Source organism: Misgurnus anguillicaudatus, chromosome 2 (assembly GCF_027580225.2).
Source record: "Misgurnus anguillicaudatus chromosome 2, ASM2758022v2, whole genome shotgun sequence".
In the NCBI taxonomy this organism is placed as follows: Eukaryota; Metazoa; Chordata; class Actinopteri; order Cypriniformes; family Cobitidae; genus Misgurnus; species Misgurnus anguillicaudatus.
The window spans coordinates 37,862,071-37,925,293 of record NC_073338.2 but is presented as its reverse complement, the minus strand read 5'-3'; the positions used below and the strand labels follow the sequence as shown (position 1 = coordinate 37,925,293).

The 63,223-nt window shown below is 37.9% G+C and overlaps 3 protein-coding genes across 3 annotated transcripts; 1 reads left to right on the top strand and 2 right to left on the bottom strand.

The window, feature by feature from the left end:
• Nucleotides 1-32,067: 32,067 nt before the first annotated feature.
• Nucleotides 32,068-44,082, bottom strand: psmb5 (proteasome 20S subunit beta 5). Its single transcript, XM_055203089.2, has 3 exons — nt 43,836-44,082; nt 42,348-42,654; nt 32,068-32,768 (listed from the first exon to the last, which is right to left on the bottom strand). Exons 1-3 carry the CDS (start codon nt 44,049-44,051, stop codon nt 32,482-32,484), a joined length of 810 nt encoding a protein of 269 aa, XP_055059064.1. The 5' UTR covers nt 44,052-44,082; the 3' UTR covers nt 32,068-32,481.
• A 137-nt stretch (nt 44,083-44,219) lies between these two features.
• psmb11a (proteasome 20S subunit beta 11a) lies at nt 44,220-46,599 on the bottom strand. Its single transcript, XM_055203088.2, has one exon. The coding sequence runs from the start codon at nt 45,687-45,689 to the stop codon at nt 44,535-44,537; it is 1,155 nt and encodes a 384-aa protein (XP_055059063.2). The 5' UTR covers nt 45,690-46,599; the 3' UTR covers nt 44,220-44,534.
• Nucleotides 46,600-46,828: 229 nt separating this feature from the next.
• Nucleotides 46,829-62,973, top strand: prmt5 (protein arginine methyltransferase 5). The gene is made up of 16 exons (XM_073854923.1): nt 46,829-46,987; nt 47,645-47,763; nt 49,497-49,582; nt 53,562-53,696; nt 54,162-54,274; nt 54,421-54,470; nt 55,972-56,135; nt 57,707-57,868; nt 57,953-58,030; nt 58,107-58,165; nt 58,275-58,397; nt 58,675-58,850; nt 58,933-59,143; nt 59,249-59,352; nt 59,440-59,504; nt 62,542-62,973. The coding sequence occupies exons 1-16, from the start codon at nt 46,890-46,892 to the stop codon at nt 62,692-62,694; spliced, it is 1,896 nt and encodes a 631-aa protein (XP_073711024.1). The 5' UTR covers nt 46,829-46,889; the 3' UTR covers nt 62,695-62,973.
• Nucleotides 62,974-63,223: the final 250 nt, after the last annotated feature.

The window sequence follows — 63,223 nt, the reverse complement described above, 5'->3', positions numbered from 1 at the left end:
GACCTATACATCTTGGTGTTGCTCCAAACCTGTGTGACTTTCCTACTGTGCGAAGGAGAAGAGCTGTTCTTTTTTTATACACTGACGGTGGATGGTGATCAGGGGTTGTCAAGTTCGTAAAAGGACAAGAAGGGGCATGAAAAGAATCATGTAAGGGAAGTCAATACACCTCAAAGTCTTCTGGAGACGTACAATGGCTTTGCATGAGAAAGATTCAAATTGGAGTCATTATTCACTGCAAATCGTGCCTTGAAAACCATGCTTGACAGCCGTGGTCACCATTCGTTCTCATTGTATGGAAAAGAGCAGATCTGCTATAAATAACTTCTTTTGTGCTCCACAGAAAGAAAGTCCCGCAGGTATCAGAAGACATGACGGTGAGGCGTTGACTGAACAATTCCTTGAACTAAAAAATGACACTCAGACACTTTACAGCCAAAGAACGAGAGACAAAATTGCTGATATCACCCGTCCTTCGTCTCCGACGAGCATGTTTGTCTTTTCCACCCATACCTGTAGCTGTCAATGACAACACTGAGGCTTTTTCCCCAAAAGGCCTCCTTGCTCTCATCTCCTGCTGACATTTACCATTTGAAGTCCTGTCCTGAGCATCATCTACACCGTGCCAGACAATAACACAAACACGCTGACTCTCTCTCTCTCTCCACATTTCTGATAGCGTGTGGGTGTGTGGACGTGTTTGATCCAAGCATGGTGTGTTGTCGAGAGGGTGATACATTCAAAAAGTTTCGTGTGTGCGTGAGCAAAGGGTGAGGAGGATTGTTTGCGTTCGAGCAGTGGGTTTTAAATAATAAATGCGTTGGTGCGGACCTCAGTGAAATGTTTTCTTCCCGTTTCCCTTCAGCTATAATACTCTTACCGGGTCTGTTACCCTACCGATTGCTGTTGTAATATTGGCCCGTTAGAGAAGAACAGAGAAAAGCAGCATTTCGCATTGCCCTCTTCTCGCCCCAGCCCCTCCAGTGAGCGCTTAGAGGAAATCTCATTGCCTCCAATACACTTAACCACACTGACCTGTCCCTTGACCCTTTAAAACTCTCAAACAGGGCCAGAACTCGCTGATGGCAGCAGAGCTGAGGGTCACTGGGTCAGATCTCCTCAACCATGCAGCTCTTGGATTGTCATGATGCTTTTAGGTTCAAATTAAATCATTTGTTTTTTATATCTTCATCTTTTAGAGAGGGATAAAGGCACGCTTAAAAGTAATAAAGGCAATTTACAATAGCTATACATTATTTTCTGTATTATCCGCTGCACAATCAGCTTATGGTAATGAAAACACTACTGGTAATCATCATTAACTGAGAAACTAATGCGAGAAAGGATTTTACAGTTGTTTAGCAAAATATTTAGAGATGGAGACAGATGGAAAGTGTCATCATTAAAACATTAAAGAAGCGGATAAATGTTACAAACTCTGTAAAGGTTGTGGGAATGAGACTGCCATATGATCTTTTGTTCCTGTCATGTGAAATCGTTTTAGACAAATTAGCAGTTATAGATTTTTGCATATGTAGACGTCTTTCAACGAAGCCTATTTTCTTCTGTTTGCGGGCTGACTCGCTAATGCGCTCGATCTCGCACGGCAGGAAGGCCGAGAGTGGTGCAATTTAAGGTGTATTCAAGACTTCAACTGCCTGTAATAAATTGGTATCCATTTTCCTGACATCTGGTCTTTTAGAAAGATCATTATTTTGATCTGTTAGGCACCTTTCATGAATATGGTACGCTTTGATGGCCTATGACATTTTTTAAAGCATTAAAGGTATGAACCCTGTGTTTTATCAAACATTAGATATGTATGTATGATAAGCTATTTTTTTAAAAGTGTATATATAATTTTAATAAATAGTAGGTTTGATGTGACCATAAACACAATAAATGTCACTCAGACTTAAATATTATCATGACACACTGAAAGTTACACTATTTTTCACAAAAAAATACTGGGTTATTTTAACCGATTGTTCGGTCAAATGTAAACATTTGTCAGGGTTAATTGACAGGGTTCCCAAACCTTAGTTAACTTCAAATTCAAGGACTTTTCAAGGACTTTCCAGGTCCAAAACCCTCAAATTCAAGGACTAAATGTGGGGACACATTTCAAGTGAGAGCAAAGTTACATTGTGTTACCTTTAAATATACATTGTTACAGTTCCCTTTTGAGGGAACTCGCGCTGCGTCACTGCGGTGACACTTTGGGGACGCCTCCAAGGGTAAGTGCGTCTGAATGTGTATATCAAATTCAACCAATGGTGAGGTTTAACGACAAAGACAGGGTGATGCAGGAGCCAGGAAGTATAATGCTATCTGAAATATTGCCAAAGACGGCGTTACAGGGACGCAGGAAGTATGGCAAGGGAGACGCAGGATCTCGTTCCCTTCTCAGGGAACAACAGTTACATAAGTAACCCAAGACATTTTCATTTGTCAAACACAAAAGCATTTTGGTATGAATCAACATTCGCATACAGAAGATATAAGCATTTAAAGCGAACAGTTTAGCACGTGTGCTTAAAAAGTAGAGAATTTTTATGATATTATCGCACACTAAACATGGAATAATATGGATTTTTTTTCCAGAAAACTTGCATAAAATAGATTCAAGCACTTTCAGTGACCTGTATCTATGTATGAATATTTTCAAAAACTTCCCAGGGCCTTGAATTTTTTTATCCCAGATTCACAAACTTTTAAGGATTTCAAGGACCCGTGGGAACCCTGAATTTAGCCCAATGCTTGTGTTGTACATTGTCAATTTCCCGCCTTAAAGGGACACTCCACTTATAAAAATATATATGCTCATTTTCCAGCTCCCCTGAAGTTAAACATTTGATTCTTACAGTTTTGGAATCCATTCAGCTAATCTCCGCATCTGGCGCTACCACTTTTAGCATAGCTTAGCACAATCCATTGAATCTGATTAGACCATTAGCATCGCGCTTAAAAAACAACCAAAGAGTTTCGATATTTTTCCTATTTAAAACTTGACTCTTCTGTAGTTACTTTGTGTACTAAGGCAGACGGAAAATTAAAAGTTGAGATTTTCAGATTCTTATTTATTGATCAAGAAAAGTCATACTGTTTTGGAATATGTATGAGTAAATGATGACTTTCTCGATCAACTATGGACCACGACCACATGCATCACAAACTCACCTCTCAACTGCTTTCCATACTCACACCTGGAACTTAAACATAAAACATCCAACACACACACACACACACACAGCGAGAGACCAATCTGATGTTTCCGTGCCTACTCATATATATTTCCCATGGATCTCTCTTTCCAGTCCTTCCTTCTCTTTTCCCCTCTTCTTTTTCTCCTTCTACCAGATGGCTGACCCATCTGCTCCCTCGCTCTCTATCCTTGCCTTTACCTCTATCTCCATCTCTCCTGATACTCCTTGGCTTTTCGAGTGTAGGTCCAAACCACATAGTTCATACATTTTATAAATGTCAAAGTCACACCAAATTAACCCCAAGGTTATACATAGACACCACGGACTCAAGGGGTGGAATAAAATGAAATTCAGATAGAATAGTCTGTTTTCAATCTTTACTACACTTGTGCCGGGTCATGCCGCTTATTTCAAGTGCCGAGTTTGGTTATGTGCCGAAATGATCACAGTGAGAATTTTCCATCTCTGCCAACATGTCTGTCTTTCCATTTGTGCAAGTAGTGGTTACAGACTAACATTTTTTACTTATTTAATTTTAGATTGATTTTCCCTGAGGTCTGCTTATATGTAAAAAAAAATGTGCAAGACACAAAAAACGGTGATTTCATTTTTAATTAACATTTCCCAGTATTTCTCTGATCCTTTAAATGTATTACTTCTGTTGTACCTATAAGAAATCCCCTTGCACACATTGTTAGAAACAGTGTTCTAATAACAAAGGCTGTGGGTTTGCTCGTGGGTCCAATATAGTTTTTAAAGACACATCTTTCAACCAAAGCTTGCAAAGTCTGCTTTACATTGTTACAGGTTAAAAAAAACTTAAAAATCATGTCACAGAATAGTTAAAGTGAGAATAAATTATCTGCGACCTTGTTAAAATAAATGCTCATGTTAACCTTTTAGGCATTGTACTCTTTATACCAGTGGTTCCCAAACTTTTTCAGCGTGTGGCCCCCCTTGTGTACGGTGCATTCCTTCGTGGCCACCCAAAGAAAATTTGTGACAAAAATATGTTCTAAAACTCAACCTTTTAATAAAAAAAAACATTAAATTATTAAATTCCCAGATAAACCAATGACACCCGATGGCTGCAAATCATTTTGACAGGTACAGTTTAATATTACACCAAAAATAAAATATAAAAATGTCTTTTAATAACATGACATTATTTACAAATTATAAAACCAAGTGTGTTCATGACATTTAAATGTGTTTCCTTGTTATCGAAAATAAACAGGGTTTTCTCACAAAAGGTCTGCATTTGTTAAATAAAGAGCTAATAAAAATGTTCAAATCAATATTTAATGTTCCTTACCTTACATAAAAGGTAAATAGCCGTCTAATAAGAAAGATAATGTACAGGCAGCAAGTTGTTATCGTGAAATAAGCCCCTTCAGTGTGATAAAAGATAATGATGACCACCCAACCTGCCCCAAATGTCACAGGGGGCGAAAGCAAATCGAAAGCAAAAACGTACGAGTTTAGTCGTACAAATTTATCAAATTAGCCACTTTGCAAAATACGCACAAACTGGCTTAAAACTGTGTTGAAAATGTATAGGTGTTTGAAATTAAGGCGTACGCCATATCTGCAGTGGCGGCTTATGAATGCTCATCCGAGGGGCGCTAAATCATAGAAATATGTGTTCTGCGCATCGAGAGATCATGCGTGCATCACGTGTTTTGTCAAAATAAGTGCCTGCTGCACACCGTCAAAACCATTTATGATAAAAATAAATGCAAGACACTCCCTTAACAGTAAACTCTGATTACGCATGAGATTATGCGAGTATCGGTCAAACGCAAGCGACTCTTTTATCATAGACGCATCTGCAGCAGGCACTTATTTTGACAAGACACGTGATGCATGCATGATCGCTCGATGTGCAGATCACATATTTCGAAAAAATGAACCACACACATGACAGGCTACATACATGTTGTGACGAACTTCGCACCGAGTGCCTTCGAAAAAAGATGTATGTCCTAAATATCCACTTATCAGATGATCCAGCCTCTTTACACATGTTGCAATAATGCAACATGATGGACAGGGTGCACCCGTATACCCTAGAGAAACAGTATTATTAGCATTCAACATTGCTTCCACACAAAACCCAATATGGGGCGAAGGACACCTGTGCACAACCTCCTGTTCGTGCCTTTGCTGCAGAGATCAACACTCCAGCTGCGTCAAGCATATTGGGGGAGGAGGAGCATGAGGAGTATGATGAAGCAAGGGACATCTGCCCCTTCATCTCTTTTCCCACGCTGACGCATCAGTTAGACGACGCATCCGTAAGATTTCAGCTTGTGGCTTGGTATGCAGCCCAGGCCTTATGGTGTTCCCGTGAGCTCCTAGAGCAGCACGGATTTGCCAATTAATAAGATGAAAGCCAAGTGTACACGGCACGATCGCGGGGAAGAATTACCGGAGTCAGGTGATGCAAACAAACAAATGATTGCATTAATTTAGAAACGATGAAAGCAAAGGATGAGCTAAGGGTGGACATAGGTATGCACGGTGGTTCGCATGATTAAGACTGAAGGTGGGTGCGTTTCCCAGGCACCAGGACTTAATTAAAACCGCATATAGGAAAAATGACAGAAGCTATGGTGACAGACAGCGGTAAACAGATTACAAGTCATCTTGTCTTTATTAAAGCTCATATCTCTGAAAAGGACGTAGCAGTCATTACATACACCCATTTAGTAGACACTCTGATCTAACATGTATTGTTTTACAATTAATTACAGCACAGATGCACCAACAGACACTTAATATGTGCTAATAAGACAAACACATCTGAGAGCCGAGGGAAGAGAGCAACCCGTATGATAAATACCCACCGGGTACAGCAGTCGAGAGCTTCCCTTAAGCCCTATAGACACACATACTCAGAGTGATGGAAGTAATAACCCTGTCCTTGATTTACCGAATCAGATGTACCTGCGCTTGGCTACATAAATCCTTTCAAGGTAAAGCTGGCTCAGATACGTGATTGGGGGATTCTGCTTTAAGTAGTTTCATGGGGCACAACAAAGACGTTTATAAAGAACCTTATAGTACTGGCTGGATATAAGAAGTCATAAAATCTTGTTCATTTTTTGTCTCATTCACAGATTTTTATGTCTCCTTGTGATGAGAATTAGCAATTCTTACAAGTTTCTGCACTTCTGTATGCCTTATACATACTAATGGCTCCAAAATGTACTGGTATATAGAAGACACTATTGTGCATGAATGTCTTTGCAAATAGACAGATAACAAAATATTTAAATATCCGAAATATCCAAAGTTACTGCAGTGAAATAGTGTGGTTACTCTTTACTTTCAGAAAAATTGTCAAAATATGTAGGGGAGAGCGGGGGCACAACCTAATGCTTTTTGCATTCAAAAAATATTTGAGGTTGATTAATTATATTTTTACACATGCAAGCAACACACACATCTCCGCTACAAATGAACATTTGAAGTTTGTTTCTAGTACTTACCATTCTTGAACAATTACACAAAACGTGGCAGAAGTGCAAACGTAACAACTTACCCCATAGGTGGGGTTAATTGTAACAGGCAGGGGGTTAGTTAAGTTTGCAGGCGAATAATTCAATACAATTTTGTCTATATACTTGAAGTGGATATTGTGAAAAGGTATGTGAACCCTTTGGGCTTGCTTGGATTTCTTCATGAATTGGTCATAAAATGTGATCTGATCTTCATCTAAGTCACAACAATAGAGAAACACAGTCTGGTTAAACTAATACCGCACAAACATTATACGTTTTCATGTTTTTGTTGAGCACAGCATGTGAGCATCCGTGGTGCAGGGTGGAAAAAGTATGTGAACCTTTGGGTTTAATAACTGGTTGACCCTCCTTTGGCAGCATTACCTCAACCAAACATTTCCTATAGTTGCAGATCAGACCTGCACAACGGTCAGGAGAAATTTTGGACCATTCCTCTTTACAAAAGTGTTTCAGCTCAGCAATATTCTTGGGATGTCTGGTGTGAATCGCTCTCTTGAGGTCATGCCACAGCATCTCAATCGGGTTGAGGTCAGGACTCTGACTGGGTCACTCCAGAAGGCGTATTTTCTTCTGTTGAAGCCATTCTGTTGTTTATTTACTTCTATGCTTTGGGTCGTTGTCCTGTTGCATCGTCCATCCTCTGTTAAGCTTCAGTTTGCGGACAGATGGTCTTAAGTTTTCCTGCAAAATGTCTTGATAAAATTTGGAATTCATTTTTCCATCGATGACAGTAATCCGTCCAGGGCCTAAGGCAGCAAAGCAGCCCCAAACCATGATGCCCCCCTCACCATATTTCACAGTTGGGATGAGGTTTTGATCTTGGTGTGCTCTGCCTTTTGTTCTGTGCCACATAGCGTTGTATGTTCTTTCCAAACAACTCAATTTTGGTTTCATCTGTCCACAGAATGTTTTGCCAGTAATGCTGTGGAACATCCAGGTGCTCTTCTGCAAACTTCAAATGTGCTGCAATGTTTTTTTGGAAAGCAGTGGCTTCCTCAGTTGTGTCCTCCCATGAAGTCCATTCTTGTTTAATGTTTTCCTTATTGTAGATTTGTCAACAAAAATGTTAGCATGTGCCAGAGATTTCTGTAAGTCTTTAGCTGACACTCTAGGATTCTTCTTCACCTCATTGAGCATTCTGCGCTGTGCTCTTGCAGTCATCTTTACAGGACGACCACGCCTAGGGAGTGTAGCAACAGTGCTGAACTTTCTCCATTTGTAGACAATCTGTCTTACCGTGGACACATGGACATCAAGGATTTTAGATATACTTTTGTAGCCCTTTCCAGCTTTATGTAAGTCAACAATTCTTGATCGTAGGTCTTCTGAGAGCTCTTTTGTGCGAGACATGGTTCACATCAGACAATGCTTCTTCAGAACAGCAAACTCAAAACTGGTGTGTGTTTTTTTTTTGGACAGGGCAGCTTTAATCAACACATCCAATCTCATCACATTGATTGGACCCCAGGTTGGCTGACTCCTGGCTCCAATTAGCTCTTGGAGAAGTTATTAGCCTAGGGTTTCACATACTTTTTCCACCCTGCACTATGAATGTTTACATGTTGTGTTTAATAAAAACATGAAAACGTATAATGTTTGTGCGGTATTAGTTTAAGCAGACTGTGTTTCTCTATTGTTGTGACTTAGATGAAGATCAGAACACATTTTATGACCAATTTATGAAGAAATCCAAGTAAGCCCAAAGGGTTCACATACTTTTTCGTTTAACTGTATATCTGTCTATAATAGACATGTATCCACACTGTATTCATTCATCCAGCCCTTTTCCAACAATAGTTCAATTATAAATGGATACAAATGTCTAAATATGTAAGGAAAAGCAGCACAATTATGACAAAACATTTTTTACATGTGACCCAGTCTGTAATAACCAAACTACAGTTTCAAAAATCTAATTCTGAGATAATGAGCATCAAAGTCTGATTTTAGCCTTTCATTTCATTATGATTTCAATCTTTGAATCAATATTAAAGATAAATTTGACACACGGTTTTTGATAAAGCAGGCACATTTATTTTGTTGGCAGCCAGCAATCATTCGTGTAAAACAACGACAAATATTACGCTATCGTTAGCATTTTTTATATCGTTAGTGCTGAGGGGTTAGTTGTAACACAGCGTTACAATTAACCCCGCTGGGACAAAATTCAATTCAATTTTATTTATATAGAACAATTGTTAATTGTTTCAAAGCAGCTTTACATGAATAGATGTAGGGGAAAACACAGAAAAATCGATAGATAATATAAGAAGCAGAATACAGAGGCTAATAATAAACCGTACAAGCGAGTGTAGTAATAATGTAACGTATACAGGAAGTTAAGCCAATGTTGGCTGACTCTCCATGGGATGAAAAACCCCTAGGAGAAAAACCCTGTGGGAAAACTCCTAGAAGGAGAAAAACCCTTGAGAGAGATACATATATATATATATATATATATAAACACGATAGGTATATGAAACAGGTAGGTGGATTAAACTGGTTCAGCTGGTGGTCGTTGGTCAGGCATCGGCTGGGCATCACGGTGAAGGGCAGCCAGTAGATCAGTGGTGTGATGACCTTCACAGCATCAGGAACTGGGTCTGTTTATCTCATTGTCCTCAGGGTCGAGGACGAGATGGGGAGAGAAAAACAGAATCCTATTAGTGTAGGGGCCGTTCGCATGTAATGCAAGTGTCATACAGTATTTTGGTTTAAAATCTGCTCGGTTCCAGACAGGCTAACTATTGCGGCTTAAGTATATTACTCAGATGAATAATGTGAATGCGTTGTTCTGGACAAACTAACCATTGCGGGATAAGTACATTTACTGGACATTTTATGTGAATGCTTTGTTAAAGAAGAATGTCTTAAGCTTAGACTTAAAGTGATCGACTGTGTCTGATTCTCTAACATTATTTGGAAAATCATTCCAGAGCTTAGGGGCTAGATATGAAAAGGATCTACCACCTTAAGACACTTTTGATATTCTAGGGATAATTAATAGGCCAGAATTTTGTGATCGCAGTGTACGTGATGGATTGTATTCTGATAGTAATTCTTTAAGATACGAGGGTGCTAGGCCGTTTAAGGCTTTGTAGGTGATTAGTAATATTTTAAATTGTATGCAATATTTAACTGGTAGCCAGTGTAAAGATGCCAAAATTGGACTTATGTGGTCATACTTTTTAGATCGAGTAAGTACTCTTGCAGCGGCGTTTTGAACTAGATGAAGCTTGTTTACCTGATTTGTGCGACATCCCCCAAGTAACGAGTTACAATAGTCTATTCTAGAGGTCATAAAAGCGTGGATAAGCTTCTCTGCGTCAGATGTAGGAAGCATATTTTCAAGCCCATCAAAAAAGTTGCTAGAGCTGCAGACATATTTCAAAACAATATGTTTTAGTCATCATGATTTATATGACATAGCATTGGATTTGGTATCTTACACACCCAACATAGAAACCGAAAAAAACATCTGATGAAAAAATTTACTTACATGCCACCAAAACACTCGTTCATCAATAACTCTCTGGAACTCTCTTTTGGCAGCATGAACAAAATACCAGAAAAATGTCAATGACAGCTGGCGTACATATTTTGACAATTTTGTCTAAGACTGTAGAGCAACTGAATGGTGACCTTATATGCCCCAGTGGAATCGGCAAACTTTTTGTTATTACACTCTGGTAGCTAAAAGCATTATCAAATAAAAACCAGACAGTCCAGACATTTTAATAAATAGGCATGCAAAGGGGATGTGTGGAGGCTCAGTGTTATCTTTCTCAAACCCGGTATTTAACCCCAGGTAAAGCAAAATTTCACACTTTTGTATTTTAATAAACTACTGTACGTAAACACTGTTGCTAACCCTGGGCTATGAACCTAGCATAGTTAAGCCTTGTAAGAATGTAATACCCAGTGTCTAGCAATAGACAAGCATCATAAATTGCCTTAGTGCCTACAACATTAAATAAAAAATGCAGTGAAAATGTTAAATGGTGATGGCAAATGCATAAACTGGATTCCCGAGACTGCATGATTTGGTTGAAAACAATTAAGCTGACCAAAAACAGGGGGCACTTAAGGGCATCACTTCCACAAATTGGCAAGGAGTTATTAAAACAAGTCACGTGCCCATTGTGAGTTATATTTGTCAATGTTATTGACCACATTAGTATGCAAATAAGAATGTTATTCACCCAATCAATGTCACTGACTTTATGAATATGCAAATAAGAATGTTAACGCAGGTTTTCAGATCTACACTGTAAAAAAATCCTAAAAAAAAAAAGTGTTAATTATTTTGTTACAATTACATTTATGCATTTGGCAGCTGCTTTCATCCAAAGTGACTTAAGGTGTCATGATCCTGGCTTTCTTGTTCATGCTTTTTAGGCCCTGTTTACACATACATGGTTATTTTTAAAAACTGAGAGATTTACCTTCCTTTGCGCCCCTCATTTACACGCAAACGGGGGAACTCGACTCTGAAACCGATTGTTTCTAAAAACTCCGGCCATACTAGAGTGTCACGCCGGAAATAGGAAGAGAAGTTGCCCATCAGTGTGAACTCATCCCTTACGTCATCTGATTGCTCTTTCCCAAGGACTTCTGGGTTGGTAAAGTGTGTGAAGCCTACTGCAAGGGTGTAAAGGGGGCGCTGATGAGCACACTTCGAAGCGTAAAAATGACAGATGGGACACCCTACGGACTCGTAGACTAAGCGAACACGCGCAATTTAAGGTCGTGAGACCGAAAGTCCACATGAAGTGCGCCATTTGGGACAGGGCCTTTACTTCCAGTCATATGGTATGGCAGGTGGGCTGGGTACAGGAGAAGATCGCTGCGATTAGCAATTAGCAACACGACCAAACTTCAAACGATCCAATAAGATCTCAATGGGCAAATTCAAATCCAGCCCTGCCTTATTTTATTTCAGAAGCCGATTTCACTCGGATATATCACCACATGGAAAATAAGGCAATCGCTACTTCAATTTCATGGCGACTTTTAAGGGATAGTTCACCCAAAAATGAAAATTGTGTCTTCTCACCCTCATGTTGATGAACACAAAATATATTTTAATAAATGATGATGAGCACACAGCTAATTGTAACAATTGACTTCCATAGTAAGAAAATATATGTAATGGAATAGTGATAAATGAAGATATTTTGATAAATGATGGTAGGCACACAGTTGACGGTACCTATTGAATACCATCAAATTTGTGATTCCTACTATGGAAGTCAATGGTTACAATCAGCTGTGTGTTTACCATCGTTTATCAAAATATCTTCTTTTGTGTTCATCAGAAATAAAAAGTAATACAGGTTTAGAACAACATGAAGATGAGATGTCGTCAAAATTTTCATTTTTGTGTGAACTATCCATTTAAGTATGGCTTCCAACTTATTCCAACTTTGTGCCCTGTTGTAGATGTGTTACTTTAAGCGTAACTAAACCTCTGGTCAGAGCCTGACTCCACCCACTGGCAATATTTGAAAAATGCAAGAAAAGTGGGCAGATCCCAATGGAGATAGAGGGGACGAACTAAGCTCGTACCAAGCATGTGGTGAGATCGTAAAAAGGCGTGGTGAGCTTGAACCTGCTTACGTCACAAGCTACTTTTTGGACCCAACATCCAATAGGAAAATTCAACTGCAGTAGCCACCGTTCAACCTGAAGAGGGCAGCACTCAGACGTTTTTACACCATATATTGTAGTATTGAAACACTTTATATCCAAATGTCAAAAAACTTACTAAAATCAATGAACAGCACTAATAAAGCATAATTCTTACAGATCATTAACTAAAAAAAGTTGGTTAAGGGTTAAGTTACTCTTTAACATGTACATAAAAAGAGCAGAATGCATTAAACTACATTCAGAGGTTTACCACAGGTTTATTTAATGCAACATCTATAGATTGTATTTCTCTGCCATTTGAAGAAAAATCTGTATTACTCAAAGTTATATCAAAACTTGTTTAAAAGTCAAAGAAAATTGATAATTATCAAGCAGGGAGCATAGAAAAACCAACAGTATACTTCTGTGATACAGAGCCAAAGGTGAAAACTCTGCTTTGTTCTGTAAACCGCAAGATGAATAGATCAGTCAATCATATTCCAATACTAAAGAAATAAGCCACGCTATACTCAAATAGTATACAACGACAAATAGCAGAGGTAAAATGACATAAATGTGGTTCAAGAAGTAAATTCATCAAGTGGCGCCATTTAGAAATTGAATAACTTTCAAGGTGACTGTGATATTACCATGACAACAAAATCCTGACGAACAATAGCACCACTTCACTCCGAGCAGGAGTTAAAGGCCAAAGTTCGCTCTCAAGTGGGAAGCGTACGATCAAGGTTAAAACCGTTGGGCAGAGCATCAAGGGAGAGTTCATTGACAAATATGCATTTTCTGTGCATGCATACAGCAAATTTGAGGACTAGGCATCACATGGCCAATGTGCCCTTGAACAGAAAAACAGTTCATGAGCAGACTGCTGAAAAAGGCCTTGGAGAGGCACTGGGGATACAGAACACCAGTGAACTGAATCATCACCATCACCATAATGAGAGGAGATCTGTCCTTTCTGAGAGAGGGAGAGAGAGAGAAAACCAGTGAGAAAGAGAGGGGGGAAATCATAATGAGAGGTGAGAAGGGCTCGGCATGCATCCGTTGGAGAAAGAAAAGTGAGAAAGCGATAAAAAAGGGGAGGATCTAGTGGGAATAACCAAAATGAAGTGAGACAAACCAGGAGAGAAACAAAGGCCGAGGTAAATGATAAGAACAGCACATGTAACTATTCAGAGATCCTGTTTCAATGCTGACAAGCTAACATTAGATGCTAGATAGTAACTGCAGTGAGGTGAGGTGAGGAGGATTTAACATTGCTGGATATTTCACAGCGCATTTAAAAAAAGGAGAGGAGCAGCAAATAGAAAACTAAAGTGGAAGGGATAGCCAGCACAGCAGGTAAACACAGACAGATGACGTGGGCCCTCAAAGTAAAGGACGAGCCAAAAATAAGCCCGATATTTGCATAACACAGACCTGTCAGAACCGTACCTCGCCTCATTCCGTCCCAAACAAAGTCAATCATTTCCAAAACATGCTTTAATCATTGCCAATGCAGATACTGTAAGAATGATGGGATATCTAATCGCCATATCCACGATTCACCGACCTTGTCGCTCTTTTCAAATTCTCCACCTATCCCATCACATTTGTCCATTACAACCCTCACACATCCCGCTACTAGATCTGTCAATTATGCCCAATGCTGTCCACCAGACGTCAATCACCGACCTGACGTCCACCCCACCAGATCATCCATCAGTGCTGGCAGGGCAAACGCATCCCATCCCATTACGCTTATGTCGCCACCCAGGAGAATTACAAGTGTGGGGACGGTGAAGGAGCCTGCAGCGGAGGAGAATGGCTTGAGTAACGAGCTGGAGGGCTTTAATTAAGGCTGCTCCTGCGCGGCTGCGAGGAGGGTAGAGGCATTGATTAGCCTGAACAGCAGCGGAGGAGAGATGGGCAGTGATACAGGGAGCTTGTGGAAGATTAAATAGGAAACCACTGGAAAGGAAACGACTTCACACCTCAGAGATTCTGGCCGGAGGTGGGCAAGAGGCTGGCTCTGCATATAGAAAATCTCTGTCACAGAACCCAGAAAGATGTCCGAGTGAGGTAACTAAGAGACAGAAACACATTCGCAGGTATGCAAGGGAGATGTCTGGCCGATGCATTGTAAGGGTGCAGTCCTGTCACACATACTTAACGCATGTACAGCAGGACTGGCGGCCAAATTCTGATCTCTATTAGCAACTCATTGCCACCAATCTCTACATCTTATCCAGAGACACTGCGGTGAAAGAGATGGCAGGTTTTGCGGTTATTTAAACAGCATTGCTATTAGCACTGCCTAGTAATTATCAGAATAGTCAACCAACGCGGCTGCATTTTGCATTTGAAGAGTAACATACAATTCTATTGCGTTTAACATTTTGAATTGTGTGATGAAGTAAATAATAGAGGGTTAAAGGAATAGTCTACTCATTTTCAATATTAAAATATGTTATTACCTTAACTAAGAATTGTTGATACATCCCTCTATCATCTGTGTGGGTGCACGTAAGCGCTGGAGCGCGCTGCGACGCTTCGATAGCATTTAGCTTAGCCCCATTCATTCAATAGTACCATTTAGAGATAAAGTTAGAAGTGACCATCAACGTTTTTCCTATTTAAGACGAGTCGTTATACGAGCAAGTTTGGTGGTACAAAATAAAACGTATCGCTTTTCTAAGCGGATTTAAAAGAGGAACTATATTTTATGGCGTAATAGCACTTTTGGGAGTACTTCGACTCGGCGCAGTAACACCCTCCCTCTCCCATTATGAGAGTGAGAAGGGGAGCGGACTTTTCAGGCGAGTCGAAGTACTCCCAAAAGTGCTATTACGCCATAAAATATAGTTCCTCTTTTAAATCCGCTTAGAAAAGCGCTACGTTTTGATAGATGATAGAGGGATCAACAATTCTTAGTTAAGGTAATAACATATTTTAATATTGAAAATGAGTAGACTATTCCTTTAAATCTAATACGACACACTAAAAATTCAGGTCGGGTCCTGATCACAACCTAATCAGTGTCCATTATCCCACTTACATAGCTATTTACCTCATAAGTAAGGTAAGGAACATTAAATATTGATTTGAAATATTTTATTAGCTCATTTTTATGCAGACCTTCAGCGAGGAAAACCCATTTATCTTCGAATGTATTTTTGAAATTTAAAGTTCACCTATTTCATTGCTAAAAAACACTTTATTTTGTGTATAATACAATGTGTTCACGTGGTTTATGGTTAAATTTGGTTACGGGTTATTTTCCACATACCGTACATTTTTGTAGCTCCAGATTTTACTCTCTTCCTGAAACAAAATTCATTGATTTGAAAAGTGCTGTGTCCCTGATTGGCCAGCTAATCTGTACGTTGTGATTGGCCTGAATACCTCTGATATCAGCCGGAAATGTGACGCTCCTTATCATGTTTGAAAGATTCGGTCACAATGCAATGCTGACGGGAGTTAACTTACAGGCTGTGAGTCCAAACGGGAGGAATTATTATAATGTCGGATTCTCTACATCACCAATCCCAGGAAGTAAACTGTTGCCTACAATATGTGTGTTTGTTGTAGTCCAAGAAAAGAGATTTACATTTAAGACAATAACTCACGTCATCGTTTACTTTGGGGTATGTACCTTTTGCATATATTGTAACACACTTACACACCAAAGGAAATGTAAAATCATAAATTGGACCATATAGGTGCTCTTTAAATGTCACAAACACACTATTTGGTTTAATCATTTGTAAATATATGGTCATATTATGTTGTTAAAAGACATATTTATATTTAATTTTTGTATAAAATATGCTCATTTTCCAGCTCCCTTAGAGTTAATCTGATTAGACCATTAGCATTGCGCTAAAAAATTAACCAAAGAGTTTCGATGTTTTTCCTATTTAAAACTTGACTCTTCTGTAGTTACATCGTGTACTAAGATGACAGAAAATTGAAAGTTGTGATTTTCTTAGCAGATATGGCTAGGAACTATACTCTCATTCTGGCGTAATAATCAAGGACTTTGCTGCCATACCATGGCTGCAGGAGGCGCAATGATATTGTGCATCAATGCTCCTGCAGCATTGTTACGGCTGCAAAGTCCTTGATTATTACGCCAGAATGATTATTACTGCCTAGAAAATCGCAACTTTTTTATTTTTCGGTTGTTTTTAGTATACAATGTAACTACAGAAGAGTCAAGTTTTAAATAGGAAAAATATCAAAACTCTTTGGTTATTTAGCGCGATGCTAATTGTCTAATCAGATACAATGGATTATGCTAAGCTATGCTAAAACTGGTAGCGCAGACCCGGAGATCGGCCGAATGGATTCCAAAACGGTAAAATTCAAATGTTTAACTCTATGGGAGCTGGAAAATGTGAATATTTTCAAAAAAAGTGGAGTGTCCCTTTAACTGTACCTGTCAAAATGATTTGCAGCATCCAGGTTACCATGTGTTATTAGTTTTGAGCAGTTGTTATGTGGGTGATTCTCACGAAACCATTGAAACACCACGGCACTAATGATTTTAGCTTTAAAATATGTAATATAGTAACATTAAAAAGCATCAGAATTAACACAATACTGTGTTCTACCTTGCACAATGTGTGATTTCAACATAAGAATTTATAATTGGAAATTTTATCTCATTTTCTGCTGAAATTCTCATTACCGCAATGTGTCCGGCTGTGTTTGAACATGCGTTATGTTGTAATTTAATCAAATCAAAATAAAAAAAACACAAAAATATTAAGAACAAAAATTAAATGGATGTTTTGCTATACTACTTTAGATGACAGAAAAAATATTTACTGAATATTCATGTATAATAACAATGAAGAAAAATTAGGAAAATGATGTGTCCATGCCTGATGTTCTCATCCTCCGCAACACTTTTTGAGAACAGTTTAAGCACACATACAGAATTTTAATAAAGTTTGATTTTGAGTGACCAAGCACATGGACCAGTTACTTCAAGATGGCTACCAGGTAAGATCATTTTTTTTACAGTTAATTTGAAATATTGTCTTGTCAGAATGCTTACACAACATTTTGATTATCATTACCGCAACAGATTCTTATAAAATGTTAATTTAATTAATAGAAGCATAATACTTTGATTTTAAATGCATGTGCAGAATCTCCAAATTATGTTCTTTCAGGTTTGTCATGTCATTTTGAAAATATGTCAGTGTTTATGTTTTCTGACGGTTGCGGTAATGAGATTTTTTAGGACTAATTTTTTTAATTATGTTACAAAAAGTGTTAAATGATAAGTAAAAGTTTTTAAATTAATGTTCCCATTTACTCCAGTTTTTCAATGTCTGATTGGAAAAAAAGTTAATTTAAGCAATTTTTACATTTTCATGCTTGACATTTTTAAAACCAAGTTTTCGTGAGAATCACCCATATGGGAATAACAAACGTCACAACTGGTCAATCAGAATCAAGCATTTTGACGAGAATAAAAATAAATATATGCTGTGTTGTTACCTAACCCAAACATCCCAGCACAGGTTTATTTGTCCAACGGCTGGTTCAGTCCAATGTTTACCCAGCCATGGGTTAAAACATCCCAACGTTTTTGAAATGCATAAACTAATAAAATAGATCAACGGAATCGCTTGCAAATATAATTGGGTAATATCTCTGATTAATAGCAATAAGCATGGTGCACATTTACAAATGCCTATGCCATTGCCAACCATGTGTTATTTTTACAGTTTCCCTTGCTATAACTCAACAGTTTATGTGCTGGAATGGAATATGCGCTGTTGAAAAGGCATCGTAGATGGTGCTATGTGAGATACCTGCTGATACAGCAAGATTCTTGTTGTTGTTACTTCATCATGAGAGTAGTTGACCTCAAAAAGAATGATGATGTCTGTTAACAGTAACGCATGCTACAGCTCCCCTTGCGGCAATGCTGAGAATGCTGTCCGTACTTGTGTTACAATATGCCTGACACATTTCAAAACGTGACTGTGTGTGAAATAAACCTTGTATAGCTAGAAGCATATATGATCACAGTGTAGAGTGTTTCGGAGCCGAGTTCACTCCTGTAAAGAAAGGCACTATAAGGGTTCTTCGCAGCAATGTCATTGAAAAACCATATTTGGTTCCCTAAAGAATCTTTAATTCAATGAAAGTTCCTCAAGAATCATTTCTTTCTTACCTTTTCATAGTCTAAAGTAACTTTCCTTATTACCCTTTTGAGCAACAGAAGAGTACTGTGGATGGTAAATGTTCGTGATCAAAATCAAATTTATTTATATAACACTTTATCACCATGATACATTGTAAGAGAGGCTTTACTTGAAAAAAGAAAATCGCAGAAACTGCAAAAACTGATAATTATATTAAACAGAGATGGCAATAAAGGTCTTTGTCTGGATGCAAATGAAACTTTATGTTTAAAACATTCAGCTGCTTGCCGCACAATTATCAAGTTTGCAACAGAGGCATAATATCACTGATTGCGGCAATAACATCAAGCTGCAGTTACAGAGAATAAATCCTGCTTTGCAAAATCTAACCGAGCAGAAAGTTTACACGGATAGTAAGCGAATGGGCTGATAAGTAGGCAAATACATTGTGGAAAAGATTAATATTTCATATTATTCCCGTTGCTTCTGGGTGATCCAGACTGCAGCTGTAGCCGTCATTATTTGGCACGAAGATAAGCATCTGGCTGAAGCTGGGACAGCAGACCTCAGAGAAAAGACAGACAGACACACTTACAGTAGGATACCAGTCGAAAATTTGAGATGTAACAATTACATCTATTTTATGGGTAGTGTCTTCGGTTTCATCAACCTAACTAATGCAGCCTAACAACCCATAACGGATTTGAATCGTAGAGCCTTAGGACTTATATTGCGACTTTGTCGTTGTGTGTCGCCCATCTCTTTTAATAGGGTCATTAGGAGGCTTTCTTAATTTTGGTTGTCCAAGAAACAATTATAAACAAACAAGTAGTCACACTACAGTGCATTGACTTCCATTCATACACATGAGATTGCTTCAGACCAGAAATGCAAGCTTGTGCGAACATATTTGGGTGATTCTCATGAAATCCAGATTTAGAAGGTGTCCAGCATCAGAATTTTTTAAAAGCCCTTGAAGCCAATTTTTTTTGCACATATAAGATTAAGGTCTGACCTTACTATAACCATTATATAGAGAATTTAAAACAAATTTCCTATAGAATTATTTACATTTTTTAGATTATCATTATCAAAAAAAGTATCATTACCGCAACATGATATTACATTAAATATATGCATTTACAAACTCATGTTTCGGTAATGAGATGTAAAAAGTTGTCTAAAAAGAATACAAAATAAGAACTTCTTACCTGGTAGCCATCTTGAGTGTCATGGTCAATTATGTCCCTTCCAACAAATTTTTTTTGAAAATCCTTGAGGGCTTAAACAATGATTAAAAATTGGTGTGGAGGATGAGAAAATTGGTCAAGGACACATTTATATTCCTTGTTATTGTCTCTACATTTACCAATGATCACCAAATACCACATGTTTCTTTACTGTAAATGTTAATAGTATAACATGCACTGAAGCTTTTTATTTTTAAGATTTTTTAATTATAAATATTTCCATGTTAAAGAACCCAAATCCAGTCATGGACACGTTGCGGTAATGAAAATGTTCCCCTTAAATGTGGAAAAAAAACAAAATTGGTTTGTATGATGTCATTTATAATCATGTGCAAAATAGTCATGAAGAGATATTTGTAACTGTATGCTTGTTATTTTGATACTCTTACTTTGCATTTACTTTTTTTATCAAAATGTTTCATGACACCTCATAAGTCTAATTTCGCGAGAATCACCTATTTTGCTGCATACCAAAGTTCAAGTCTGGTGAACTTTAACCTGTGAATTCAAGTGGGGGCATGTGACCAGTAGAAAACTGGTACATTTATGGCGTGACCTTTCTCTCTACTGAAAAGCAAAGATGGATGTAGCGCTCTCCGCCCACATTCGAAGTAACGTCCGAAAAATATTCGTATGCTCAAAGTCCAGTGTGACCCCCCTTTTACTGTCCGCTGCTGTGTTCCTATTGGTAGTCGCTCCCGAAAGTTGCTCATCATTTGCATAAAGTTGAACTTTTCTAAACTTTATATCATAGCTAGACACGCCCACTTCCTGTCACCAATGACAAAGCTTCCACTGAAATGAATAAGATTCGGTTGCTCTGCCAGTGCTATACACTGTAAAAATGATTTGTTGACTTTACTTAAAAAAATTGAGTGAACCCATTGCGTTAATAAATTACGTAAGCAATTTCCATCCTGTTACGTATCCTCTGGTTGTTTGGACGTATGTTGTTGCATATGTGTACCAGAGGATACCTAACAGTATGGAAATTGCTTAATTTTTAGTAAAGTCAACTAATAATTTTTAGAGTGAGATTAGAGTTCTTTAATTTAGATTTGACCTTTAAGTAGAGACAGAGAGAGAAATTAAACGTTGTATAAAAACTAGGTTAAGAAAACAGAACATTTAACAAAAATCTAGGTTAAGGTCGATTGGTTAAAAAATAAAAAGGCCCCATTATTTCAATTCTTTCATGTATTCCAAACACGTATATGTAAAATCCAATGCACACACTCATTCCAGACTGTGATTATGGGGTGACTGTGTTTTTCGCATAGTTCTGGCACAGTAGGTTACTGTCTATGGTTGACAACAGTACACCAAAACCACCAACTGGCTTAGGCCATTTAGAGCACTGTGTTCTCAACATCCTGCTGTGAAAAGCAATAAAGGGCTCTTTTTGCCGGTGGTGTCCGTGGGGCATGCTCAAAAGGACAGAGAGAGCAAAGGCACTACCACAAAAGCAAAGTGACCACAGCCACAAACATCAGTCTTAAATGCTGCGTCTATGACAATAGTGCTGCCTGATGCCATGTTCCCTCCGCACACTTTAAATAGAGACATGCTGACAATAAAACAAACAACACCTGTACAGTAAAATGTCATGAAGAGACATTAAAAGCTTGTGTCTTATTAGCCCCTCGGAAGACAGGCGACGCTAAGTGGATCATGTGGCACCTCATCATTGTTTAAAACCTGCGGCATCTAAGACTATTCAACAGGCATTAAGCTTGGACAATGACAGTCATGTGTTTACTAATGTCTGCTAAAGTGCATGATGTTATCAGAGGTCTGATTGGGAAAATTCAGCCCTTCACAAAACTGTAAGACGTGTTGGTCTATATCTGCATGTCTTGCTTTGATAGTCAGGTCTGTAGGTTTAAATCTGGATCAAATCTTATTTCTCCGATAGGTCCTTCAGGTTGTCATGGAGGGGCACGCTGTCCACAGCTCAACAGATGTTCACTGGGGTCCCTCAGGGATCAGTGCTTGGTCCACTCCTTTTCTTCATCTACACAACATACTTACGACCGATTATACAGGCACATGGCTTCTCCTACCACTGCTATGCTGAAGATCTCAGGTCTTTTAGCCAACATCTTGGCTTGGATGAAGAAACACCACCTCTAGCTTAACCTGGCCAAGACAGAGCTGCTTGTATTTCCGGCATAACCCAAGATTACAGCATGACCTATCCATTCAACTTGGCAATAAAACCACTACTCCTTCCAAAACTGCCAGAAACCTCAGTGTAGTCTTTGATGACAAACTGTCCTTCACTTTGGAAAGACATTAAATTGCAACTAACAGCATAATCACGTCGATTTGCATTGCACAAAATCAGAAAGACATAGCCATTCCTTACAGAGCATGCTGCACAACTCCTGATGCTGGTAATATCTAAGCTGGACTACTGCTATGCTCTCTTTGCTGGCCTTCCAGCACTGTGTATCAAACCACTCCAACTAGTTCAAAACGCAGCAGCTCGGCTCACCTTCCAGGTAACGCTGCTCTTCATCTCTCTCCACTGGCTACCGATTGAAGTCTGTATCAGGTAAGTCAGTACTGCTCACCTACAGAACTTTTACTGGCACTGCACCGGCATACTTTCAAACTTTCCTGCATTCCTACTTTATGTTCAGCAAATGAGCGTCGCCTTTTCATACCTTCACAAAAGGGCACTAAATCACGTCCCTGCTCAATTTCCTTCACTACTCCCTGTTGGTGGAATGAACTTCCTACAGGAGTCCGGTCCGCCACATCTCTTGCAACATTCAAAAAACTATGAAGAAAACAACTAAAAACTCATCTCTTCCAGAATTACTTGACAAATTGATGTTGACTGCATTCCCACCTCTTCTGTCTTGAATAAAAAAAAACACTCTCTCTCAAAAGTTACTGTTTTGGAATAGTGGAAACATGTAACTCGGTATAAGCACTTCTTGTATTATTGCCTCCCTATGACAAATCACTTTATTGTTTCCTAATCTTCGTAAAAGTCCCTTTGTATACAAGTGTCTGCTAAATGCCTAAATGTAATGTAAATGTTAAAGACACACTTAAATTCCTTAATGCACAGCTTTGTTTGATGCATAACAGTAACTTCAACTCAAACAGGGGGTCAGAGTTAAGGATTCTGGCTAGAGGGGATACAGCTATGGCCAAATCTCGCAAGATGTTGAGTTAAGGGTTATGTTTAGACATTTGCAGCCGATGACTTATTTTTGGAGGGCGCACGAAGCAAGCTCTTCAAAACATGCATTTAGCCCGTCATGTGTGGCTCGTCATGTCAAAATACATGTTCGGTGTCATGTGAACCTGTGCATCATGTGTCATGTCAAAATATGTACCTGTTGTAGATGCTTCGAAGCGGTTTATGATAAAAAAGACATTGACGTTTGCCAGATACTGACTTAATTGTATGTGTAATTAGATTTAAGTGTTAAGTGATTGTCTTCAGAGTATTTTTTGAATGCCTCTATCATAAACTATTTAGAGTGTGCAGCAGGCACGTATTTTGACATGATGAGCCACACACGAGACTCCGAATACATATTTTGAATTTGCGCCCCTCGGAAGAGAAGTCACCGGCCGCCACTGGGTTCGGGGGTAGGGTTAGGATGTAAACAGCCGTTCTGGCTAGATACGATACAGCTACAGCCTAATGCTCCCTGAAATGTTGGGTTTAGGGGGTAGGATTAGTTTGAAAACAGCGCTCAACCGGCAAGATTTCACAAGATTTTGGCCGTAGCTGTATTCCTTCTAGCTAGAACCCATATTAAGTGGTTCCTGACACTTTAAAAAGAGATAATGTGTTTTAAAGGGCACCTATCGTCTGATTCACGTTTTTACATTTCCTTTGGTGTATAAGTGTGTATTAGTACATGTTAACAAATGCAAAAGGTACATACACCAAAGTAAACAATGATGGGAGTTATCTTTTCCAACGTAAATCTCTTTTCTTGGACTACAACAAACACACAGATTGTAGGCAACAGTTTAGTTCCCGGGATTAGTGATGTAGAGAAGACCGACATTATCATATCTCCTCCCGCTTTGGACTCAGCCTGTAAGTTAACTCCTGTTAGCATTGCATCGTGAGCGAATCTTTCAAACATCATGGTAAGGAGCGTAATATTTCCGGCTGATGTCAAAGGTATTCTGGCCAATCACAATGTACAGATTAGCTGGCCAATCAGGGACACAGTGCTATTCAAATCAACGAGTTTTGTACAAAAGCAGTGCGTTTTAGGAAGAGAGTGAAATCTGGAGCTACAAAAAAGTACGCTATGTTAGAAAAAAGTGATTTTTTTAAACCATAAACCATGCGAACACTTTGTATTATACCAAATACACAAAATAATGTTGTTTTTTTAGAAATTAAATAGGTGCACTTTAAATACGTATCTTTTAAATGCTCATTTTGTGCATGTTTTAAAGCTCATTTTTAGCTTTATTATAAACTTGTTGGACTTATAGATATGAATGCATGCATATCCATAAATCCAACAAGTTTATAATAAAGCTAAAAAATAATACATTTTAATTTCATGGGGACTTTAAAATGTACAGCTGATAGTCAGTTGACGTATATTGGACTTAGCCAGATTAAGTATTTTTGTAATTTCACACCCATTTAGAGAGGAACAGAGAAGTGCAGCGTGCGTCTGCAACGCGTTCTGATTGGCTAAACAAAGAATCCTGCTTTCCCTGAGGTCACTTTTTTTTGCAATTTTTAGCCTTGTGCTGCTACTACAGAGGCAGGACACTGAGGACACCTACATTTGTGATATCCGCAGGTAAAAGTAACATTTTCTGCCTGCCATTTCATTGAAAATTAATTCAAGATAACCATTCCTGACTTCTAAATTTTTTTTTACTAAACCTCTTGCATTGCCAACCTGACTGTTTGACATCCAAAACTGTTGAGGATTGTCCAAGGTTGGGAACAAAAATGTGGGAACATTACTATGGCGTAAAAAGGGTACTAGAGGATGCCATGGCATGGACGTAACTTACACAATCTTCTCATACCCGTCGCGTGCAGAGACTAAACCCAGCGAGAGGCTGACAGCCATCGACATTTACGGACCAGAAAGTGCGAAGGACACGCGCGCTCATGGACTGTGAAACATACGGAGCCTTTAGATAAACAATTGGCTCGTGGACTGCTTTCTTATAATAATCTGTCTCGTTTCCTTTTGTTCTGACAACATCAGCCGAAATGGAAAAAAGAAAAAACGATTTTATTCTCTTGTATTCAAACACGACCACAGGCTTCCAACACGCGCCTCTGTATTTATTTACCCCTTTGATCTGTGCTTACATCTTACAGAAGGAACAAAGAAGATCTCGAAACAAATTATTTCGTGAGAGGCAGCCCTGACTATGATGTGACATTTATATTCAAATCAGACACGAGTAAAGCAAGAGTTTTATCGTGTATGCCGTGGCCACCTGACAGATGGTTGCACGTGGGTGCATATATGGGTTATTTTTTGACATTGTGAAAATCATCTCGTTGGCACCTAACAAACGAACCAGCTGGCCTCTCTCACAATCCTATTCTTCAGTTTCGTTTTGGCCACGATATAGTCTCACTATCCAAATTACTACAGACGTAGATTTTATTAAGTTTTTATCACAGGAAAAAAGTGACGATAATACATATCAAGGGCCAGGGACGTCACTAGGATTGGAAGACAGGGGGGGCTCAGCCCACAGAGTATTTGTAACTTGTGTTTGCAAAATGTTTGCACTCACATCTGACTGAGCTACAATTATGTCAACATCCAGTCAAGAAACCAAGATGTTAACAAGTAAAACATGACAGACATATCCTCCTCTTCCATTTCTACTCTGTTAAATAAAAGTTACTGTAATGTTAGCTTTTAGACACATCAAAGCTGCATGGGGGAATTTAGGCCAGACTTTGCTCCTTATTAGTTATTCTATAAGCAATGACTTAAATGCTATCTGTATGCGTTTGTAACTGTATGAATAGCATACTATATCTAATTTCTATATTAAGTTGTCCACACACAGAATGCTATGGTGGATAGGTTCAATCAGACTAGAGTTTTAAAGTCATAGTGATATTTGACAACACACAGGTTTGAGCATTTCTCAATTAAAGATGATTTATTCTGCCAAATGAATACAATGTATAATATAAATCAACAACAAAAAGGCAGTATTTTACCAGGTAAGCTATTGATATGGATCATTTTTAAAATGGCTACTGTATAAATACAATAACCTGATGGCGGAAGGAATAAAAGATTTGGAGTAATGATTACTGTATAATATGTACTGTATGACTGCTTTCATTTTTGTTTCACATGTGTATCTGTGGAGAGTGTGGGCATTTACTCATCTTTAGCCTACTTTTAGGTAACATCTACGTATTTAATATTTAATTTATCACATTATATGATTAAAATAGTATCAGGCCTAGTTAGAATATAGCTAGCATATTAAATATAATGAAAAAAAATGTAGTGTATGCTATGCATAGTGCCTAGACCTGCCAACAAATGCTTATTGTTATAAGAAATTCAAGAAAAGAAAAGAAAAACTATCCTTAGACCTATAGACCATTACTGACCTCAATCACACCGGCTCCCTCAGAATCAACTGGCCTGCCAATCTCCTGCAGCTGCTTCTCTTTCTCTCTCCTAAAATATTTTCTAATATCCATCTCATCTGCTCAATGAATTGAAGGATACAACAGTATTGCATTAACAGGGACCCTGTAATGACATTTAGTTTTCAGTGACAACAACATTCTATGGGGACTGATACTGTTGAATATGCCTCTTTTAGAGATATTTTATTTAAGAGATATTTTATTTTAAAGATTATTAAGCCTATATTGTTGGCAAAGAATAAAGAGTTGTGATTAGATTGCTAAGTTAACAATTTCTTGTATTTTGCTTGTGCAAGACTAAAGTTTTTCATGACATAGCAAACCAAAATATTCCCATTCTTTTACCTCAAGAAAACGTAGCTAAAGGTAAGCAGCTAGCAGGTAATTAAAAACAACTTACAATTTCACTCCTCCGTATCACGACACTTACCAATCTTTATTTCACCATTAGCGTGCGTACGAGCGTGTGTAAAAGAGGCATATTCAACAGTATCAGTCCCCATAGAATGTTGTTGTCACTGAAAACTAAATGTCATTACAGGGTCCCTGTTAATGCAATACTGTTGTATCCTTCAATTCATTGAGCAGATGAGATGGATATTAGAAAATATTTTAGGAGAGAGAAAGAGAAGCAGCTGCAGGAGATTGGCAGGCCAGTTGATTCTGAGGGAGCCGGTGTGATTGAGGTCAGTAATGGTCTATAGGTCTAAGGATAGTTTTTCTTTTCTTTTCTTGAATTTCTTATAACAATAAGCATTTGTTGGCAGGTCTAGGCACTATGCATAGCATACACTACATTTTTTTTCATTATATTTAATATGCTAGCTATATTCTAACTAGGCCTGATACTATTTTAATCATATAATGTGATAAATTAAATATTAAATACGTAGATGTTACCTAAAAGTAGGCTAAAGATGAGTAAATGCCCACACTCTCCACAGATACACATGTGAAACAAAAATGAAAGCAGTCATACAGTACATATTATACAGTAATCATTACTCCAAATCTTTTATTCCTTCCGCCATCAGGTTATTGTATTTATACAGTAGCCATTTTAAAAATGATCCATATCAATAGCTTACCTGGTAAAATACTGCCTTTTTGTTGTTGATTTATATTATACATTGTATTCATTTGGCAGAATAAATCATCTTTAATTGAGAAATGCTCAAACCTGTGTGTTGTCAAATATCACTATGACTTTAAAACTCTAGTCTGATTGAACCTATCCACCATAGCATTCTGTGTGTGGACAACTTAATATAGAAATTAGATATAGTATGCTATTCATACAGTTACAAACGCATACAGATAGCATTTAAGTCATTGCTTATAGAATAACTAATAAGGAGCAAAGTCTGGCCTAAATTCCCCCATGCAGCTTTGATGTGTCTAAAAGCTAACATTACAGTAACTTTTATTTAACAGAGTAGAAATGGAAGAGGAGGATATGTCTGTCATGTTTACTTGTTAACATCTTGGTTTCTTGACTGGTTGTTGACATAATTGTAGCTCAGATGTGAGTGCAAAAATTTTGCAAACACAAGTTACAAATACTCTGTGGGCTGAGCCCCCCCTGTCTTCCAATCCTAGTGACGTCCCTGAGGGTGGTTATTCTTAAAATAACCTAAAAATAACTTATACAGAACGTTCTCTAATGGTTCTTTTTTGGGAACCAAATAATAACGTTCTGGGAACGTTCTTTTTTAGGTTTTATTTTTGCACCTATAAAATAATATTCCCATAACGTTGCAGGGTGGTTACTTTTAAATAACCTAAAAATAACTTATACATAACGTTCTCTAATGGTTATTTTTTTTGGAACCATAAAATAACGTTCCCATAACATTACAGGGTGGTTGTTCTTAAAATAACCAAAAAAATAACTTACACAGAACGTTCTTTAATGGTTTTTTTTTTTTGGAACCAAATAATAACGTTCTGGGAACGTTCTTTTTTAGGTTTTATTTTTGCACCTATAAAATAACGTTCCCATAACGTTGCAGGGTGGTTATTTTTAAATAACCTAAAAATAACTTATACATAACGTTCTCTAATGGTTATTTTTTTGGAATCATAAAATAAGTTCCCATAACATTACAGGGTGGTTATTCTTAAAATAACTTAAACAGAACGTTCTTTAATGGTTATTGTTTTTTTTTAACCAAATAATAACGTTCTGGGAACGTTCTTTTTTAGGTTTTATTTTTGCACCCATAAAATAACGTTCCCATAACGTTGCAGGGTGGTTATTTTTAAATAACCTAAAAATAACTTATACATTATGTTCTCTAATGGTAATTTTTTGGAACAATAAAATAACGTTCCCATAACATTACAGGGTGCTTATTTAAAATAACCTAAAAATAACATATACAGAACGTTCTCTAATGGTTATTTTTTTGGGGAACCAAATAACAACGTTATGGGAACGTTCTTTTTAGGGTTTTTTTGCAACCATAAAATAACATTATTATAACGTTAAACTAACCTAAAAAATAATGTTATGAGAACCAAAAACTAACGTTGGGGGAACGTTTTGGTAACCAAAAATTGTTAGCTGGGAAATTACATTTGCAAAAGCTAACATAATGAAGGTATAGTTAAAAGTATTCAAAATTCTTTCAAGAGTGACCTGCGTGAAAGCCAATTTCACAAATGCTTGTTTTATGCTGCGGGTTATTGAGACCAAATTACTTAAAAAAAAAAAAACAATTAGCAAATTTGATTTGTGGCGATGTTGTAAGCAACTCTCATCTCTTCATCCGAGCAAAGTAATGGAGAAGAACCCCTCATTTACATTTATTGAAATACCATTAACTTTCCATCTGCTAACTAGCCACCTGTAAAACTAGTTTTAACAATCACTGGGGTCCGGGCCACCGCATCGTCCAGCAGCCTATTAGAGTTTATACTCTGCAATAAAACTACTGAGAAGGCCACAACAGAGACTTACATTGTAAAACAAAGTGATAGAGCATGGCACCACTTTTGGTGTTGAAAAACTAGGTGCATTGAAATAAAAATAAGAAATAAATTCTCCCTCTAATTAAAAAAAAAGAAACCAAGGACTGAGTCCAGGAACCAAGGAAGCCTGAGGACAGTTGCAAAACAGCACAAAATACTATTACAATTTTCCATGTCAGTTTTAAGGTGTTAGACATCGTTGTTTAGTTCGCTCCAGCAAGCACAGGCACTTATAGCTAGCAAGACAAGATGCAGACAGAGATACAATGCACTGTTTGCATCTTAAAAGACTATTATGAAGCAGTAAGGGCAAGAGGAACGAAAAATAAGGCACTCAATTCAAGGCCGCGGGGGAAATTGAAAAAGAAAATATTCAGAGATCTTGTGCTAATGGAGACAAATGGGCAAGATGGCTAAAAAGAATCCCATTAAGAATAGTAGTAATATAAAAAATTGCTTTCAGAATTGATACAGTGGACCCAAGAAAGTATTTGAATGCTTGCAGATACACATAAGATGTGAATGTGAGGCTTTTTTTAATAAAAGTGAGCAAACTTTTCACAAAAAGATGAGTTTACTTGTTTGCAGTTAAAACCCCCAAAGTTTCTAAACACTTAAGTTTTCCAACTACCAAGAAGAGCTAAGATTACCCCATTTCAAATATTTGGTAAATACGTCTATACTGCAATGGTGTAAACTTGACTAACTCGTCACATAGTTGGCAAAATAGTCAAAAATATTAAGGTCTAACATAAATGTGAAAATCCAGGTAAATTGTCTGTTTTTTGCATAAAATCATCCTAAATAATGTAAAGAAAATTTAAAATAACCTTAAATCTTTAATTAGGCCATGTCATAAGATTAAAATCAAAGTGACATCAATGACTCCCATCCACTGCTCCCATCTCATAATTCGATTGAGACTTTAGCCTGGATTTCATAGACAGGGTCAAAATTAATTTCTAGATGCCATATAGCTTGATATTTTGTTACCCAATGGAAAACAATGACATTTAAACTTTATACATGTCTCAAATCCATAAATACACTGCAAAAAATGACTTTCTTACTCTGTATTTTTGTCCTGTTTTCAGTAGAAACTTAGATCTTAAAAATTCTTAAATCAAGATGTATTTTCTTGATGAGCAAAATTAACTAAGAAAATAAGTCTAGTTTTTAGACAAAAAAATAAACTAAGTTAATTTATGCTTAAAACAAGCAAAAATATCTACCATTGGGGTGAGAAAACTTTTCTTAAATTAAGGGTTTAAGAAAAAATAAAACTTATTTTAAGATTTTTTTTCTCACCCCATTGGCAGATATTTTTGCTTGCTTTAAACACAAATTCAATTAAATTGAACTTTTTCTCTATAAACTAGACTTATTTTCTTAGGTCATTTTGCTTATCAAGAAATTGCATCTTAATTTAAGAATTTTTAGATTTTCTACTGAAAACAAGACAAAAATACTAAGTAAGAAAGCCATTTTTGTAGTGTAATCTGATTGAGACTTTAGCCTGGATTTCATAGACAGGGTCACAATTTATTTCTAGATACAACATAGCATGATATTTTGTTATCTAACGGAAAACAATGACATTTAAACTTTATACATGTCTAGAATCCATACACTGCAAAAAAGAGACTTTGTTACTTGGTATTTTTGTCTTATTTTCAGTATAGAAATATCTAAAAATTCTTAAATCAAGATGTATTTTCTTGATGAGCAAAATTAACTAAGAAAATAAGATTTTTTTTATTTTTGTCTAAAAACTATAAAGTAAATTAATGCTTAAAACAAGCAAAAACATCTTCCATTGGGATGAGAAACGTTTGCTTAAATTAAGGGTTTAAGAAAAAATAAAACTTATTTTAAGTTTTTTTTTCTCACCCCATTGGCAGATATTTTTGCTTGCTTTAAACACAAATTCAATTAAATTGAACTTTTTCTCTATAAACTAGACTTATTTTCTTAGGTCATTTTGCTTATCAAGAAATTGCATCTTAATTTAAGAATTTTTAGATTTTCTACTGAAAACAAGACAAAAATACTAAGTAAGAAAGCCATTTTTGTAGTGTAATTTGATTGAGACTTTAGCCTGGATTTCATAGACAGGGTCACAATTTATTTCTAGATACAACATAGCTTGATATTTTGTTATCTAACGGAAAACAATGACATTTAAACTTTATACATGTCTCGAATCCATACACTGCAAAAAAGAGACTTTGTTACTTGGTGTTTTTGTCTTGTTTTCAGTGGAAATGTCTAAAAATTCTTAAATCAAGATGTATTTTCTTGAAGAGCAAAATTAACTAAGAAAATAAGATTTTTTTTTATTTTTGTCTAAAAACTATAAAGTAAATTAATGCTTAAAACAAGCAAAAACATCTTCCATTGGGATGAGAAACGTTTGCTTAAATTAAGGGTTTAAGAAAAGAGAAAAATTATTTTAAGACTATTTTACTCACCCCATTAGCAGATATTTTTGCTTGCTTTAAACACAAATTCAGTTAAATTGTATACTTTTGTCTTAGGTCATTTTGCTCATCAAGAAAAAGCATCTTAATTTAAGAATTTTTAGTTATTTCTACTGAAAACAAGACAAAAATAATAAGGTCTCTGAATTACCACTTGATACATAAAAAAAAATAGACAAACCACTTAGCAAAAATCCAAGGTTTATTGAGAGTAGGTTTAGTGTGCAGATACATGTGTGATGAGAACAGAAGCCCACTCCCACTCAACAAGAGCCGGCCAACTGGAGTTTTGGCCCGTCACGTGTCCACTGGGATACAGCGCCCCCTTACTTTCACAAAGAATTACTTACATTTCATACCAATGGCTACAACTGTAATACTATTGAAACTGTGGTTGATAACTAACAAATAACATACATGAGGAAAAATAACAGAAACTGATCTATTCTGTTATGTAACAGTAAAAATGAACCAGCTTTGACATAAAAGCTGCCATTACTACTTCCATTGGAGGTTGTTATTCTTCCAATTTGATTCTATTAATGTTTGAGAAGTGACTTTAACCCCGCTCTACTCTTATCAAACCCAACTCCTCCCTTTATGCTTTCTCGCTCTGGTATTTATGGTGCAGCTGAAGCACGTCATCCTGAGAGACCCTCTTCCATCCATCACTATGGACGTGGTACAGGTTGACCTGGCCTCCGCTGTAGGCGTCACGATAGGTGGCTTGGTAGATGGCGCGGCGGCCCAGGTCGCAAGCTTCCTCTACGGTCAGGTCATAGCGAAGGCCGCTGTCAACCACGCCATAGGCGTACATAGAGCCCGAGCCCACCGCAAAGAGATCTCCGCACACACGGTTACCCTCGGAGTCCACATAGTAGAGCCCTGCAATGAGAGAACAACACAATCAGCAGTGCTTTATGTCCTGTTCGGGTTAAAAAGAGTTGGAGCCAAGAACAATGAAATCGTTTAAAAAAGCAAAACCCTTAAAGGAATAGTCCATTTTCTTAAAAGAAAAATCCAGATAATTTACTCACCACCATGTCATCCAAAATGTTGATGTCTTTTATTTGTTCAGTCGAGAAGAAATTATGTTTTTTGTGGAAAACATTGCAGGATTTTTCTAATTTTAATGGACTTTAATAGAGCCCAACATTTAATTCTTAACTCAACACTTAACAGTTTTTTTCAACGGAGCTCCAAAGGACCACAAACGATCCCAAACGAGACACAAGGGTCCCACCCAGCAAAACGACTGTCATTCCTGACAAGAAAAACAAAAAATATACACTTTTAAAGCACAACTTCTCGTCATATAGATCCGGTCGTGATGCCCCAGCTGACCCCGCGCAATACGTCATGACATAAAGAGGTCACAGAGGACCAACGCGAAACTCCGCCCCAGTGTTTACAAGTGTCTGAAAGAGGACCGTTCCTACGTTGTATGTCAACTGATACTAATTAATGTCTTTGTGGCAGTTTATTGTTTAAAATGCTCCGCAAATGTGCGTTTTATATATGTAACACGTGACCTCCCTACGTTACTACGCATTTACGTTAGGTCGCGCTGGACCGACCTAGACGAAAAGTTGTGGTTTAAAAGTACATTTTTTTTCCTTGTCAAAAATGAAAATCGTTTTGCTAGATAAGACCCTTGTGCCTCATTTGGGATTGTTTGTGGTCCTTTGGAACTCCGTTGAAAAAAACTGTTAAGTGTTAAGTATTAAATGTTGGGCTCTATTAAAGTCCATTAAAATGAGAAAAATCATTCAATGCCTTCCCCAAAAAACACAATTTATTCTCGACCTAACAAAGAAAGACATCAACCTTTGGATGACATGGTGGTGAGTAAATTATCTTGATTTTTCTTTTAAGAAAATGGACTAATCCTTTAAGAGAGAATTCAGTAGATTGATCGATGTTATGACCACAAGGTTATAAATAATGATCTAACAATACAAGCTCCGATCCTTCTCCAAGGGTACACGTGTGAAAAGGGATAATGGGAAACATCCAGTCGTCTATTTTTTCCTGACACCCAGATATTCAATAGCTGAAGCTTGATCTGGGGTCACCTGAGGGCTCCGGCATGAAAGGCAAAAATAAGAGGCGCTACAGGAAAAATGATAGGAAGCTGTTACTACCATCTTGCCCATATTAAGCAAGCTAAATGTAAGCCTGCATTGAACGCGGCATTCACCCTGAGACGGTGCTCAAGGCGCTATTGATTGCTCCAAAAACATCCAAATTAATTATTGATCTACACCTGAAGTCCTGACCTCTCACCCAAACATGATGGATGACGTAGCTCAAATTCAGTGGACTGCAGGGCCACTGTCTGCTCCAGCAATGGAGCGTTTCAAAAGTATGACGAAACACCCCTACCGTAAGAATAACGATGAGCCCATCTGCGCTCCGGCAAAACCAGGCTGCAGACGGAACGTTAACGAGCGATTGGGTCAAGCCAATCCCAATTCACGAAGATCATCACTCCTAACACACTTTTTATCATCCTGGAGTTAGACTGCTTTGAAAACTTTTACTTAAAGTTCAAGGACCCTAAATTGGCTCACAGAGACATTTTAAGGACAGTCTATCGGAGACTAAGGCTAAGAACTGACGATCGTTTCCACAAGTAAATTACATCCTCTGTACGCGTCATTAGCTCGACCTGATAATCGTTGCTGCTCCCTGAATATGCAGGGTAATTTGGCATTTTTAGAGTCAAGTGCAAAGACTAAAAACAGGATGAAATGCGGCATCGGGTCTCATTCACCCAAAATGTATCGGTTCTCATTGAGAGCTTTGAGTTTTTATTTTTTTTACACAAAACACCTGGATGTGCCACGATGATAACACACGGTTGAAAAGGGAAAAGAAAGTGACACCAAAAGGAAACGAGGCACTTGAATTTGCGAGACCTCGTAAAGCCGAGGCGACGAAGCAGTTGCGATCCCGCAAAACGTTACTGTCGCACTCCATCACAAAGGTGACAGGCAGTTAGACGTGGCAGACTAAAAGTGCGACTGCCTGCACGTGAACGCTAACATCAAGAAATACACACAGGTGATTGGCTGACTGCTCTTCTGATTGTCACCCAGCTATATGCTTGGTTAGGAGTGCCAGTGATGAGAGCTGCTGCTCGGAAAGCAAAGCATCTCTGCGTGTCGACTCGTGTCTGAGTCTTCTATGCATTCATGCACACGAACATAGGAAACAGCAGTTGAAAGAGTCATCATCATATGTTGTGAAGTTAGTAGCCCAACTGTGCCGCTGACATGTGCAGTTCCTGACAGCACAGAAGTTGTCTACACTTTCACAGCAAGTGCAGCAGGCTTTCAGTATTACTTCCTGTAATTAACAACACAATACAGCCTGGAGTGGTATGGTCTGTTTTTTACATGTGTGCGAACGTTCGCGCATGATCGGATGAAAAGCCTTGCAAAGTATCATGTTTTTATGTTAGGAGATGTTTGACGCATGTGCATTGCAACAAAATGCAATGCATCTCATGGCCTACATACTACACTCTAAGAAGGGATGTGTTAAAGGCGGAGTCCACGATGTTTGAAAGCCAATGTTGATATTTGAAATCACCTAAACAAACACGCTCCTACCCCAATAGAATCTGGACTTTCTGTTGATAGACCCGCCCCACACATACACAACCCTGCAAGGATGTCGGTTAGTAGACACGCTTCTTACTGCTGATTGGCTATAAGTGTGTTTTGGTAGTCAGCCCGTCTCCTTTTCAAAGCGTTTTTCAAACATCGTGGACTCCGCCTTTAATTGTTTTGTATTATCCTATTTAACACATTATGTGTAATTTTAACACATTACGTGTTATTTTGTGTTGATTGAGTTCAAATAAATAAAAGAGACAACAAAACTTAACACAAAATGTGTTAAAACACCACAAAGTGTGTTATTTTAAAAATAACACTGATGTGTTAAGTTAAGGACAACACATTAAGATGTGTTGTCCTTAACTAGGGCTGGGCAAAAAAAGCGATTTTTCCATTAATCGTTTATTTTTTCGTGGTCGATTCAAAAAACGATTCTCAAAGGCCACGAATCGACTTTATTTTTTTTTTATGAAATAGCCTGATTCTGTTTGATGAAGGAATGCGACTTCTGACTTTTTTAGAAAACATTTTTAATCTTGCATCAAAATTTTATTGGATTAAACCTAATTGTATGCATTTGAAAATTAGAGATGGGTTCTGTTTTAATGTACCTAAGTGTACCTAAAATAAGAGTTTAATATACAGGTTTGTGGCTCTTAATTGTTTTTATTAATTACCCACTTGTAAACTTATGTTCACTGTTCTTTTTAATAAATATAGTATTTGTATTAAATCTATATTCATTGAGTTGGGTCGAGAATCGAGTATAAAAATCGCTGTGAGAATCGGAAAAGAAAATAGAACGAGAATCGAATTGATAGCTCGCGAATCGAACTCGAATCGATCCGGAACATCTCAACTAATACCCAGCTCTATCCTTAACTAGACACAAGTATGTTTTCCTGTTCAAGCATGGTTACAAAAATACGACGGACCCTCGCGTATGCGTAAAAACGGGACTATCAGGTTTCCCACACCTTAGTTAACTTCAAATTCAAGGACTTTTCAAGGAATTTCCAGGTCCAATACCCTCAAATGCAATGACTAAATGTGGGGACACATTTCAAGTTAGAGCAAAGTTACATTGTGTTACCTTTAAAGATACATTGTTACAGTTCCTCGCGCTGCGTCACTGCGGTGACAATTTGGAGACGCCTCCAAGGGTAAGTGTGTCTGAACGTGTATTTCAAATTCAACCAATGGTGAGGCTTAACGACACAGACAGGGTGACGCGGGAGCCAGGAAGTATATCACAATCTGTATATTGACAAAGACGGCGTTACAGGGACGCAGGAAGTATGGCAAGGGAGACGCAGCGTCTCGTTCTCTTCTCAGGGAACAACAGTTACATACGTAACCCGAGACGTTTTCATGTGTCAAACACAACTGTGCAAAAAAGCATTTTGGTATGAATCAACATTTGCATACAGAAAATATAAGCATTTAAAGCAAACAGTTTTGCACGTGTGCTTAAAAAGTCTAGAATTTTTATGATTACACTTACTACACATTGAATAATATGGATTTTTTTTTTCAGAAATCTTCTTGCATAAAATAGATTCAAGCACTTTCAATGACCTGTATCTATGTATGTAAATTTTCAAAAACTTCCCAGGGCCTTGAATTTCTTCCCCAGATTCACAAACTTTCAAGGACCCGTGAGAACCCTGAACTATACTTCTAGCTTAAGTTAAAGCAATGCAAGTTACTACTAGTACTTGTTATTAGATACTACAGTCTCAAAAAAGGTTAAAAAAGTTGTCAAATGGGCAGAGCTTTTTCTAAAAGTACACATTTGTATCTATAAAGTGCACATCAGTACCTCAATTGTAAATTTTGGTACATCAAAGGTATACATCTGTACCTAAATGGTACAGCACAATTTGGTTATGACAGTATATCTGACTGCATTCAATTCAATTCAATTTTATTAATATAGCGATTTTCACAATTGTTAATTGTTTCAAAGCAGCTTTACATTAATAGATGTAGGAAAAGCATAGAAAAGCAAGCATAGTAATAATGTAACATACAGTAAAGTAGTAAGTTAAGCCAAAGGTGGCGGACTCTCCAGGGGATGAAAAACCCCTAGGAGAAACTACATGATCTGCCCTCAAATAAAAATAAATCACAGAAAAATATATTTTCATGTCTACAGTAACTTATTTTAGCATCTTAATGCCATCGTAGGCTGGCTTTGATGTATCGATCCAAAGTTCAGAAATGCAATTCAAATCGACACTAGGGATGTCAAAAGAAGATGGCATGATGAAAAAGATGTCAAAGATGTCGAAGCTATAATTAAAAAGATGCCTTTCTGCAGCATCAGCATTGCCAACTTAAAGTAAGAGTCAAAAATAAAAATTGTCATTTTTAATCACCCTCAAGTTGTTTAAACCACTACGGCTTTCCTTGTTCCTCTAAACCAAAATGCTGATTTTTCAAAAAAAAAGCCATAAGGGATTTGAACTAGGACTGCATAACAACTAATCGCAACTTTTTGCAGAATAAAAGTTTTTGTTTACATCATATATACGTGTGTATTGTGTATAATAATTATGTATATATAAATACCCACACATGCATGTATATATTTAAGAAATATTTACATGTGTATATATACATTTTTATTTTTATATATAATTTGTTATACATAAATATGAGTACGGTACTTAATATAAATATTTTTTTCTTAAAATTTTACATGCATGTGTGGGTATTTATATATACATAATTATTATACACAATACACACATATATGATGTAAACCAAAACTTTTATTCTGCAAACCTGATTTGAACAATTATGCAAATAATGGCTTTTTTATTTTAGGATGAACTAATACTTTCTGTTTGATCGACAGACGGGCTGCTTTTGCTTTGTGTATGGACTATCACAATGCAGTGCTGTGTTTTACTTCACATGGGCTCAGATTGTGCAATGGCTCCAAAACCAGCATCCCATCGATGGAAAGGGGTTTCAATGAGATCTCAAAATATGTCACTTTAACTCTTCAGATAGTCTGAACCAGACATGGTGGTAACAGATGCATAAAACAAATACAAACACTAAAGCTCTAGGATCCCTACAGTCTCTCTAAAAGCAGTTGCACTGCATAAAATTTTATTATCCCCATCTTTGCCTATACCTCAGTACAGTCCTTTATTAAATTTATCCTTTGCAGCAAAAAGGCACTTCATCACAGATATAAGTGTGCCAAATATTGCTCGGCTTATTTGCACAACATTTACCTCTCTATTAAATCAAACCCATTGTAATACCCGACACCGCTATTAAACTTTTAACAGCAATCATTATTCACAAATTAACTGTGAAATTTCCCATGTCATTTTGTTTGCCATCTACGCAAAGGGGGCAATGCTTGTGTCATTCTCTGCAAAAAAACCCGAATGAATGAACTGATGGGATTTTGCATGCGCCTCGATCGCCCTGGCTGAGCGCAGCGTCCATCATAGTGTTGCTCTCTCTTGGCCCACAGTCACAAGCATATTGATTTTCCATTACTGTGTCACTGCGCAGGTCCTCTTTAAACACATCGGGCGTGATGTAGAGCCCGTAACAGCACCTCGGTGTCTGCAATTGAGGGATGCGGCACTCACAGAGAGTCTTATAGCACTTGCGCCATCTGGTGGATGTGTGGTGAATTAACTCGACTTACACTCGCATTAACAAAGCAAATTTTGCAGTGGCAATTTTTCTTTTAGAAGCTTCAGCTGGGCTTTATTTAAAATGGTGCTGTGTGTTGAAGTGATACAAAATGAACTGTAAATGGGAAAAGCTTCCCATTAAGACAATTAGATTAAAAGCCTCTTAGACATCTGAACGCGTAGCCCAATTAACAAAAATGGACATCAATCACGGACTAGAAAAGCAAAGGTCCTGAAAGTCCATTAACGTGCAGTTTGTGGTTCATCTCCAAGACAAAGTTATGGTGCTGCATATTAAAATAACATTCCCACTGTTGGAGATTGGCAGGAAATTATGGTGATAGAGCTATTTTTACAAAGCTATTTCAGCAGAACGCCTGGGTCAAATCAGCACAGAAAGTAATCGCCTAATTTGTCCCCATGCCAACTGCAGCAATCACTCAAAACATAAATGGGAAAATTCTGGTCCCTTCAGACAATCTTTTACATCGCAAAGCTATTTCAGATCGCAAACAGATCACAGCTGTTAGGTTTCTGCTCAATGCGTTTGATGAGAGCACTGCAGCAAACCACCTTTAATTTAAATACATGCTGTAAACCAAATTTTTTAAATCTGTGATTTCATCAAATTCCTCAGTCTTACTGCACACAATATAATTTTATATAAGAATTCGTCATATATCTAATGTATAAACTTTCTGTTTAAATGATCTCACTTTAAATCTCAAACCATTCTTTACGTTTCAGTAGCAATAACAATATAAATGTGTAATTACTTCAGTTTATCAATATAAATAATATATCAAGAACATGTTGGTAATTAGCGCTAGCAACAGTATAACACATTTTCAGTATCGACTAGTCGGAGGTTAATCAATAAATCAAGTAGTCAACTAATCATTAGAAACTGTAATACTACATTTTATACAATTGGTTTCCGGTTTACAAGATCCCAATCAACAATGTTGCCCTGGGGTGAGGATTTATTACACAAAAAATTGCTGCCTTTAGAAACAAACTACTAGTAATAAAATTGAGGAGAATGCAGCGGTCTGGAGACAAGTTTTTGAGTGTTTGGCTATTTTTAAGATGATGCACTGTCTAAAAACCACACAGCGCAAGACAGCCAAAGACGTCCATCTGAAGACGTATGGCTGTGGCTGCAGCGCCTTAAAAGTAATAAACCAAGACACATTTTTGCCGAACACAGTCAGAAAGCCAATAAATAAACTCCACTAAAAAATATCTAAAACTAGGGCTGGGTATCGATTCAGATGTTCCAGGTCGATTCGATTTCGATTCACAAGCTATCAAATCGATTTGATTTCAATTCTCGATTCTGTTTCTCGGGTCTGTTTTTATACTCAATTCTCGGTTCAACTCAATGAATATAGATTTAATACAAATACCATATTAAAAAAAAGAACAGTGAACAGCAGTTTAGAAGTGGGCAATTAATAAAAAGAGAAACAACACTATTGTCGTCGTCTTGCGAAATCTAAAATGCTTCCATAACTCAGACTTTTTATGTGAAGGTGGCATCAACCTAAAACAGCCATTTTAAGCACTGAATGAATGAATGACAAGCTCGCCTCTCGCTTTTTGGTAACATCGTGCAAGGCAAAAAAGAGGGTGACATCTAGTGAAGAAGACTAGTAATTAGATTAACGTTAATCTTACTTTCAATGTTTGCGGAAATAAATATTTTTTAAAAAATTGATTCCACTAGTTGAGAATCGATTTTGAATCGACCACGTAAAAAAAAGATCTTTTTGCCCAGTCCTATCTAAAACAAAAAAATGTCTTAAACATCTGAAATCACCAAAACATCATGACCCACCCCAAGTAGTAGGGGTGCGCGGGGCAAAAACTAACGTGGGGTTAGTTGTAACACGGACTGTTTACATTGTTGCGCAAGGTTGAGCGTTTTGTTTTTCCGGTATTTTTTTCATACTGCCAAAAGACGATCTCCCGCAAATTACTGAAAATGTATAATGTTTTACCAGAGAGTTATTGATGAAGGAGTGTTTTGGTGGCATGCAAGTAAATTTTTTGTTTCTAAGTTGGGTGTGTAAGATACCAAATCCAATGCTATGTCATATTAATCAGTGTCTTGTTGTTTAAAACATAACATCGTTTTGAAATATGTCTGCAGCTCTTAGCAACTTTTTTGGTGGGCGTGAAAATATTTTTGTAATAAATAAATTGTAACGCTGTGTTACAACTAACCCCTCAGCACTTACGCTAACCGCTAGTGTTAGCGCAATTCTTGCCGTTTTTTTTTAATAGGCTACACACGAATGATTGCTGGCTGCCAACAAAATAAATGTGCCTGCCTTTTAAAAAATTGTGTGTCAAATTTATTTCTGTCATATCTTTAATATTGATTGAATAAAGTCATGCCAAAGATTGAAATTATAATGAAATGAATGGCTAAAATCAGACTTTGATGCTCATTATCTCAGAATTAGATTTTTGAAACTGTAGTATAGTTATTACAGACAAAAAAAATGTCATCATTGGGCTGCTTTTTCTTACATATTTAGACATTTGTATCCATTTATAATTGAATTATTGTTAGAAAAGGGCTGGATGAATAAATACAGTGTGGATGTCTATTATAGACAGATATACAAACAATATCCATTTCAGGTATATAGACAAAAAAGTATTAAAATATTTGCCTGCAAACTTAATTTTTAGCAAGTGTTACAACTAACCCCCTGCCTGTTACAATAAACCCCACCTATGGGGTACGTTGTTACGCTTGCACTTCTGTCACGTTTGGCGTAATTGTCCAAGAATGGTAAGTACTAGAAACAAACTTCAAATGTTAATTTCTAGCAGAGATGTGTGTGTTGCTTGTGTAAAAATATAATTAATCAAACTCAAATATTTTTTGAATGATTGAGCCAAAACCAAAAAGCGTTAGGTTGTGCCCCGCTCTCCCCTATTTACCTAAAAAACAAGCGATTAAGAAAAGTGTAGCTGAATCAAACAAGCACTTACTAGCATGCTTGTTACATAAAAAGGCCAGGAAGATCCAATAGATAGTTTTTACGTAAAAACTCAAACCTTTAATGTACTGAAATGCATTAGAATAAACATTCACAAACAGCTAAAACTAGTTGTAATTCTTATGTAATTCAAGAAATGCATGTGATATTTACCTGGCCCTCTCTTGTCCCAGCCGCACACCATTGTCCCCATACTGAGGCCCATTCCTTTGTACTGATAGACCATGTTGGCCAATAACTTGGAGGCAGCTGCCACTGAAATACGCTCTTTGTTGCGCAGCTCGTAGATGCGGCACTGCCTGGCCAGCAGTCGCTCCCAGAAACTGCAGTCAGCGGCTCCACCTGCCATTGTGCCGAGCAGGTACGGGTTGATCTCAATTACCTTCTTTACCGTCTGCGAAGCGATGTAGGAGCCGGCGGTCGCTCTGGAATCCACAGCCACAATAACGCCATGCTCAAACTGAAGAGACGAAAGACATGTATATACAATACAATTACAATATTGTATATATTATAAACACTAGTCAACATTTGAAGTGGATCAAAAACGATCAAAGTTGTCCTAAGACAAGAACAGGTATTGTTCAAAATTTTAAGACAGCTTTTATGAAAGGGTTTGATCCAGTTAAATTTTAAAGCACAATGGTTTACATATTCATACTAAAAGCCAAGAGAGTAAATTTTGATGTCATGGGGTCTTTACCTGTGTGTCTGGTGAGCTGTAAATGCTGTCAGCTACTTAAAGGTGCGGTTTCCCAGAAAGGGCTTAACCTAGTCCCAGACTAAAATGCATGTCTTAACATAAATGAATGCCATTGTTTTGTCTCAAGATGCATACCAGTAGTGTTTTTTTGTTAGGTATGTTTGTGAAAATTACTTAAATGTCCTAAGCATTCAGATGCTTCTTAAGCTTATAGTGGTACTGTATATTAAAAGTTGGCTTTTCTGTATGCAATGATTAATATATAACTAAGGTCAAGTCCTGGGTTAACTTAAACCCTGTCTGGGAAACTGCCCACAGTGTATTACTCAACTAGTTCAGCTTCATAAGCTTATAGTTTTGTATATTAAAGTTTGAGTTTTTGATTTACCACCGTAGGCCACAATGAACACCAACATAAGATGCTGCGTCATCTTACGTCATATATATGACTTTACGGTTATTGACATTTTTCAACCTGAAACACTATAAAACATTAATAGCCAATTTAATCACGCATTTAAATGTGAAATTGCAGCAAGCGAGCTTAGAATAAAAACAACGTTATAGGCAGGTGTTGTGGACGCTGGGCCTTTATTGTGGCTGAAAAAAATAAAAGGGGGCGCTGTTTGTGAGAAATTAGAAATAATAGACAAACTGAACCTTGACCATATTAACACATAATTTACAGAGGTTAAACAGTAATAACAAAGTACATCAAGCAAAAAAACTAGTCAAGTTTGACACTGGTCTACTTAACTATTTTAAATGAACAGGCTTCTGTTTTAGTCAGTCTAGTGCAATTATTATGTGCAATAAATTCAGGCCACGTGATTAAATCGATTTAAATACTGGTTTTAAAAATAATTTGTTATGTTTTAGATGATGAGAATATAGGTTTCAAACAGACCAGATGCTCTACTATAGGCTAATGAACTCACTTTGAAAGCTAAGGTGGTCGTTCCGTGAAGAAACTCAATCTTTCTCTCCACTTCATCCTCTTCACCCAGCGGCTTCACGGCGAAGTTAGCGCTGTCTCCAAGCGCGGCTCCGAACCCGAGATCCGTCTGACCGAGCCCGCAGCCGTGAGCGAAAGGCCGGTCAAACTGATCAGAGAAATTCGCAGACTCACTCCTCAATACACTAGACAGCGCCATGTTTTAGTAAATGATGCTACAGAAGCGCCCTACTTCCTTTAGTGAAATGTTTAGAATGGCGGAATATATAGCGCCATCTACTGCCACGGATGACCGCTCAAACTAGCAATGGACTTGCGTTTACGAATTCACAGATTTATTTTTATGTATCTTTTTTTCTAAAATTATTACTGGCACAAACACCTCCTCAAACGAGACAACATGACCAATTTCTGGACTTATAATTTGTTCACCTTGAATCCTATACTTAAAATACACAAAGATGTTTTTATTATTTATGACGTTTTACATCAAATGAAAAGCATGAGCACTGCATTACATTTGAGTGAAATAATAAAAAATAATAATTAGCATGGCTTTTATATATAATTTTAATTAATTCCTCTCAAATTTGTCCTCTTAGTGTCCTCTTATAATGGTTCTTTCTGTCATTAAGTTAATGACAGAATCCATCTGCTGTTGAAAATATTAAGTAATGTCTTTTCATTTTTGTGCCTCTTCTCTTCCTATTCTCGGTGTAATGATTTTATTATATCCATCTTCATCCAGCTCATCCAAGAAATCTTTTTTCTGTCTCTCTTTCTCCCTCTCTTTGATTTTCTCCTTTTTTCTCTCTTTCTCTCTGTAATACTCCTCCTTCAGGTCCTCTCTGTCTCTGCGCCTGCAGCCACGGGCAGTGATGTGGAAAAGATCCACATTATTCCCAGAGTAAGCATCCCAGCGTGTGGCTCTGAAAACAGCCTCCCGTGCCAGTGCCACAGCTTCCTCTACACTCATTTCCCATCTCCAACCATCATCAAGGACAGCATATGCATATGGTGACCCAGAGCCCACTGAGATGATCTCTCCTTTTAGTTGCAAGCCATCACTGCACACATAGCACACCCTGGGACCAAGCTGTCCTGGAGTAGCTGAAATAAGGCTTTCTGGATTTTGATCGGACACTGATGGATGTGGCACATTAGCATCTTTTAGGATCTCCTGCTGATTTGTTGTAGACATTGTCTCACTGTTTAGTCTATCAGCTGAAATAGATAAATGCCAGTTGTGTTTCTTAACATCTGCTTTCGTGCTGGTCTGAAGAGTTTCCCTTATTATCTGGCCGTCTTCTCCGTCCCATCCACATAAAGTAGCCGCCACGCATACTTCAGTGCCTTTGAATGGATGAAGCATCATGGAGAGAAGCTTTGCAGCTCCATTGACTGTTAATCTCCTGCGATGACGAAGCTGGTAGAGCCTCATTTCACGGGTGAGGATTCGCTCCCAAAGCATGCAGTCGGCACCACTTCCTGAAGTTGTGACAACCAGGTGAGAATGGATGGGTAAAATCTTCTGACTTTTTGGGCAGCATATTAGTCCCTTACAGCTGGCACGTGTGTCCGCAGCAGCTATTACGCCACCTTGAAATGTAAAGCCAAGAGTGGTGGTGCCATGTGATAACTGGAAAGGTCGTTGATGGGGTGACAGAGATGGAACTCCGTGGGTTCTGCTGTTTTGTTGAGGGAGGAAAAGAAAATGAAAAGGAGTTTCTGTCTCAAACTCTGATCGTGGCATCCAACAATTTCCCATCTCATTCGGAGTGCATGGGCTGATGTCATCAAAGGTGTCTGCAAAACCACACACATCCTGAAGAGCCATTTTTTATCTAGTAACTAGTAAGTTGGAGCTGCACTACCAAAAAGGTCTCCTTTGAAAGCAGGGATTTATATATGAGGTTAAGTGAAACATACACACCCACATACACATATACTTGAGAGAATATGTGTTGTCTCAGCAAGAATCATAGTTTCTATATCTGATATTACGCTTGTGTGGTCGCCATTCAGGCACAACAGTGAAGCGACTCTTCAGCTCGTAACTTACGAAAAGTGCTGAGACTTTATAAGCTCCGCTTGGTTAATTCATTCACTTGCACCCATATTAGATAACATACACAGAGATTCACTTGATACAAGCTTTTCTGTTAGATTGCAGTTTAAAACATACTTAAAATGCAAACCCCACAAAATATTCTCATCAAACATTGATGAACAGTGGAAAAACCCTGCTGTGAATAGGGAAACTGAATTCAGTTAAAATGCTTAATTACCCATGTAGTTGAATTGTGTGTGTTGATGGAAGTATTATGGCAAGAAACAATTTAACACTTTGATAGGTTCTGATTGTTTATATTGCTCAATTTTGAAACCATGTTTTTTCTAGAATTGCTGTTTTACACTACTCACAAATAGGCTTTTTAATTACCTTATAATAAACTGTAATGGTATGGTATCTTAATTGTAACATGATGGTTCACGCATCATGGTAGTTACATGGCATTTCTGAGGAAACTATACTTATGTAAACACATAGTGAAATTATACATGTCTAAAACCAGGATAACATCGTGAGGGGAAAGATGGTGGAAACATTAAATATCTCATTTAATAGCCTACTTTTGGTATTTGTGCAGTTATAGCCTATAACGAGCTTAATATGGAAATCTACAAACATCTCAGTTACCCAATTTCTATTTTTCTCTTGCATAAAACAAGCTGATTATTACATAAACGATTAAAATAATTTAATAGTTCAGAACATTATTAAAAAGACAATTTAAGCCTTATTTTAGAGGACAAATCACCTCTTTCTATTACTCACTACCACCGTGTCTGATCTCGTTTCGAATCTCGCGAGATTCTGACAAGAGAACGAAACTGCATTTTAGGTCATCGCCATTTTGGATCTACTACCTACATTTTACCGAACTGCGGACACTGTTGCTTTGAGCCAAAATGGCTTCAGTTTCTCCATAGCCTTGTGTCTGTATATTTGTCCCTCCCATACTGTCTCCTAACGATGGCGTCCGGCAGCGCAGGTAGCAGGGTCTCCTGCGGGAGAGATTTAAGTTGTGTTCCCGAAGTAGCGGATACTCTCGCCGCGGTAGCCAAATTAGGGTAAGGCGGCGGTGTGTCTGTGCTGTTACTGATGCAAATTATTTTAATACTGTGATTAAGGACAGTGTAATATATCCAGTTTGAAGTTGGCTCTGCACGTGATGTACATGAGCGTCTGCTAGCCGTATTAGCGGCTTGCTGCTTGCACGCGTGCATCTGAGATAGTGTAACTTGCTCTTATATAAAAAAGTGCATACGATTGCCAGAACATGTAACGTTATTCTTATTGATTTGTATGTTCGTGAAGCTTCTAAGATATTCAGATGTTAGTTTCTGAATGAACTCATTCAATCTTCTTGTAATTTTGGACGTTTTTTACTGAATAAGTTACACGCTGCGCATCTGATCAATTGATTTTCAGAATGACATAGTAATGCATATCATGTATACATCATTTACACACAATTGTGACATTTTAAAGTGCATTTATTCCTGTATGAAACACCGTCCAAGCTGATGTGGTTAAATTAAATTTGTACTCTACACAACATTTAAACTCTCTCCATTAGAAGTCTATTTATTGTTTTAAACTATCTTTCAGTTTATAAAATATGTAGTTATGTATATGAATAGAAATCTCTCTATTTAAGTATACAACTTCAGTTGCATGCTGGGTCATGTTGTGTACTCATGTTGTGTGTGCCTTTATGCTTACAGCTTTGATTTCCTGTGCATGCCGGTGTTCCATCCACGGTTCAGAAGGGAATATGAACTGGACCCTGCTAAGTCCAGACCTGGAGCCCAAACGCGCTCGGACCTGCTACTGTGTGGCAGAGGTGAGATGGAAGCAATGTGCTTTACCTAAATATTACAAATATCACTCGCTTAAATCAGGAGTTCCCAACCTTTTTTGTTCCAGGGACCAGTATATTCATAAAAAAAATTCCAGGGACCAGTTGTCAATCTCAATGCCTCAATTTAAGATGCCTCGTTTGAAACATATCACTGTGTAAAAACAGTAACAGCCTATAATTGCATATAATGAACTAGGTGGCAACAAAGGCTACAATTTTTTTCAACTTTCAGACCGGTTCACTAAATATTTCCCTTCTCTCCCATAATTAGGTCTACTTTATAAGCAACTTGCACAACACTTACTCACTAGCAGGTGGCAGTAATGGCAAATTGTATGAAAATACCAGTTTTACCTGCCAAATCTCTCCAGAACCACTAAAGACAACACTTCAACAGCAACTTAGTGTTTTCACTTACCAACAGGTGACAACAAAGACTAATTGTATGAAAATAAGAGCCAGTTTCAACAGTCAGACAGTTTTAAAATACAATATCAAACATACAGTAATTTCTGTTCAGCCTAATCACTAATAAGCCAATAATTTTTAAAAGTATTAAATTAGAGATCAAGCTTTAACCTTTAACAAAAAATACCAGACCAGGGACCTATACCATGAAGCCAGTTTAAGTGAATAGCCAGGTAAGTTTAAGATTAGTTTGCACCAACCCTGGGTGTTAGGTACCATGAAAGTAGCGCGGCTTTAATCGGTGTTCGTCGCCATGGTATCTTACGCTGCACGCCTAACCTGCACCGGGGCAGGTTATGTTCTGGATTCGAGATCTGATACTGCAGTTTGACCAATCAATCTAGGTCAGGATACGTTTCTTTGCGTTAAATAAAGCGCTATGCTCAAGTTTACCGGTATACTATAAATACGAATATATCTATTCAACGCGCACCGCTCAAACAACAATGCACAGCTAATAATAATGATGAAAACACTATTTTATTACAAAATTGTTGTGAATTTATTGGTATTTGTTATTTTCAGCACATTGTTCCAGGAAAAGCGCGGCCACAACAGTAAAATTTTTTAAATTTAATTAAATATAAAAAGTAGCCTATTATTGTTTGAAAAATCAGCATTTACTAAAATTACTATTTTGCTAAATTGAAAATTAAATAGAAAATATACTTTGGGGACGGGCGTTATATGTAATGTGAAAATATTTTCCTTGGAATGGGTTGCGCATCCATACTTTGCCATTCCTTGGGTGTTTTTCAGATTGAAAATAACGCTCAAACTCATCAGACAGTGATGTCAGGTGGCAATGTATCAACTAATGAAATTAGCCATTGAAGTTTGCTGAGGCCCGCTCGTCTCTCCACATACTTCTCTGTCACATCTGGTGCACCGCGCTTTTTTTGTAGTCCGTTCAGATACGACGCATTGCTAAGCATGGCGCAAGGTGCTCAAAGAAACACATTTTAATTGACTTATTGCTTAAGTTTTGGATTAAATAACATGACATGTCGTAGCATTTAAAAAAGACTATTATTATTATTATTATAAAAATATAATTCTGTGAATATTCTGAAAACATTTCCAGGCCCGTTACCAACGGGTCCACGGACCGGCACCGGGGGTTGGGAATCACTGGCTTAAATAATGCTTTCAGATAAGGGAAATCTCAGTCACAGTTAGGATTTACTGTAAATAAAAAAATAATATTTTATATCATGTTAATAAGATGTCCATCCTTTCTTCACTAGACTGGAACACACTTGTCGTGGGAAAGCTGTCACCCTGGATTGAGACAGACTCCGAGTTGACCACAGAGCGCAGGAATTCAGAAGCGGTATGTAAAACACACCGTGCTTTTTATTTACCTCTCCAGAGAATGCAATAATACTTTTGAAATGAAGTAATATTTTTGCTTTAAATTATTTTCATGCCTAAATTCAAACTGTGGTATGTGCACAATGTAGGCATGTACAGTAGTTGATTTTTTTACTGTAATATTAGTGGTTTTTGTATGGTGTCAGTTTGACTCTGTTTCAAATTTCAATGTGTAAGTTCACAATTTGTCTGTTGCTAATAGAGATGCTAGTGATGGGAGAAATGAAGCTTTTCGAAGCTTTGAATCAATTGAACCAATTGCTTCGAAAATTGATTCAGTTTTTTCGAAGCAGTTTGAAACACCACACACGCCGGCGACCCCTGCTGGTCAAAATAGTGTAAAGCAGAGATATCCAAACATTTTACACTTTTTTTTTTACAAAATAATAGCAAGATTTTTATTAAAATATGTTTAAATAATTATTTAACTTAAGACATAGTTAAAAGTGTATAATGTGTTTTTAGTTTTATTTAGGGCAAACAAATCGTTAAAACTAATGCTTCGTTCCAGGCAACCTGTAACCCGTAACTTACGACTTCAAAACCACGACTCACGACTCTGAACTGGGAGTACATCGATCTAGTACGAGTTCACGGGTGGGAAGCCACGGGTTTAACTGCCGTTCCAGTGCACTTTCACCGGTAGAAGGTTGTAAAAACACGAGTTACAGGCTGCCTGGAAAGCACAGGGTCGTGAGTCGTGGTTTTGAAGTCGTAACTCACGGGTTTAAAAACCTGCCTGGAACGCAGCATAACTACCCTTTTATTTATGTACATTTTTGTCATTAAATCTGTCTATAAACAAAAAGTGGACAAAATGGTAGTGTTATTAGTCCGAAGGATAAATGTTTTGATGAACTTGCATACTAAAACTGACCCGAGTTCACCTAAACATATTAGACACTGGTCATTTGTGATCAACTCCCCCTAGTGGTGAAAAATCGGATTTTCGAAACGTTTCGAACAGTTATGACGTAATGAAGCCTTGTTTGCTAAAATCACGTGACTTGGGCCAGTTTGAAACACGCTCCGAACCACTGATTTAAAGATTCGTAAGTGTTTCGAAGCATCATGAAGCAGTGCTTCGAAAACGACCATCACTAAGAGATGCACTGATATATAGGCCAATAATCAGTTTTTTTTCCCAATAAAAGCAATTTTTCTCACTATCATCCGAACAGCAGAAAGTCATGGCCGATATATCCTCTCCTTGAAAAGAGAACAATGAATTTTAGTTCTGTGTATAGAAAATGTAAAGAAGCATCACCAGTTTAATGGTCATTATGTGAATGAATAACATTCAGAAAATGTAATCTTCAGAATTTAGTTAATGCAAGTTAACCAAACTATCGATATATCATTCTAAATAATGGGCCATCGTCGGAAAAATGTTTTTGTTACATCTCTAGTTGCTAGTCAATGCAGGAATTTGTTAAATTAATACAGAATGTGCTATGCAAAGTATGAGTTCATACTTCATAGTCATTAATGCATTCAGTAGAAGCTTTTATCCAAAGTGACTTAAGAGAAAACACCATTGTTTTTCAATATTTTATCTTCTTAACTTAGACAAATTAATCTTTTATCAATGCATGCACTTTTAATCTTTGTACAGCGCCTCGTAAAGTGTTAGCATTTAGCCTAGCCACATTCATTTTTATGGCTCAAAACAGGGATGAATTTATAAGCCACCAAACACGTCCATGTTTTCCTATTTAAAGACTGTTACATGAGTAGATACACGAGTTAGTATGGTGGCACAAAATAAAACTTTTGTTTGGAGCCATAGGTAGGGTGACCATACGAGGTGACGCGTCCTGGAAGCCGTATATGTCGACTGCATACGTCATAGAGTATTATTATTATTATAGAAAAGCAACCGTTACATTTTTAAGGGAAGAATGAAACTACGATTGTATGTCTTATGTTTTTAACTGAATATGGCATATGCGGTCAACAAATACAACTTCCGAAAGACGCACCGAAATCCTGGCCAAGACGCGCACGGGAAAAATGGCACGTATGGTCACCCTAGCCACAGGAATGAATGGGGCTAGGCTAAATGCTAACACTTTTACGAAGCGCTGTACAAAGATTAAAAGTGCATGCATTGGAAAAAGATAGGTTTGTATTAATTAATCCAAGGTGAGGTATGAACATAGGAAAATATTGAAAAACGGTGGTGTTTTCCTTAAAGATCTTTGTCTGAATTTCTCGTACAACCTTAGTTGCGTCAATCATTTTTATGCACTGCCTTCGACACATTTGTTTATCATAAAAATATTCAGATTGGGTTAAAAAAATTCACATCTGTAGCAAGCGTTTTGAGACAATTCAGACTATTCAGAGCCACGGTTCAAGTGAACACCAAAGTCTAGAACAGCGGCTGACAAGTTAAACCGGAATACAAAGAGACAGAATCTAAAGATTGAAGGTGACATGATTGTCAAGTAAATGTGACCTCTGCATTTAACCCATCACCGTGAGTAGTGAATACACGGACACCCGGAGCAGTGGACGGCTATTACTGCAGTGCCCGGGGAGCAATTGGGGAATAGATGTGTTGCTCAGGGGCACCTCAGTCGCAACCTCCCGGCCATGAGACTCAAACTGGTTTTCGGGTACCAAAGAGGAAACGGTTTTGTGCTCAAGTTAACTAAACAACAGCTTGTTGCTAATGTCATTCATCTTTGTAGTGCTAATGTTTCGAAGACTCTGTGTGCAAGGTTTCTTTGGGTGACAAATTTATAGGATTACGAATACGAAATTTTATTATGTGCGTACCCTGAGGATCGAATCCATGACCTTTGTGTAATATTAAACCGGGTGTGCCTCAGACTAGAGGTCTTCACGGGTCCACTTAGATCCGAAAACCCGAGGTCCGACCCGAGACCCGATCGCGAATATTAATGCATGTCGGGTTCGGGTACAAAGTGATTCGGGTCGGGTAATTTTTTTTGGACCCGAGAAGACCTCTACCTCAGACATCTTGAAAAGTGAAGCTGTTGGCTCTTTGATGGCCCCCTAGTGGCTGGCAGTGGTACAAGTCATAAACCCCGTCCTCTTCATGCAAAAGAGATAATACAATAAAATTTTCCAAAAGATGATTTTGGTCTTTTACTGTAGTCATTATCACGCTGATATATGTTCAATTGTTCATTTTTGTGGTAAGTTTCATTTAAGATAGTAATTTGATGCTATAGAAACGGGGCGTGTCGTTATGATTGACATTTGTGATTGACAGCTTCTCTAAGTGGACTGTCAGAGCTTTGAGGGAAGATTGAAGATATTACTAACTATTAATTTTCCATCTCTGTGTTATTTCACACAACGACACAATGAGTTGTATTTAACTTACCTTATTTTAGCAAGGCAGTCAAGTGAGACGTTCAAGGGGCGTTGTTAAATTGGACGCACGAGAGCTTGGGCTTCAAGGACGATTCCTTCTGCGCATGCACTTGCTCCAAACTGACGTTTTACCTAACATGGCAGCGCCCATGGTTGGACATTTTGCCTTCAATTCATTACAATGGAAAGAAGTGGCGCCGCGTCATCCATCTTTTTTTACAGTCTATGTATTAAACTGAACCAAAATGATTTGCATTATCCGGGTTATCGTGTGTTATTAGTTTCAGAAAATAAATAACAAACCTACAAATGTTGCAACTGGCCAATCATAATCGTGCATTCCAACAAGCCGTTTTAAATCATCACTCTGCAATATTTTGATGCTGTTTGGTTTTTAGATTAGTCATTTTTATTTGTACAGCACTATTCACATTGCATATAGATACCCCACTGTGATTATCACTAACTTTTTAATCAAGATTCTGAGTCTGGGACATTTATTGGCGTTCTTCCCAGCAAAGATGTAGAAGATCAGGTTTGTTGTTGTTTCGATGCGATCTCTCCTAATGTCTTTTGCGTCCTTGCTACAGGCGCTGGTACAGGAGCTGAATTTCTGTGCTTATCTGGGGCTGCCAGCTTTCATGATCCCCCTGAGGGGTCCTCACTGTGCCAACCTGGCTCGAATCCTGCTCAACCACATCCACACAGGACACCACTCCTGCATGGTAATGGCAATCTGTAGCATAGAATGATAACAAATACGCTCAGAACACACCATTTTTCATTTATGTATACACCCTGAGAGTATCATTTACCCACAATATTCATCCCGGCTGCTTCGCTGATGTAAATTTAATTAGTTCATGTGAGTAGACTGTTTATCATTTTTACTTGCTATCCATCTGCTCTTGAAAATAAGATTGCAGTTTGCATTATCCATACAGATTAAGCATTTAGATGTCTTTGGAATATGTTTGATTTATAATCATAGTATAGTTAGCATTAATTCTGCACAGTATATAAAACAGTCAAACCTTCATTTAGTATATCATAATAAGTGTCTATGCATTGATGTATAGTATGCAAGCAAAAAGTCATGGTGTTTTACTCTGTTATTGGTTATAAATGCTTCTTTTTTTTTAGTTTTAGGTAGAAATTAATTAGTTCAAACTCAATGTTTTCAATGACAGTTTTGGTTACGAGTTCCCCTAATGGCTTCAGATGACTTGCGTGAGGATCTAATTGAGAACGATCCAACTAAACCAATGGATGACGGCAGTGCTGATGAGAAGACCTGGGCATGGTGAGAAATATATAACAAAGCTGTTTAATTTAATACATATCTTATCTAATTAAAATGTGAGCAATTTTGTTCCAAGTTTTGTGGTGGCAGCTACTGTGTGATTAAACCATTCAAGTGTATTGAGAAATCTTATTTTTCCTCCTAAGGTGGCATTCGTTCAGAACGCTTTGTGACTATAACAAGAGGATTTGTCTCGGTAAGACTTAAATACTCAAATGTCCAGTGCTTAAAATGGCCAAATTAATATTTTTTGGGGGTAATTTGAAGAGTTTAAATTCGAAACGCAATTAAAAAAAAGTTAATGCCAAAATCAGTATTGTATCAGGTCAGTATTAAAAAGTTAATTCTTAATTTTACGCAAAATACAATATCCACTATGTTATTCTGTCATCTTTTCTTCCTTTTTTCCAAACTGCGACAAATGCCACTCCTCCTTTTCTGCAGAATGCAATAAATCCGCTTAACCAATCACAGCGCACCATTCCACGCATTGTAAACAATAATGGCGGCACGTTGAATACACGCGCAATCCTAGTTTTCCTCATCTACTTTGTACTATGAGATCAACAAACAAACAAAAACAAAATAATCATTTTGAGGGCATTGATAAACCTGTAGTACTTTTCTGTGGCGGAAAAGAAACGTAAGCCATCAAAATCAAATAATTTACATGAGAGGCACTTGGACGAAGAAAAAATGCCGGTTGTTGCTTGTTCTCACACGACAGCGTGAAGCTTCTGTCATGCTAACACATTGACCCCAGGGGATCTTATGAAAAACTTTCAATTATTTTACGCAAAGCCAACAAAAATTGAGCAGGACCAAAACATTTTACAGCTGATCGCTGTCAAAAAAGTTCAGCGACGGCGTCCCAAGTATAACAGCAGCAATGACAGTGTTCTTAATATGGCAAAGTAAGTGTTTTGATTAATGCGATGAATTTTTATTTTTTTTAATCAGTCTATACCACTAGTTAACTAAATTAATATACTATGGCAAAGATGAATGCACGTTTTTATATTGATTCAATAGACTTGTAGCATTTTGGGGAAAAAACTTATCATGGATTTATTTTATTTTTAAATTTTATAATAAGTCTTTGAAAATAAAATTGTGGATTTAATTTTTTTTTATTATAATCTAAAGATGCTATGTGAAAGTTTGTAACAGAAAATAATGGTTTTCATTTTGTCACTTTCTTGGTATAGAAAACAAATTTTTAACCAAATGGGTCAAAATGGATTTATTGCGTTTTGAAACCAAACTCTTAATTTATTTGTGAACATGCATAGTGATAAAAAATGTATACCTTGTAATGCACTTTAAGTCACTATGGATAAAAGCATCTGCCAAATGCGTAAATGTTTTCATGACCTTTAGAATGTAATAGTCTGTTTGTTTTGCCACTGCATCTTCAGGAAATGTCCTCTAAATACGCAGCTGTGATAATATAATAAACTATAATAATGAGTGCTATGCTTCGGTGCTCATATACCAGCTTGCAAGTTTCTGCATTGTTTTTACTGCCCCGTCCTACTATTAAAACAAAGCTTACAAAGCAAAGCCCACATCACAAACCTGTTTTTATAGTACATTAAACTCTAATCTCAAAGACAGTTTGATTCCTCATAATATAATGAGGCCTTTAAAGAGGTTAAATGAGGCATATTCTAACAAAATGAACTTTATGTTTAAAGCCATCGAGATTGGAGCTGACCTGCCATCCGACACAGTGATTGACAAGTGGCTTGGAGAGCCAATCAAAGCCGCCATTCTCCCCACCAGCATATTTCTAACCAATAAAAAAGGCTTTCCTGTCCTTTCAAAAGCTCACCAGCGAATCATCTTTCGCCTCTTCAAGGTAAACTTTCCAGACTGTTACCGATATTACGTAGGGCTGGGCGGTATATCGGATTTAGGGGATATATCGATATGGGTTCCCGACGCGATGCGGAATCAGCCCATACCGTTCATATCGATATGGTTTAATACAACTCAAGCGCGCATACACGCGCTCTGCGCGAGACCGCCCGTCACAGCAAATACGCGACACGGAGAAGCACGCAGAAACTCTGTGACGCTTGGATGCGCCTCATGAATGTGGACATTCAAAAACTGCAGCTGCATGCACTCGGAGGATTGTAATAACTGAGTCCAAGACTAAATAAAATGTCTCCTCAACCTGCTTTTACAGAGAGATCATTGGAATAAAGTTACCGCTGCATATGTGTGCTTTCATCCCAACAACGTGTCTGACGCTCCATCACAACACCTATTTATCTAATACGCTATTGCAGTTATTTCTCATCATCACTATTATAGCAATAGCAGGTGAGTGATACTGCGTTTATACTTTAGTTCGACGGGACAAGTACGTAGATAAAACAGAAACTCCGAAGGAGTTATATTTTGTGGTGAACTTTTTCCTCAGATTCAAAGCCCAGTATAACAGCCACAAACAAGTCTCCGTTATTTAATTTTAAAACGTCTTTTAGAATTAGTAACGAATGATTGTGCTGCTTCAGTGAAGCTATTAGTGTGAATTAATGAGATTATTATTAAGAAATAATAAGGGAGGATGTGTGTGAATGAAACAAAGACACTTTAAATGTGCTGAATGTGTGCGCGTTATAGTTTCATTTTGCACGCAGCCAATCAGATTCCAGAACCACATCTGTTGTATAAACTTAATTATTTTGGATCATATGTTTTTAAGTTTTGTCCATTTTTGTGACTGGAATACACTGTAAGGACAAAAGGACTGTGACCCCCCTTCTAATGAAGAGGACTGACTACTTTAGTAAATTCTGTGAACACAAATCTTAATGCTACAGACAGTTCAGTATATTAATGAGAATTGTGTGTTTCTAATTTTATGGATAATAATTTCAATAGTATGGGCAGGACACTTTTATATAATTATAATTATATTATAGATTAAAGATCATATTACATGATAATTCCCATGTGCACAAAACAAAGTAAAAAAAAAAAATGATTAAGAACTTCACTGGTCTGGATATAAAGTTAACTAAACCCAGCTAAACAACTTTGGTATGACAAACATTTATCACCCATCAAGGACATGAGCATACAGTCATTTCGGGTAAGATAAAGGCTTTAACAAAGATGATTTTTTATATGGTACTGCATGGTATATAATTTTAGTTTTGATTTGAAGTGGAATAGATAGTTTATTAGGGAGTGTTTACAACTTTATGGTACAACAACTTCAGCCACAAAGATTATAAAGGCTTTGACTTTCAAGTAACATTTTTATCCTTTTTGTAAAAAATACCGGATATATATCGGATACCGGGATTCCTAAAAAAAATACTGGGATATGAATTTTTGCTCATACCGCCCAGCCCTAATATTACGTCACGTTCGTTCAAGTCAAGGTGATTGCCTGAAACGATGCGGCCTCCACAGCTGGAGGCTCAGTTTATTTTCACAGGTGCAAACAGACACGGTGACAAAGACTTGCGCTCCTACCTGCAGTATCTAGAGTACCTCAACCAAAACCGTCCGTCACCTAATGCCTATGAGCTGTTTGCCAAAGGCTATGAAGATTACCTGCAGTCACCATTACAGGTTTTTTGATTTTGCATAATTACTCTTTGCAGACAAATTATTTTGGTTTTGTTGATGCTGATGCCACATTGTGTTTTTTATCAGCCTTTAATGGACAATTTGGAATCACAGACGTATGAAGTTTTTGAAAAAGATCCCATCAAATATTCTCAGTACCAGCAGGTGAGTTAAACTTTTTACAAGCCTCCAAAAAAATCTATAAAGTCTCTTATATTCATTTGAATGATATTTCCCACAGGCTGTATACAGATGTCTGCTGGACAGAGTTCCTGAAGAACAGATGGAAACCAATGTACAGTAAGTTACGCCACATCTCCAGAGTTTCAGTCGGTTATCCTTATTTAACTATGGTAAAATGAATTGCTGTGTGCTTGCCAGACAACTCAACGGTAATTTTTTTTTTCAGGATATTAATGGTCCTAGGTGCAGGTCGTGGTCCACTGGTGAACGCCTCACTTCGTGCAGCAAAACAGGCTAAGAGGAAGCTGCGCGTATACGCCGTCGAGAAGAACCCCAATGCTGTCGTCACGTAAGGACCTTGACATAAGAAAGCAGTTTAAAGTAAAATAGGATTTGGGAATGGGGGTAGCTAATTGGGTACCTGGTTCGAGCTCCGGCTAGGTTCTCTCTCCGCAAGCGTGGGTTTGATCTGGGTACTCCGGTTTTCTCCCACAGGCCAAATGGTTAGATGAATTGAAGATGCCAACCTTAGCCATAGATGCTAGAATAGCGTAAAGAATAAATAAACAAACATCTCTTTGTAAATTAACAGTTTGTTGATTTTCCCCTCTGTTATTTTTTTCAAGACTGGAAAATTGGAAGTTTGAGGAGTGGGGTGATCAGGTGACAGTTGTGTCAAGTGACATGAGGGAATGGGCGGCTCCAGAGAAAGCAGACATCATCGTGAGCGAGCTCTTGGGCTCATTTGGAGACAACGAGCTTTCGCCCGAGTGCCTTGATGGGGCGCAGCACTTTCTCAAAGGTTCAGGATGATAACAGCTTTGTTAAAAATTCCACGAGTGTGTATCTTTTAAGCAGCTCATAGACTTCTTTTATTGTTTCAGATGATGGAGTGAGCATTCCCTGCTCCTATACGTCTTTCTTGGCTCCACTGTCCTCTTCTAAACTGTATAATGAAGTCAGAGGCTGCCGGGAACGAGACAAAGACCCCGAGTGCCATTTCGAGACACCCTATGTTGTCAGATTACACAACTTCCATCAACTCGCAGACCCCAAGCCCTGCTTCACCTTCGTACACCCGACCACAGATATGAATGATTACACGTGCACAAGAACTCAAATCATTTAACTGAATATATTGTTATTTGGCTTGTTTAGCATGCATCTTTTTTTAAATTCTTTATCCCACACAGATATGAACAATAACCGGTATCAGTGTCTACGCTATTCCATTGGCTGTAATTCAGTCCTTCATGGCTTTGCCGGATACTTTGAGGCCACGCTGTATAAAGACGTCATGCTTAGTAGGTCATGCGGTGGTAACTGTGCTTTTGGTGGATATTTGCATAATATTTCGTTATGATTGCTAATTAGTTTTTACATTTTTGCAGGTATAAAACCTGAAACGCACTCTCCTGGAATGTTCTCATGGTTTCCCATCTTATTCCCTCTGAAAGTAAGTAATCAAATGCAGTTTGGGTCATTTGGCCAAGTGGGCAGTGTCAGAACGTCAGATCATTAAAATAAAGTTCAATATTGGACAATAAATGAATCTGGTTAGTTTATCGACTAATCACTACTTAGTTTTTTTTTAAGATGTCTCTGTAAGCACCTCTAGTGGCGCTTTTTCATTGCATAGTACCCTACAGTTTGGGTTGGGTCAGCTTACTTTTGGGGGTTAGTTTTCACTGGATACAGTATGTAGTACCCAATACTTTTTTTAGTACCACCTCGGTTGGGGTTTTAGGCGAGCTGAGACCAAAACGTAATGCGAAAACACAGCAGATCACAGATTGGTCTGAGAGAACTGTGACAAGCATCATGCTAATCTCAAGATTAGTTTTAGCTTCGTGCTTGCGCTGGCCGAGCAAACCTTTTGTCATCTGTGTTTTAAAACATAAAAGCTGTATGTTTTGGAAGACTCTTTATTTCTTTGAACCCATTATGTAAGTCAGTTTATTTTGACAGTGTCAAGGGGATCGCACACCGGCCGCGCAGCTCAGTGCAGTTCTAAAAAAATCGAACACATTGTTTTCTATGAGTATACCCACACCGGCGCCGCCAGGTGGTGCCTGTCTGCGCCACTCAGCTTTGACTCAGGAAGTTGCTCAAATCCCTGTCGCGCCACTCGCATAGTTTAACATTAAATAACATCATATTTGTCCCAAATCATTAAGCGAGCTGAGACCAAAACGTGATGCGAAAACACAGCAGATCACAGATTGGTCTGAGAGAATTGTGACAAGCGTCATGCTAATCTCAAGATTAGTTTTAGCTTCGTGCTTGCGCTGGCCGAGCAAACCTGTTGTCATCTGTGCTTTGATGCAAGTTCCCAAACTCCCTTTTAGCGGTGAAAAACATCCACAGGTTAAGAAACATGAACACCATACCAGTATTTTCCAGGCTTACGGTTTGCAACGCATATTTTGCAACTTTAATGAGACTCAGCGAAGCCCGTCGAATTACGCCACGGGTGTTTGTACAAAAACTGTCATGTGATGCAGAGGTAGTGGTAAACGCGATGTGCAAACATTTATTTGTGGTGGTTGATTTTGTGAAATAAATGAATGTATGGGAATGTACAACGACGCTCTTATTGTATGATGTCACAGCGGTAGGCAGCGCAAATATAACGACACGCCTATAATCCTAAAATACTAAACTCAATGGAAAAGTTAACCAAGCCAAAGTGAAGTGAGCTGACACGACCTGACCCGACCTGTGGGGTACTATGCAATGGAAAGGGCCACAGGAGGCTGTTTATTAAGATGTGTTTTGGTTGATCGGATCATAAATGGAAGATGCTTAATACAGGTCTAAACGTGGTGTGAAACGTTTTGAGCTCATCCACTTTTTTACTACATTAGAAGGTAGTTGAAATCGCAATCGACCAGATTGATTTTGTGGTGTAGACACTCATGTGGTCAAATGTGTTCGAGCAGCCACAAAAGACAGCCTGTTGATCTAATGTGAGCATGTGAAAGTTGTGCGAGCTCATTTCATTGATTGCTCTGAAATATCAGAGAAAGCTCTTACATATACATGTACAAAACTCTGTGCAGCATGTTTACTAGCAACACAAGCAGCAGACTCTGACATAATATGAGTTTGCGTCAACTTATTTCCAGTTCGTGTTTAAAGGAAAGCAGAGGTTCTCGCCAACAGACCACCCCCTCAGTTATCAGGACAGAAGCGGTCGAAAGTGGAGATGGATTAATACACCAGTAGGGCTATCACAATGATTAAATAATCGTCTCATTGAGATTGTTTGACCTCATCGCGATGATTTCAGATCACCACAATGATTGCCCATCTCTCTAAAAAACACAAGGGGGAGCTGCAGCGCCTGTATAAACAAGACGGTGTATTAAAACTTACTGCCAGATAAACCTAGCCTAGAAATCTAGACGCACCCTAGCGGCCGCAAAATATATTTGCTGCCAGGGTTTAGTCTAGGCACTCACAATACACTTAACAGCTCCAAAAACCAAAATTTGGTCAGGCCAATCACATCGTGTGTAGCGTCTGTGGGGCGGGCTTAACATGATGACGACAGAGCTGCCTGCGACGGTTCCTACTTGAAAACAAAGAATGGCTGCTGCTGCTGGCGAACAGCTTTCTTTTGAAGCGGCTTTGGCCGCGACTCTGGAGGACTTAGACTTATGTTTTTCTTTGAGTGAAGAGCAAATAACCCTACTTAAGTCATTTTTAAGCAAGAAAGATGTATTTGGAGTTTTGCCGACTGGTTTCGGTAAAAGTTTGATATACCAATTAGCTCCACTGGTGGGGAAACGCATGGGACTCATACGTCACCTTCTTCGTTGCTCTGATTGGTCATAGCGCTATCCTATTGCATGCAGAGGCATTTTGAGGGACAACCTTATATCCCGCCCCTTGCATTGAGCCGTTTGTGTGAAGAGTTGCCAGACCTTACATCTTGATGTAGGTCTGGCTAACCAGGCTAAGATAAACCTTGCAAAAGATTTAATTTAAATAATTACAACAATGTGTGAAAATTGTTTCATGAACAAACAAGAAATGTATGAGAATTAAATGTCAAAGTAATAAAACAGGCAATTAATCATCATAATTGTCGCAATTTATTAGATAAATAACCGTCAGACAAAATTCATAATCATGCCAGCCCTAAACACCAGGTGTAAACATAAATGTGTCTCTCTCATGATCTCATCCACTTGTTATCCGATCGACCAAAACGCATCTTAATGCCAGGTATAAACAGACCCTAAGTTTTGAAACCGATCTGATGTGGTTTCATCTATGTGGTCAGTTTATCAAACCATATAGTTGCACTTCTAAGACCTTTTTGGCCATAAAGTCTAACTAAGCATAAATGCAGTTAAGCAACTTTGGTAGAAATCAGCGATTTTCAAAGTGTGAGTGTTTATTGTTTTGTCAGATTTAGCATTAAAGCATATAGTCACATCGAGTGCATCCTAACACACTTTGTGCTTTCCCTTCTCCCCTCGCAGCAGCCGATTCCATTGTCCTGTGGTGATAACGTGAGCGTGAGATTCTGGAGGTGTAATAACGGCAAGAAGGTCTGGTACGAATGGGCAGTGACCGAACCTACGTGTTCTGCCATTCACAACCCGGCCGGCCGCTCTTACACTATTGGCCTGTAGGGCTATCGATGCATATGCAGTTACGCTGTTTAATTTCCAGTCGAGCAGCAGGTTTGATCACCTTGTTTCTGGGGCCATGTTCAAAGATGTCATACTTTGTTACAGAAATCTTTGGTTACTTTACAATGTGTAAATTTTTTTTTATGGCCATAAGCATGAAAATTTAAACAGCACTTACAATGTACCCTTTAAAGCAGTGCGGGATGTCCTGGTGCTCTTTCTCTGTTCAGCGTCTGTTTCAAACAATAAAGCCAGATCTGTTGGACTCTAAACATAAAAGCTGTATGTTTTGGAAGACTCTTTATTTCTTTGAACCCATTGGCCCTCATTTATCATTCTTGCGTAGAAACGGGCGTATATGTTGGCGTAAGATTATGCTTACACTCCTCTCACCGCCTGATTTATGAAACTGTGCGTACCGTTGATATTCAGGTGTACGCAATATCTGCCCTTCATAAATGCCGCGGCTGAAAACGATCGTCATTAGAATAACACGCCCCTATAAATTCAAGTCTCCACCTCCCCACGC

Bases quoted from the DNA above. Each gene is read 5' to 3' on its own strand.
- prmt5 (XM_073854923.1), top strand. From the start codon at position 46,890: ATGGCGTCCGGCAGCGCAGGTAGCAGGGTCTCCTGCGGGAGAGATTTA. The intron at 46,988-47,644 runs GTAAGGCGGCGG...TTATGCTTACAG, and splicing joins GCCGCGGTAGCCAAATTAGG to CTTTGATTTCCTGTGCATGC. The intron at 53,697-54,161 runs GTAATGGCAATC...TTTCAATGACAG, and splicing joins CAGGACACCACTCCTGCATG to TTTTGGTTACGAGTTCCCCT.
- psmb11a (XM_055203088.2), bottom strand. From the start codon at position 45,689: ATGGCTCTTCAGGATGTGTGTGGTTTTGCAGACACCTTTGATGACATC.
- psmb5 (XM_055203089.2), bottom strand. From the start codon at position 44,051: ATGGCGCTGTCTAGTGTATTGAGGAGTGAGTCTGCGAATTTCTCTGAT. The intron at 42,655-43,835 runs GTGAGTTCATTA...TCGTCTCTTCAG, and splicing joins CGACCACCTTAGCTTTCAAA to TTTGAGCATGGCGTTATTGT. The intron at 32,769-42,347 runs GTAAATATCACA...CTCTCATTGCAG, and splicing joins CTGGGACAAGAGAGGGCCAG to GGCTCTACTATGTGGACTCC.